The 72,089-nt window shown below is 41.9% G+C and overlaps 4 protein-coding genes across 6 annotated transcripts in view; 3 read left to right on the top strand and 1 right to left on the bottom strand.

Annotated features, from left to right (window-relative positions):
• Positions 1-990, top strand: part of LOC110527518 (visual system homeobox 1) — a 2,657-nt gene extending 1,667 nt beyond the window's left edge. Inside the window, exon 5 of one of the 2 annotated variants that reach the window (XM_021608848.2) lies at positions 44-990. In XM_021608848.2, the coding sequence (XP_021464523.2) occupies positions 44-306 (263 nt within the window). In that variant the 3' untranslated portion in view covers positions 307-990. The remainder of the gene's footprint in view (positions 1-43) is intronic. The other variant, XM_021608857.2, reaches the window with a different exon arrangement.
• Positions 991-18,312: 17,322 nt separating this feature from the next.
• On the top strand, positions 18,313-37,260 carry acss1 (acyl-CoA synthetase short chain family member 1). Its single transcript, XM_021608834.2, has 14 exons — positions 18,313-18,928; positions 19,184-19,280; positions 20,786-20,985; positions 22,458-22,633; positions 23,098-23,250; positions 24,112-24,259; positions 25,126-25,263; positions 25,737-25,829; positions 26,766-26,878; positions 29,553-29,679; positions 34,021-34,148; positions 34,314-34,377; positions 34,960-35,081; positions 35,424-37,260. Exons 1-14 carry the CDS (start codon positions 18,568-18,570, stop codon positions 35,601-35,603), a joined length of 2,100 nt encoding a protein of 699 aa, XP_021464509.1. The 5' UTR covers positions 18,313-18,567; the 3' UTR covers positions 35,604-37,260.
• A 16,857-nt stretch (positions 37,261-54,117) lies between these two features.
• Positions 54,118-62,823, top strand: LOC110527505 (adipocyte plasma membrane associated protein). Its single transcript, XM_021608822.2, has 9 exons — positions 54,118-54,399; positions 55,587-55,703; positions 56,622-56,737; positions 57,404-57,496; positions 57,900-58,019; positions 58,280-58,454; positions 58,697-58,831; positions 59,823-60,015; positions 61,765-62,823. The coding sequence occupies exons 1-9, from the start codon at positions 54,308-54,310 to the stop codon at positions 61,972-61,974; spliced, it is 1,251 nt and encodes a 416-aa protein (XP_021464497.2). The 5' UTR covers positions 54,118-54,307; the 3' UTR covers positions 61,975-62,823.
• Positions 62,165-66,244, bottom strand: cytf (Cystatin F). Of its 2 annotated transcripts, NM_001165189.2 has the most exon segments (5): positions 63,524-63,582; positions 64,296-64,437; positions 64,658-64,780; positions 64,957-65,120; positions 66,132-66,225. In NM_001165189.2, coding segments are annotated over 4 exon segments (432 nt in total). In that variant the 5' UTR covers positions 66,172-66,225; the 3' UTR covers positions 63,524-63,582; positions 64,296-64,332.
• Positions 66,245-72,089: the final 5,845 nt, after the last annotated feature.

Below are 72,089 nucleotides of genomic sequence, written 5' to 3'. Positions count from 1 at the left end.
GAGACTAATTGTTTTTTTTCTTCATTTTTATCACTTTACGCAGGAATGCACAAGAAGTCCATGGAGATTGTAAAGCAATCCCCAGGTACGCCAGAGTCTTCCCACTCGGAAACTTACTCGGAGGAAACTAAAGGGAAAGACAGCGACATGTCCTGGCCCAGCCGCGCTAGTGCTGTAGACGACAGTGAGGACATGGCAATAGACCTATCCAGCACCTCCAAGCAGGACAGCAACAAGAGCACTTTCAAATCATTGTCGCCGCAGAGGGATCTCGTTCCCAACAGTGATTCAGACGATGAGAGCTAAATAGACGTCAATCCCCGTTGCAGACAGTGAGCTCGGACATTTGCGTGGAAATGATGCTCACCTCGAAGACAATTCCCACTGGGCACAGACGTCAAGTCAACGTCTATTCCACATTGGTTCAACGTAATTTCACTGAATGACGAGGAAACAACGATGATTCAACCAGTGTGCGCCTTGTGGGTTATTTTCCAAAGATGTGCAACGGTCCCATCAATTTAGGAGTGTACAGTGTACTTGTCTTATTTCTTAATACTTGTATTTGAACATATGTTTTATAACCTTGTCTGGTTTTAAATAAGATACTATTTAATGTTTTATTCCTTTCTATGCTTTTGTTACATTTTTTTGTGGTATTGAAATAATATTTCAAGAAAGAAGAGAAAGGACCACCAGAAATACACATACACAAACACATTTCTCTGAAAACAATTACTGAAAATTACAAACCTTACATCTTATTTCATATTTTTGAATGTTGATGGTTAGGGTGTAAGCCCCATCGCCTGCATTTTGTATAAAACATCAACTAAAATACACAGATCATCGTTATCAATGGGCGAAATTAAGCACTTTAGTTGTGTTGATACTGAATGTCATGCTGCATTCAGAGGTCAATTCCACTGTAATGACAGCGAAAATAAGAACAGCAATATCATGAAAACAGTCAAATAAATAAAATCTTTTTTTTTAAATTCTGTCTTTCTTTGAGTTGTTCGTATACCTTCATTCACTTGATGTACCATTTAAATGGGTTAAAAAAAGACATACGCTGATGCAATAAGGTACTAACTATAGCGTACACTGATATAACTAACTTCTATGAAATAAATTACATTCCAAAAGGTAGACTTTGCGTATGCACTTAAAATGTTTTCTAGCACACATCTTTGACACCTGCTGTCGTTGCTATGTTGGTACACTTACCACTAACACACAGTTCCACATTGTTGCTTTTTTCCCATTTATTATTTATAGTCAAAAATAAATATTGAATGTTGGGAAATTCTGACAGAAGAGGACAACCAACAGAATCAGTGTATCGATGAGGCTGTATAGTGGAGCCGGTCGATCGCTTCAAGTTCCTCCGAGTCCACATCACTAAGGAATTAACATGGTCCACACAAACACACAGAGAGAGAGAGAGCGCATCTTTCCCCTCAGGAGATGAGATTTCCTGTTGACCTAAAAACATATTTTTTAGAAGAAAACAGAGATGGAGATAGGCCTACACAGTTGGTTCTCTCACCGCCTTATTCGCCCCAAAAATGTTAAGACTACATTAAATATTTAACAGAAATCAAAATTACTCTAAATAAAAAACCAACTAATTAGTTCACGACATGGGTATCAAAACACAATGTTGAAAATGTAGGCTATTTATCTTTTTTTGGAATACAATAAAAGTATTAAAACGATTCCAAAAACAAAATTGCACCCTGACCAATTTTGAAGATTGAAAGGCACATGATATTTCCTGTACATTAAACGTGTAACCTTTTAACCTCTAACAAGCAAACAAGACGGCGGTTGTTCAGTTGAAGCGCCGTAACAGCCCTGGATGCCTCATTGTATATGTATGCGCATACGAGTAGCAGAAGACGATGATGATTGAAAGAGTTATGATGGTAATGGGAGCATCCTTGCAGTGGCTCTATTTAACGCACCCTGTCCCAGGTTGAGCAGGTCACGGTCATTCCCACTAAGCACGGACCGACGCCTGGTCCTGTCCAGACATCTTTTTGGGGGTGGGGTCCGGGCGATGAAATCTGAATCATAGGCGTTTATGTTTGGTTCAAATTGGGTCAGGTCTGGATGGGCCATGATTTCAACATCCACAGCAACACAACCTCACATTTAATTCGTGCAAATATGTACAAAAAGTATTTCAGCAGGTATGGGATATGGTCAGTTTTGTGTTTTTTTGAGTGTGGCTAATTCATGTGAAAATATATATATATTTTATAGTACAGTATAATGTACTGTACTATACCCTCCTTTACTCTCATGCCCTCTACTCTACTGAACAAAACTGTACTGTACTGTACTGAATTAAATTATACTGTATTGTAATCAAATCAAAATCCAATCAAAGTTTATCTGTCGTGTATACAGTTTAGCAGATGTTATAGTGGGTGCAGAGAAATGCTTATGTTACTAGGTCCTAACAATGCAGGAAAATGTTCAGCAACTACACAAATAATACATATATTTTTCTTAGTAATTTTTATTGTAACAAAAAATCTTGGAATGTCGGAACAATTCCAATTAACCCAAATAGCACTGTAACAGTAATAGAAATGCAATCTATACATACAGTGGGACAAAACATCATTTAGTCAGCCACCAATTGTGCAAGTTCTCCCACTTAAAAAGATGAGAGAGGCCTGTAATTTTCATCATAGGTACACTTCAACTATGACAGACAAAATCATTTTAAAAATCCAGAAAATCACATTGTATCCTTTTAAATTAATTTATTTGCAAATTATGGTGGAAAATAAGTATTTGGTCAATAAAAAAAGTTTATCTCAATACTTTGTTATATACCCTTTGTTGGCAATGGCAGAGGTCAAACGTTTTCTGTAAGTCTTCACAAGGTTTTCACCCACTGTTGCTGGTATTTTGGCCCATTCCTCCATGCAGATCTCCTCTAGAGCAGTGATGTTCTGGGGCTGTTGCTGGGCAACACGGACTTTCAACTCTCTCCAAAGATTTTCTGGATTTTTTTTTCTCATTTTGTCTGTCATAGTTGAAGTGTACCTATGATGACAATTACATGCCTCTCTCATCTTTTTAAGTGGGAGAACTTGCACAATTGGTGGCTGACTAAATACTTTTTTGCCCCACTGCATATACACCGGAATTGACACAAGATATACTAAGTATGATATGTACAGCAGTAAATATATTAGAGTGAGCTATGTCAAGAATCCAGTATATAAAGAAATATGCAGTGCGTATAAACAGTGTAACTAAAAGGCAATGTACAGTAGTAGAAAAAATAGAATGAGCGAGAATACATGATTTAAACACACAGTACAAAACCCAATGGCAAAATGGATAGAATTGCAGGAATTTAGCTTCCAGACCAGAGTCCGGAATATAAATATACTGTCTACAGTCAGGTCCATAAGTTTTTGAACAGTGACACAATTTGCATCATTTTGGCTCTGTACGCCACCACAATGGATTGGAAAGGAAACAATAAAGATGTGCTTTAAGTGTAGACTTGCATCTTTAATTCAAGGGTTTAGTCAATATTATGTAATTTGACAAACTAACAAAATCATCAATTAAATTGCTAGATTTAATAATTGGTTGCAAATTCTTTGCCTGAAGTCTGGAACCGATAGACATCACCAGATGCTGGGTTTCTTCCCTGGTGATGCTCTGCCAGGCCTTTACTGCAGCTGTCTTCAGTTCCTGCTTGTTCTTGGACCGTTTTGCTTTCAGTTTTGCCTTCAGCAAGTAAAATGTATGCTCAATTGGATTCAGGTCAGGTGATTGACTTGGTCATTGCAGAACATTTAACTTCTTTGCCTTAAAAAAGTATTGGGTTGCTTTCGCAGTATGCTTCGGGTCATTGTCCAGCTGCACTGTGAAGCGCCGTCCAATGAGTTTTGAAGCATTTGGCTGAATCTGAGCAGATAAATAGTATTAAACATTTCAGAATTCTTTGAAAAAATCTGGTCTTCCTGCTTTTGAGGCTTGCCAATGGTTTAGATCTTGTGGTAAACCCTCTGTATTTGCTCTGGTGAAGTCTTCTCTTGATAGTTGACTTTCACACAGATACGCCTACTTCCTGGAGGGTGTTCTTGATCTGGCCAATGTGCAGTTGTAAACCGTAGTCCGGCTTTTTTATGGCGGTTTTGGAGCAGTGGCTTCTTCCTTGATGAGCGGCCTTTCAGGTTATGTCGATATAGGACTCGTTTTACTGTGGATATAGATACTTTTGTACCTGTTTCCTCCAGCATCTTCACAAGGACCTTTGCTGTTGTTCTGGGATTGACTTGCACTTTTCGCACCGAAGTTCGTTCATCTGTAGACAGACAGAACGCATCTCCTTCCTGAGCGGTATGACGGCTGTGTGGTCCCATGGTGTTTATACTTGCATACTATTGTTTGTACAGATGAACATGGTACCTTCAGGCGTTTGGAAATTGTTCCCAAGGATGAACCAGACTTGTGGAGGTCTACAATTTTCGTTCTGAGGTCTTGGCTGATTTCTTTTGATTTTCCCATGATTTCAAGCAAAGAGGCACTGAGTTTGAAACAATTGTTGGAAAAATTACTTGTGTCAGGCACAAAGTAGATGTCCTAACCGAATTGCCAAAACTATAGTTTGTTAACAAGAAATTTTTTGGAGTGGTTGAAAAACGAGTTTTAATGATTCCAACCTAAGTGTATGTAAACTTCCAACTTCAACTGTATATTTTCCACACTAGGAATAATTCTGTGAAATTGTGAAAATGATGGTAATGCCCTTTTAGTTGAAGAGCTATTTGAAAAGACCACCTGAAATGTCAGCCTGTTTTGGTGGGATGGAGTTTTGACATCACCATTTGGTATATTAGTTAATAGACCAATAAGAAAGAGAGTTCCAAACCTCTCTGCCAATAAAAGCTAGTTTTCAGTTTCCCCCTCCCCCTCAGACCACTCCCAGACAGTCCTAGCAAAATTCTTGCTTGAGAAATTGCTCTTTGCTAAAAAGCTACTTCTGTTCCTTTTTGATCATTTTAATTGAAAACAATCACAGTAAGGTGCTTAATTCTTTGCCAGAAATGATTTGATATTGAGATAAAACGTATGCATTGGATCTTTCAAGTGACCAGTGTTCAATGACTCTATGTACATAGGGCAGCAGTCTCTAAGGTGCATGGCAGAGTATCGGATTGTAGCCGGCTAGTGACAGTGCCTAAGTTTCAGGGCAAGGTACTGGGCGGAGGCCAGCTAGTGAATTAAACTCTCTTGTACTGTACTCTACTTGACTCCACTGAATGACACTATATGACACTCTACACTCTATTGTACCGTACTCTACTGCAGGGGTTTTCAAAGTGGGGTCTGCATTAATCTGTTGTTGCATCTTAAATTAAATGCATTTTGGACAAGGGATCCGTGGAAGGTGAGTGTGCAGTACAATACAGTATATGCTTTGGACACTTACAAGAAAGCCCGCTACAACCTCAGACGAACCATCAAACATGGAAAAGGTCAATATAGGACAAAGACAGAATCATAATACATCGGCTCCGACACTCATCGGATGTGAAAGGGTTTGCAGACAATTACGGATTAGAAAGGGAAACCTAGCCGTGAGTAGCCCAGTGATGCAAACCTCCCAGTCAAGCCGAATGTCTTCTATGCTCGTTTCGAGGCAAACAACACTGAGCCAGGCATGAGAGCCCCTGCTGTTCCGGGCGAATGTGTGATCTCGCTCTCCATGGCCGATGTAAGACTTCTAAATACAATAACACTCGCAAGGCCACTGGGCTAGACGGAATACCAGGGCACATTCTCAGTTCATATGCAGACCAGCTGACAAATGTCTTCGTGGACATTTTCAACATTTCCTTGTCCCAGTCTGTAATCCCAACATGTTTCAAGCAGACCACCATTGTCCCTGTTCATAAGAACTCAAATGTAACCTATTGTCCCATAGCACTCACATCTGGAACCATGAAATGCTTTGAAAGTCTGACCATGGCACACATCAACACCATCATTCCAGACACCCTGGGCCCACTCCAATTCGCATACTGCCCCAACAGATCCACAGACAACGCTATCTCTATTGCACTGCACACTGCTCTCTCCCACCTGGACAAGAGGACTACCTATATGAAATTGCAGTTCATTGACTACAGCTCAGCATTCAACACCATAGTCCCCTCCCTTTGTTACTAGATCCTGGACTTTCTGACGGGCCTCCCCCAGGTGGTGAGGGTAGGTGACAACACATCTGCTACACTGACCTTCAACACGGGGGTCCCTCAGGGGTGTGTGGTTGGTCCCCTACTGTACTCCCTGTTCACCCACAACTGTGTGGCCACGCACGACTCCAAAACCATCATCATATTTGCTGACGACACGACAGTGGTAGACCTGATCACCGACGACGATGAAACATCCTACAGGAAGGAGGTCAGAGAGCTGGCAGTGTGGTGCCAGATCAACAACCTCTCCCTCAGCATCAGCAAGACAAAGAGCTGATCGTGGGCTACAGGAAATCGAGGGGCGAGCACGCCCCCATCCACATTGACTGGGCTGTAGTGGAGCGGGTCGAGAGCTTCAATTTCCTCGGTGTCCACATCACCAAGGACTTAACATGGTCCTCACACCAGCATAGCCGTGAAGAAGCCGAGACAGCACTTCTTCCCCCTTAAGAGTTTGAAGGACGGCCCAGTACATCACTGAGGCGCGAGTTCCCCGTCATCCAGGAACTCTATACCAAGAGGTGTCTGAGGAAGGCCCGGAAAATTGTCAATGACCGCAGCTACCCAAGCCATAGACTGTACACTCTGCTACCACGCAGCAAGCAATACTGGAGTGCCAAGTCTGGAACTAAAAGGCACCTGGACAACTTAGAAATGCCTCTTGAGCTTAGTTCAACTGGTATACCCCATCAGAACCCAAACTACAAGCTTGTTTTACGGCAATGTTTCTATACAAACATTATATAGCCTCAAACCATGGTTAAAATTCTAATTTTGATATCATGGATGGTCAGTCATTGCATCCATAGCTCTGTTTATGAATTTGAGAGTGGCTACATTTCTCCAGCCCCATCCCTCAGCTTTCTAGTGAAACAGTGGCAGGGAAAATGCTTTGTTATGTTTTAACTGCTGATTTCTGCTTTAAAACTGCAAAAATTTCTCTTTGATGCCAAGAGGGGGGATTTTAAAATGTTCTTTCCCAGGGCCCGAGACTTGGTTAGTCCAGCCATGCACTGCAGAAGTCATTGTAAAACTTATTGTATTCAATTTAATCTCACTTTAAAGTAGAAGTTGTTTTCTGATACACTATACATACAAAAGTATGTGGACACACCTTCAAATTAGTGGATTCGGCTATTTCAGCCAGTTGCTGACAGGTGTCATAGACAAACATTGGCAGTAGAATGGCCTTACTGAAGAGCTCATTAACTTTGAACGTGGCACCGTCAAAGGATGCAAACTTTCCAACAATTCAGTTTGTGAAATTTCTGCCCTGCTAGAGCTGCTCTGAAGCAACAACGGCTCGGACCACCGAGTACGGAAGCATGTAGCGTGTAGAAATCGTCTGTCCTCGGTTTCAACACTCACTAGACCATCAGTCCGACGGACAAATCTGAGTTTGGCGGATGCCAGGAGAACGCTACCTGCCCCAATGCATAGTGCCAACTGTAAAGTTTGGTGGATGAGGAATAATGGTCTGGGGCTGTTTTTCATGGATCAGGCTAGGCCCCTTAGTTGCAGTGAAGTGAAATCTTAACGCTACAGCATCCAATAACATTCTAGACGATTCTGTGCTTCCAATATGAAAATTCCCCCATGAACAAAGCGAGGTCCATACAGAAATGGTTTGTTGAGATTGGTGTGGAAGAACTTGACTGTTCTGCACAGAGCCCTGACCTCAACCCCATCTCACACCTTTAGGATGAATTGGAACTCCGACTGTGAGCCAGGCATAATCGCCCAACATCAGTGCCCGACTTCACTAATGCTCTTTTGGCTGAATGGATGTAAGTCCCCGCAGCAATGTTCCGACATCTAGTGGAAAGCTTTCCCATAAGAGTGTAGGCTGTTGTAGCAGCAAAGGGGGAGTGGAGGCTTTTATAGCAGCAAAGGGGGGACCAACTCCATATTAATGCCATGATTTTGTAATGAGATGTTCGACAAGCAGGTGTCCACACACTTTTGGTCATGTAATGTATTATGAGGGGGTTCCTGATGAATGTGCTATGACAAAATGGGTCCCCGATGCCCAAAAAGTTTGTGAACCACTGCTCTACTGTGCTCTACTGTACTGAACTGTGCCAAACTGTGCTGTGCTGTTCAAACTTGTGAAACCGACTTTAGACGTCTATGATTTGTTCAGATTTGGTCTGGTCCAGACTGACCACATTTTCACTTGTTTGGGGGAAGAGCTCATTATAATAATACCTAGCATGCTTTGCAAGTGTTTGTTTTTACATTTTCATTTTGGTCATTCAGCATACGCTCTTATCCAGAGTGACTTACCGTCACTGTATTAAACTAAAGTAGATAAACAACAACATATCACAGTCATAGCAAGAAAATAATATTTCTGTAATCATTACTGAGAATGTTATTCTAGTTGAAGTGGTCTGTTGGTTAATTCTATGACAGGGGTATGCAGCTAAATCCATCCACCTAATGATGTTGTTTGTTGGAGTAAATGGTTGGTCGGGGGCTGGATAATAATTATAATAAATTCTCCAAAAAGAGAGTGTTTGAAATGAACAATGATTTCATACCTTGATTACGCTGAGCTACAAATCACATAGGTCTCTTCATTTGATTTGTGTGAATACTTGGGAACAGGCTTCCTAAATTAAATTAACTGGTGATTTTACAGTCTTGTTTGACCAAAAACTAAAATGCCCCAAAAATCCATTCTTATAATGTTTTTAATTACTCGACGACCACCGCGGACCCCCTGTTGCTGACCCCTGTTCTATAGGTTGGACTACTTTGAACATAATCTCTGCCAGTTTTAAAGCTTTCGACAAGCTAACATAAGTGCATGTGACAGATGGGAGCTATAATAACTATTCTATGTTGGAATCTTAAGGTGGCTCCTCTTTCCCATATTAAATTGATTTAATAATTATTATTGTGATATAATGCTTACTCAAAAAGAGGTATTTTAAACATCTGTAAATTATGTCTTTTCAACTTTCATTCAGAACCAAAAATGAACCTGATGTGCATTGCACCATCCCCCGAAAATCCCAGTACATCTGGGCAGAAATTAATAGGACTACAGCACAGAGAAGGCTATAACAAAGCATTGTAAAAGACCACAGACCACAGAAACAATGTGTAGGACGGCTACCAATGAGTAGGCGGCTGTTCACCAGCAAAGTCAACAGCAAAAAAAATGACAAGAATAAAAAAGATAAATGGTCTCCCTGAAGGGATTTGCCAGAATGATCAAGGTCCTCTTGAACAGTTTTCTTGTTGAGCTGGGTGAGATGGAAAAAGAGCACATGGTACTGGTGGCCTTTGTTGAAGCCATAGTGTAAGACTGACTGATCACATGTTGTAGTCCTTGGCGGGGGGTCCGAGGGGTCCTAGGCGAGAGCTCAGGTGCCCCCCCCCCCCCCCCCCCCCCCCCCCCCCCCACACACACACAGAGCTCTCGCCTGTAGACACTAAATAAATCTGAAGGATGGGGCAACAGAAATATAACCACTTTTGAGTACATGTAGCCAAGGATGCAATTAATGATAGTCCATGAGATCGACATCAACATTTTGGGTGATGGGGCAAGACTGTCCAGAATTTTCTCTGCAGATTGCACTATTTTAAGCCTATGTGTGTTGCAGTGGAGGCTGGTGGGAGGAGCTCACCAGCCTCCACTGGCTGAATGGAATTAATGGAACGGAGTCAAACATGTGGCTTCCATATGTTTGACGTGTTTGATAACATTCCATTTATTCCATTCCCACCATTACAATGTGCCCGTCCTCCTATAGCTCCACCCACCAGCCGCCACTAGTGTGTTGGGTAGTTTAACATCGTTTCATTTACATGTGCAACAGTTTACTCCCGTGACATGACCACCTTAAATGACCCGTGAAAATCAATAAATATTGCAGACTGAACCCTGAATAAGAACACTGGCTAGAGTTATCAATAATGATGAGCTGACAACTGGCAAACTAACTAATAATTTTCATCATTTGGATGGCAACTGGCAGGAAATCTGCTTATCTGCTTACACATGGTATTGGGTGTGTTTATTTATTTTAGAAGCTAGTTAGAAATTGATTTACCACAAGTTCGCTAATAGTGAGCTAGTTGCATGGACTGAGGAGGTTGGTGGCACCTTAAATGGGGAGGATGGGCTCGTGGTAATGACTGGAGTGGAATCAGTGGAATGGTATCAAATATAGCCTCGCAAGTGCAAGTGACAAATAAACTTTGATTTGATTTGATTTGAAACACATCAACCACATGGTCCTTGGATCTTGAAGGGAATGCTCAGTGCATCTGCTCTATCTATTCTAGACCACAGACTCATCAGATGTTGGCCTATCTATCTGATGTGCCTCATACTCAAAATGTAAGTGGTTGTTTTGATGTAAGGATACCACATTGCGGAGATATCTAACAAGTAATCATCTCAATTTTCAAGCCCCTATAAGTACGTGAACCCCTCCATATTTTCCACATTTGTTGTGTTATGGTCTGAAAAGTGACCACATTTTATTTGTATATATATATATATATATATATATATATATATTTTACCTATCTACACAACTTACTCCACAGTTATAAAGTGAAAAAAAAACATGAGTGTTGTGTGAATAAGTAGGCCTATGTAAACCCCCGAGTGAGTACTTGATGAAAGCACCATTAGCAGCAATTAAGTATTTTCAAACAAATCTCTACCACCTTTGCCCACGAGATTCGGGAAATATTCACCCATTATTCTTGATAAATGACTCAAGTTTTGTGAAATTGGTGGACAATGATCTTCAAGTCTTGACCCAGTTTTAAGTCAGAACTGAGACCACTCAGGGACATTCAACAACTTAATTGTAACCCTCCAGTGTAGCCTAGCCTTCTATTTTGGGTTATTGTTCTTCTAAAAGGTGACAATTAAATCCCAGCATTAGGCTGAGGCAAAATGATTGGGCGATGCGTTGTGGTAGGTTGGCCCCGGATTAAAAGCTTTATATTGAGAACAAATAAATAGTAGTCAACCATGGTTATTGGACCTAGGCCTTCAGTGGGAGAAAAATAACACTGTACCAAACTCAAATATCAAGAAAAAGAACATAAACATACTGTAGCTAATGTGCCCAACTGAATCAAACGGGCCTGAGGCATGCTTCAGGGTGCCACTCACACAGAGACAGCACCAGCACGGATAATGCTACCAGCAACAACAAACACATGGCTTACACAACTTATCACCATCACACCATCACCAAAAACCAAAGAAGAAATGGATGCTGAGGTGTTCATTTCACCACCTGATCATATTCAAGGTCAAGAGCAGAACTTTCAAGGTCAAAGGCAAGAAGTTGCTCATGGAGATATGCCAGAAGCAAGAGCACAAAAAGAACATCAAGCAGAGCCGTGACCAGCTCGTGAAAGAAGAATACCTGCTAGACTCCATGACTTTATCTTGACTTAGGCTCTTAGTTAAAGAAGGGGGAAATGTAGGTCTGACTACATAGCTCATAGTTTAGTTATAGGACCACAATTACCAATGTTCATATTAACAGAAGTAACTGTTAACATCCGAACTGAGACAAATAAGCTAGCTAAGGGATAGCTTAGCTGACAGCTATGAGCGCTAACCATGTAACTTTCTAATACTTATTAAACCTTGTTATGATACTACAAGTTGTAATCATTAGCCTGAGAAATAGTCCTACATCTGCCTTTTCAATATTTTTTGCCAGTAGTGTATATTCGACTGGCAGGAAATGAATGGCGGGGGATGGCTTATCGCTAACCCATTTTATTTTGTTATGCCTTACCCTAATCCTAACCTTAACCACTGAAAATATACCTAACAACTTTAACCTAACCCTCATTCTTAAACCTAACCTTAAATCTTACCTTAATAAATGTTTACCCCTATGCCGAAATGTAATGTTCCTACTGCCGGTTGACTATACACTTCCATACTATTAAGAATAAGAGATTTTTCTACAGGTGAAGCCTAGCTTTTACTGGTTTTCATTCAATCCATCTCTCCCTCTGTTTCAGTTAAGGAACCATGGAGCCGTGGAGAGGACTACCAGACTTTCATTCTGATTAGTGGGGTCAGTTCATGCACTAGCTACTCATTAGAATATGTTATTTGCAAGACCGAAAGTGTTGAAGTGAAGGGTTTCTGTATGACTGAAATTATCATAACATGTTTTTTGGGAGTGCAGTCATAAATGAGGACTGGTGTGGATCTCAGATCAAAATATGGAGAATCCTGATGATGGAGAAGGACTTATGAATACAGATTTATTAGAAATATTGTCTTTCATACCAAAGAAAAGTCAAACATTTTGAAAAGTGAAATGCTATTACGTTATGATTGCGCATGTTTTTGCTCCTCTAACCTCACAGGGGGAGCTGAGTCCAGTTCGTATGGAGGAGAGAAGGTCAATGAGCCTCAGCACAATGAAAAGGGATCAACATCTCAGCTCACCCCTACAGAGAGCCTGGAAAAACCAGACACACTGCTGCCCTCCCCAGGCCCAACCTCAGACACCAAAGACAAGGATAGTATTACCGTAGAGCAGAGCAAAAAGTGCAGAAGCAAGACGACAGTCAACACAAAAAAAACGGCATTCATGCTAACTTTGAGGAATGCATTTTTTCGTCCCAGGCTGATCTCAGGAATCTTCAGTGAATAGTACACCTATTTAAGGCCAAATCATTCGTCTGTGGTTACTGTGGTACACGTTTTGTCTAAAGCGCCATCGCGCCAGACACGATATCAATCACACAAGAGAGACTGTGTGCCAATGTAATACACAGTCGAAGTCAGAAGTTTACATACACCTTAGCCAAATAGATTTAAACTCAGTTTTTCACAATTCCTGACGCTTAATCCGAGTAAACATTCCCTGTTTTAGGTCAGTTAGGATCACCACTTTATTTTAAGAATGTGAAATGTCAGAATAATAGCAGAGAGAATGATTTATTTCAGCTTTTATTTCTTTCATCACATTCCCAGTGCGTCAGAAGTTTACATACACTCAATTATTATTTGGTAGCATTGCCTTTAAATTGTTTAACTTGGGTCAAACATTTCAGGTAGCCTTTCACAAGCCTCCCACAATAAGTTGGGTGAATTTTGACCCATTCCTCCTGACAGAGCTGGTGTAACCGAGTCAGGTTTGTAGGCCTCCTTGCTCGCACACACTTTTTCAGTTCTGCCCACACATTTTCTATAGGATTGAGGTCAGGGCTTTGTGATGGCCACTCCAATACCTTGACTTTGTTGTCCTTAAGCCATTTTGCCACAACTTTGGAAGTATGCTTGGGGTCACTGTCCATTTGGAAGACCTATTTTCGACCAAGCTTTAACTTCCTGACTGAAGTCTTGAGATGTTGCTTCAATATATCCACATATTTTTTTTCCTCATGATGCCATCTATTTTTTGAAGTGCACCAGGCCCTCCTGCAGCAAAGCACACCCACAACATGATGCTGCCAACCTCGTGCTTCACGGGGTAATGATGGTCATTATGGCCAAACAGTTCTATTTTTGTTTCATTAGACCCAAGGAAGTTTCTCCAAAAAGTACGATCTTTGTCCCCATGTGCAGTCGCAAACCGTAGTCTGGCTTTTTTATGGTGGTTTGGGAGCGGTGGCTTCTTCCTTGCTGAGCGGCCTTTCAGGTTATGTTGATAAAGGACTCGTTTTACTGTGGATATAGATACTTTTGTACCTGTTTCCTCCAGCATCTTCACAAGGTCCTTTGCTGTTGTTCTGGGGTTGATTTGCACTTTTCGCACCAAAGTATGTTCATCTCTAGGACAGAACACGTCTCCTTCCTGAGCGGTATAACGGCAGTGTGGTCCCATGGTGTTTGCGTACTATCCTTTGTACAGATGAACATGGTACCTTCAGGCGTTTGGAAATTGCTACCAAGGATGAACCAGACTTGTGGAGGTCTTGGCTGATTTCTTTTGATTTCCCCATGACATCAAGCAATGATGCACTGAGTTTCAAGGTAGGTCTTGAAATACATCCACAGGTACACCTCCAATTGACTCAAATTATATCAATTAGCCTATCAGAAGCTTCTAAAGCCATGGCATCATTTTCTGGAATTTTTCCAAGCTGTTTAAAGTGTATGTAAACTTCTGATCCACTGGAATTGTGATACAGTGAATTATAAGTGAAATAATCTGTCTGTAAAAATTTTTTGGAAAAATTACTTGTGTCATGCACAAAGTTGATGTCCTAACTGACTTGCCAAAACTATAGTTTGTTAGCAAGAAATTTGTGGAGTGGTTGAAAAACTAGTTTTAATGACTCCAACCAAAGTGTATGTAAACTTCTGACTTCAACTGTATGTGTAAAAGGTTTTGCCAAAGTCCATTCCCTCAAATAACACCAGCACACTCACCGCAGCATAAAAACTTTGGTTTTGGTTATGCTGCCCATCTGAATCGACATCTAGATACACACAAGGAGGAGAACGCATTCGGCTATGAGACTTGTGGGAAGAGATTCTGTCTGTGGATAGCATTTCCACCAACCTTCCGAACTCAAGTTACACATTATTGTAAGACACGCAGAGGGTCCCAGAAAGACACTGACCTGTGGAAAGATATTCTATCATGCCTTTAGCCTCAAGCGACACATGTTTACTCACACGGGGAAAAGCCACACCCTTGGGATGTTTGTGGTAAGCAATTCAGTCTCTGTTGGAATCTCAAGGAGCACCATAATGTCCACCCAGCTGAGAACCCATACAAATGTGCCACCTGTGGGAAGGATTTCGGTTCACGGATGTCAATCTCCAGGCACAGCAGTATTCACACAGGTGAAATGCCCTTGTGGAAATAGATTACGTCTCTGCCAGTTATGAAGACACACATGAGACACACAAAACAGAAGATGAGGACTGCTCACACTGATGAAGAAGCTTGAAGAAAACCCACAGGCAGGTCCACAGTTTGAGTAGAATTGTTTTAGCTTTTCAGGTGAATATATGTACAGTATGCCTACTATGGTTACTGAATGTTAAATTAGTAAATACTTTACATTACTAAAACATTACTACTACATTACTAAAAATAAACTAAAGTTAATTGTTTATTAAATTCAACCTATGTATATTTTCTAGGGCCTAAGTTCATGTCAATAAACATTTTAATGAATTATTATTACTGTCACGACTTCCGCCGAAGTCGGCTCCTCTCCTTGTTCGCGCGGCGTACGGCAGTCGACGTCACCGGCTTTCTAGCCATCGCCGCTCCATTTTTCATTGATCCATTTGTTTTTTGTCTTGTTTTGCACACCTGGTTTGCATTTCCCAATCACACTGCATGTATTTATTCCTCTGTTCCCCCTCATGTTTTTGTGTGATATTGTTTGTGTTATACGTGTCATTTTTTGACGCGCCAGACTGGTGTTCGTAGATTCCGTATTTTGTCACGAGGTATGTTTATTTGTTTGAACATAATTATTGTGACTGTTTGCGCGTTTTGCACTTTTGCCAATCGGCTGGAGGTTTTGACACAGTGGCGTCCGTCTGTTGGTTTCTCCTGTCTCAATAAAGTGTGCGCCTGTTCACAACTCTCTGCTCTCCTGCACCTGACTCCGCTACCAGTACGCACACCATTGGCAATTACACAGATTTAAATACAGTTTGTATTTTCAAACAGTCTTTTTATTTCAACATCTTACTTTTAGATACATTTTTCTGTGAGAAAACAGCAATACAATTAGTCAAACAGGTATCTTGTTGACATTGCTTTGCTTCGCCTATATGCCTCATCGTGATGGCTTGAGTGGGTATTGGAAATGCAAAACACCATCACAGTTGCCCTATTTGGTTAATGGTTCTTAAGATTCATATTAATATCTAGTTGTGTATTTCATGTCTAGTTTAAGCCTTAATATCCTGCTTAATCACATATAATTCCCACTTAATGGTTCACAAACCATATAATTGCTCTACTGCCTTATCCTTCTTTTCCACATTATAGTCTAATGGCCCACTGCCTTTAATCTGATATTGTTTTGAGATTACAATGTTTTTGAATAGCAAACAGGGTAGTAGATTTCCAAATGAAATTGTATTTTGGTTTGGGCTCAATAATGGTTTATTTATCCTGTAATATTAATCCCATGATTAACAATATCAACAACAACAGCTTTAATATGATAAATAACACACATTTCCAAACAATAGTTATAAACAAATACTACTCAGATGGATTATAACATGATAAGGTGGGTGTCAAAAAATCCTGCATGTGAGTAACGGAGAGAGTTCATCAAACAATGCTGTTGTTTTGTTTCTGTCTGCAATCCAACAAGCAGAATACTTACGTTTACATGTTAGTTATTTAGCAGACACTCTTATCCAGAGCGACTTACAGTTAGTGCATTCACCTTAAGATAGCCAGGTGAGATAGCCACATATCTCAGTCATAGTAAGTACATTTTTCCTCAATAAAGTAGCTATCAGCAAAGTCAGTAAAGTCAAGTCGGAAAAGGTCAAGTGTGAGTTCATGAAAGGCAAGGGTGTTAGTATATATCTTTTTTAAATGTCATTATGTTATGTTTATCTCCACAGCCTCATCAATATAGAATACCTCTGAATTTTAGCAAACGTACAAAAACAATACAGCTAGGCTACACAGGCTGAGTAACTCAGAATAATATTATTCAGTACAATTACAACCATTGTATTAGTATTAGACCATTGATCATGTTCAGTGAACCAATCAGTGGTCACATTATGTGAGTGATTGCTTTTCCCATGGATTGAACAAACAGATTAGCAGTAGGGAGAAAAACAAAGCACAAAGAGATTAGAGACACCTCATTGTTAAGAATGAGGGGTATTAAAATCTATTAAAATGTCATCAATCAGAATTTATCGCACAAGTCACGTTCATACCTTTACACCCCCTCGCCCAAACTAAACTACAATTATATGATGGTACTATGTTAGAGCATTATAGAAAACAGGGCAAATAATCTGGCCTTTTGTTGGAATTGTCTGCTAATGGAAAACAGTGTTCGTTTATAGAACAGAATTTAATCATAATATCTGTTGTTTTGTCAAGCAGGAACCGCCTGTCAAATGTTTGTTTTACTCCGTTCACAAGCATTCATCTTTTATGGTGTGTTTTTATATCACATACATCATTTATAAAGAGATTATGGGCCTAAAGCGTATTTAGTAGATAGGCCTATGCAGTGTGTTGGTGAAAAGTTTGTTTCTGTCTAAATTGGAAAGTTTTTTTTTTTTAAACAAATGAACTATTCACTTTGGTTTAATTAGAATTCATACTATTAATGCAAGATCTGGAAATAATTGTCCATAGCTTAATATATTAGTGTATTTTAGACAATATGACTATTGCCAAACCCAATACAGTTTCATATTTCAACTGGGGATTTGAGTAAACAGTCTAATATTATCACACACTGAACAGAGAATTGTTGTTGAACAATGTGTTGGAGTGTGTTTGCAGGTTACATTGAAACTATTGCATTTGTTTTCCCCTAATCCAGATGATGGGATTGAGATTTCATTCAGGATGAAATAAAAATATAATTTCACCCTTCTGTATGGTCCTCTAGGAGGCAGCATCATTCTTGAATTTGAGAATACATGTAATAACAGAGTAGTGGCCAATATGAACATATTTTAAGAGTTTAAATTGAAAAGTTGTTATTTTTTTATTATAGGGGACTACAAGAGATGGTGATGAAAAATTCTAATTAAAATGTACTATCACACATATGCAGAAATTCAATAGGCTAATCATGATTTGTTTCACACATATTGTTTTTAATATGATGAGTTTTGAGTCTTGTACCACAATGTACCACAATCTACTAGGACATATCAATACATGAAATAGAAACATTTAAAAACACATGCACAGACCAAAGAATAAGTAAAACCTGTCTTGGCAGCAGAGAGAATGTTTAGCAGTTTTAAAGCACATTTCCTGCAATTCTATAGGTCCCTTATTATTTCTATATACTTTATATTTGGTTTTAGTGGTTTAAGTTTACACTGAAAGCGTTTTTCCATCCCAATTTTAACTATTCTTTTTTTTTTTTTTTGTACTTTTGGGGTTGCAATGCACAAAAAATGTCCCGACTCCCGACCCACAGTTTGGAAAACAGTGGGCTAGGCTACACTTTAGTGATAGTGAGTGCTGAAACTAACTGTCCTCTGTCATGAACACTGACCTTTACATAATACATTTTCATCAACGACTTGTTCCCACCCTTTCTGTACCACTCAAGGAAGCTTGAAAGAAAAGGATCCGGCTCTGGTCAAGTTCTGCGTGCAGCAGGGGAGCAGAATATGGCTGCACATAAAAACGGGAGTTTGATACATATAATAAATAGAGCCAGTGTATTCTTCAAAAACGGCAGTTACCGAAAGAGAATTTTATTGACCTCTCTGAAACCTGTTCAGTGTCAGAGGCGAACAGTCTCCAGTATCGGCGATAGGAACACGAACTTGACACCGCACTTGAGCTCAAATCTCGCTGGATGGTCATACAACGAGTTGTACGAATTGTCTGTGAAAGATCCGGAAACCTTTTGGGGATCAATTGCTAAAGAGAGGCTTACATGGAATAAACCATTCGATCAAGTGAGGGACTGCGAAATTACTAGTGGGAAAATCAATTGGTTTCTTGGGGGACAGTTGAACGTTTCTGGTAAGAATTGCCATCCCCTTTTATTATTATTATTGGCAACACTAAATATTTACTACCCCATTGCATTACAGCCTTTCTACATAGACTGGAAGTGCGTGCTCAAGCCTTATTTTCTTCTAGGATTAAGTTATTGTATTGTTTTTGTTTGTGTGGATCTTAAGGTTTGCTAACTATGTTTAATGTACATTATGCTTACTGGACAGCCCCCCAAATACTGGACAGTAAGTTACATTAGCTCATCCATTTAATTGGCAGTGAATTGTTTGGATGTGCATGTTGCCAAGCATCCTGACAGAGTCGCCCTGGTCTGGGAGAGGGATGAACCTGGGACGGAGGTAAAGGTCACCTATAGGTAAGTTCATGCCTATGCAAGGACCTTCAACAGGGTGGGGGACTATTATAAAGTAATGCTTATCTTGGAAAGCTTGAGATATGATATAGATTAGAGTCATCTGAATGAATTAATCCACATCATTCAGCAGAGGAGCTGGAATTTATACTGATCTGTGCAACAGAGTAGGAGGTATCAAACCAAAATACTCCACATTCCACACTGATGTTTAACCAGAGATGATTGCCTCCAGATGTAGGATCTTCATTTCAGCCAGTTTGCTACAGCATGAAAATAATCCTGCGGCAACAGGAATTGTGAATTATTAACCTCAAATACACTACAAGTTTAAAATGTCCTGGGTAATCACATTAAGATCCTACATCTGTATCCTGTAAAAATATCATCTTGTCCTCTGTCAAGTATCCATGTTAGGTTCTGTTTTGTTTTTAGTTTATGCTATACTGTAAAGGGTAGGAGGAAACATGGCAGAGATTCAGCAGTAATATCTAAATATTTACAATATTCCAAACAGTTCTCTAGATATGCACAGTGAGATGTTCAGCTGTGCCAAAGAAGAACTGGATAAGAACCATGTTCTGGATCTGCATGGATATATTGTTAACTTTAATATTGTATAGTACATAAATAGCATGACATTAAACCTTTATTGATACAGGGAATACCAATTGATACCAGGGTCTCTTGTTCAATGATGTCCTGTGTTACAACAATCAGCAAATCACGAAGGCTTCAATACTTCCATTACAATTTGCATTATGAATGAGACACCATATGTACTTTATTGTTGATGAGATTAAATTATAAGGAAGTGCTGTTGAAATTGCAAAATTATTTTTGGCTGGGTGTCACAGTTATTGTGTAAGGTGGTAGTGTGAGATTTCAAAATGAGGCCTTTCTGAAATAAAGCTGCTTCCTGGATCAGAATGTAAACAGGAAGCTGTGGGTTGTCCAACTGAACGTTCACTAGACATGAAACTGAAAGTGTACTGGAAGGTAATTTCAGTGCTCCCAAAAATTATTAATCATAGTTATCCATTGTTCAGTGCCTCAAAGGAGCCTCAAAGTCACTAATATACATCTTCCTATATGGCTTGCAAGGAGTAGGGATTTAAAGTAGTTCTCAAAGACTCTCATTTTACAACAAAATACTTATTCGGTTGTCACCATAGGATAACCCTTTTAAGTTCCACGTAGAACCCCTTTGGGCCCTAGGTAGAACCCTTTTGGCTTCCATGTAGAACCCTCTGTGGAAAGGCTTCTAAATAGAACCCCAAAAAGTTCTACCTGGAACCAAAAATGGTTCTTCAAATGCTTCTCCTATGGAGACAGCCGAAGAACCCTTTTAGGTTCTAGATAGCACCGTTTTTTCCTAAGAGTGTACACTTCAGATAGTGTTTGATGGAATCAATACAGAATACATAACTTACATACACAACAATAGTTGAGGTAACTATTGCTCCAAGTAATAACTTCTGTCTGAACTTTATACAACTTTTCTACAGGGAGCTACTTGAGACTACCTGCCGCCTAGCCAACACCCTGAAGAGGCATGGGGTCAACAAAGGTGACCGGGTGGCCATTTATATGCCAGTGTCGCCCATCGCTGTGGCTGCCATGCTTGCGTGTGCTCGTATCGGTGCTGTGCACACGGTGGTGTTTGCTGGGTTCAGCTCAGAGGCCCTGGCTGGGAGGATTCAGGATGGTGAGTGATACTGGGCCTGGACTCATGTTTGACTGAGATGAACTCTTTAGAAATGTTAGTTGCTGCAGGGGGTGCTGAGATGTTGGCCAGGGTAGGGGTAGCCAGGTGGAAAGCATGGCTAGCCGTGGAAAAATGCTTATTGAAATGATCGATTATCATAGATTTATTGGTGGTGACAGTGTTTCCTATCCTCAGTGCAGTGGGCAGCTGGGAGGAGGTGCTCTTATTCTCCATGGATTTTACATTGTCCCAAAACTTTTGGAAATTAGTGCTACAGGAAGAAAATGTCTGCTTGAAAAAGCTAGCCTTAGCTTTCCTAATCTCATGGTCCAGTTGGTAACCCAAGAATGTATTTCAAGGACGTTTGTGTTTTGTATACAGATGCTCCCTTTAAAGCCCAAACATGACATTTGAATGGTTGACTGAACACAAGGGAAGGGCACAAGGGCATTTAAATTGTGCATGCATGTAGCTATTCAAGTTAAAATAAAAAATGAGAGATTTTCGAGGTTGTTATCTGTAATCATACAAAGCTGACATAATACTTGAGCTTTGCACCTTTAAATAAAGCGTAATCATAGAGTTTACAGGAATTTCAGCTTTTCTATTCAAAGGCACGGGAAGAATGTCTGATAGTTAAACAGGATATAGCTCCAATGGCCATGACCCCTAAAATGGCTCGACTGAATGGCTGTTTAATTTCAAGCTGCATTTTGCGGTCAGACAGAAACCAGGCCAATTTAGAAAGATCAAACACAAGGCCAGCAGTTTAGGACACAAACTGAAGGATGAGACAGAAAGCTAGGAGCAGCATGTCATCTCAAACCTTTATAACATGTGCAGTACAGTACTGAGTGTACAAAACATTAGGAACACCTGCTCTTTCCATGACAAACTATCCAGGTGAAAGCTATGATCCATTATAGATGTCACTTGTTAAATCCATTTCTTAAAGGGGAGGAGACATGTTAAATAAGGACTTTTAACCCTTGAGACACGGATCATGTATGTGTGCCATTCAGAGGGTGAATGGGCAAGGCAAAATATTTAAGTGCCTTTGAATGGGGTATGGTGGTAGGTGCCAGACGCACCGGTTTGAGTGTGTCAAGAACTGCAGCTCTGCTGTGTTTTTTACCCTCAACAGTTTCCTGTCTATATCAAGAATGGTCCACCACCCAAAGGACATCCAGCCAACTTGACACAGCTGTGGGAGGCATTGGAGTCAACGTGGGCCAGCATCCCTGTAGAACGCTTGTAGAGTCCATGTCCTAACGAATTGAGGCTGTTCTGAGGAGAAAACGGGGTGGAACCTCAAAGAGAACCAACAGATAGCAATTAGGCCTATTGACATCTTGCAATTGTTAGAAGCTGCTTGCATTTTCTCAAAGTACTTCATATTCTCAATTAGACTGTGTAGTGATGTGTCTGCATGATCTCAGATCTCTCAGACTGTGTTCCCCATCTCCCTGCAGCCCAGTGTAAAGCTGTGATCACGTGTAACCAAGGTGTGAGGGGAGGCCGGTTCATAGACCTGAAACCTACAGTAGATGCTGCAGTGAAGAACTGCCCCAATGTCCAGCATGTGTTTGTGGCCCAGAGGACCACTAACCCAACTCCCATGGGCAAACTAGACATCCCATTGGAGGAGGTAATACTTGTTCTTCATTCTTCTTATTGTGCCATGGAGGAGGTAATACTGAGTCTGAGTAGCGGGACAAGCCAGTGGCAGTCCTGTAACGGGATCAGATTGCATTGCCGCCAAGCTCTGCTCACAGATGGAAGTGGGGAACTGAGAGAACCGTTTTGCGATGTTATCTGTCATGTTAAGATCTGTTATGAAAGATCTCTTTATTTGTCTGTCCTTTCATCTGCCATTGTCACTGACAAGATGAAACACCTTGAGGTGTTTTGTCTTCAAGAACAACCTGTGTACAGTCCCGTTGAACAAAGCGCATAGACAGACCTACTATGAGAGGAGCATGATGACATAACACACATTTAACTTGAAGCAAATCAAGTGTAATCCCACTGCATTTAGTAATTCCACTGCAAGAAACATTCCTATCACCAAACCATACCTCCAGTCTCCCACTCTTTTCCTCTCTGTCTCAGGCGATGGCCAGTGAGTCGGCACAGTGTGCTCCAGAGCCTATGGGCAGTGAGGAGATGCTTTTTATGCTCCACACGTCAGGCAGTACAGGCAAGCCCAAGGGCATTGTCCACACACAGGCTGGCTATCTGCTCTATGCTGCACTGACTCACCAGGTATGTCTTCAGTTAACCCCTCTACGGAATACTTCTTACTTTAGAGAAGCAAATGCAGGTATGGTGCCTTCCTTAAAATGGTGATGTGGCAGAAAATATGCATCTGTTTAGCTGATAAATAGAACCGACTATAAAAGGAGGAGGAAGGCCCAATTACTGTGTTGTCTGAGAATGTTTTGATGAGGGCTACAGAAAGGGGGCTACAGACAGGGCAGTTTGAACAATATCAACATTCTGCCACATGGTTTGGCATAGCTTAGATCAGAACAATGAATTCAGTGTTCCCCTTTCGTGAGAGAAGCCCCATTCCACATTCTGGGTCAAAATTAGCCCCCTTTGACTGACAAATAAAAACATCTGTTTTCTCCCTGCTTTTCGATGCTGGTGAGCATGTTGTGCTTGGTGGGATTGACAGACACAAAGCTTACATGCTGTTAGTGATAATAATAGAATGAAAACACAGCTATGAATCTGCACGAGATGTGCTGCTAATTTCTAAGTAGCTTACCAGCTCAGACCCGAACAGACGTTTGGCAATTGCTCGCACTGTCTCTTTTTGGCATGTTGGCTGTTTAGATTCAAATAACAGACAAAGCTGCTTTATATCTGTATCCCCCTGAAACAGACTGGGCCTCTTGGGACCATGCCAAAGAGAGACCTGTTGCTGTTGCCAGGCTGTTAAGCAGTTCTGCCCAGAGAACTATCAATGTGGCAGCCATGTTGTGTGGGAAAGCCTGTATACGTTAGCCAGAATTAGTCAGAATTTCGCAATCTTGTAATTTTGATGATTTCATTGTCTGGAAAAGTACAGCATTGCTCAATGGACCTTGTCTCTAACCTTACGTGCTCTTGTTCTTGCAGTATGTCTTCGACTACCATCCGGGCGATGTGTTTGGCTGTGTGGCAGACATTGGCTGGGTGACTGGTCATAGCTATGTGGTGTATGGTCCTCTGTGTAATGGTGCCACCACGGTCCTCTTTGAGAGCACTCCTGTGTACCCAGACCCCGGTGAGCTATAACAGTACAAGTACAAGGGCTGCACCCTGACAATATCTGATTGACGTACTCGTCCACTATTAATCATTAAGATGTGTCTACAACTGTTACATTGAGACAGATGATACTTTGGCAGGAGACTTTGACATACAGCATCAAAGTTTGTCCCTTATTTTCTGGTGCTTTTTACTCACTTGTCCTCTTTACCAGAGGTCATAGAGTTTTACAGGTCGTATCCACAGAGAGATAGCCAGGTGACTTGTTACCAGCTGGGTGGGTGTCACAGCTTTTGGCAGTATTGGAATACTTATTCACTGGGCTAGGGGCAATAAGGGACAAAATTCATTATTGTTTTTGATTCTATTTTTATAGACAAGTTAGAAGTTCTATATTATTTATGCAGGTGTTAAGACGTTCTGTTGCTATGTGTGCTAGAACTAATGTATAACTATTACCGTAATACGCAATATTTTTCTTTCTATAACCCGCGGATAACTTGTATATGTAGTGTTTGGGACAACAAGAAAACCTTAGAAATGTGAATAAAGTGGATCACTGTAGTTGTAACTGGCTTCGCTGGCATTTCTCCAGTGTTGCGTGACTCATTAACTGTCTTGATGACAATTTTCTTCTTTGTTTATTACCAAGGCTTGTCGACTGAAGGAGTGCTTCAAAGTGATATAGTTAATTGTTAAGGTTTGCTGTCAACTTTGTAGTGATATGACATTGGCCCATGCCCTCAATAGCCTTGGCAAAATAGGACATTTCCTGTTCTTGTTTCTGTGTCACTATTTAGTGGATTATGGAAACAGGAAGGATATATTTTGCGTGTGTGTGTATTCCTTTACCATAATGACCATGTGCCTTTGTCCCCTCAGGGCGATACTGGGAAACAGTGCAGCGTCTGGGCATTAACCAGTTCTACGGTGCTCCCACTGCCATCAGGCTGCTGCTGAAATATGAGGAGAGCTGGGTCAAAAAGTACGACAGGTCCTCCCTCAAGACCCTCGGCTCTGGTGAGACACTAGATCAGTGCCCCCTGCATAATAATTTGCCAATGAGCACACAGTTGATCCTACCAGATGAATGAAATAACTGATCAACTGCTCTGTATGCAATTGAGTTGCATTGTTGCAACTCAATTACAAATTCAAAGTCAGTGGCTTTGCGCATTATGGAAACTTGACTTGGTTCCAGTGATTCCTGTCAGTGTTACAATGACCTTAATAAGCAATTCATCTCAGAGTTCTTGGCTATAGCTATCATCACATTCATAGGCCAACATGCTCATAAGTCATATCAGTTCAAAGCATTTCATATCTTTATTATTATTGTCTTATTACGGAAATACTCTATTAGTAAAAAAGTAGCCCATTATCTAAATAATACAGAATGTTTATGCCTAGAGTACATTTCACAATATCTTAAACTAGCTCTGAGTGTGCCCAGAGCTGGGTGTACTGTATTGAATGTACCTGTCTTCTTGCAGTGGGGGAGCCTATCAATCACGAGGCATGGGAGTGGTTCTACAACGTGGTGGGAGATGGAAGATGCCCCCTAGTGGATACATGGTGGCAGACAGGTAACATCAGGGCGGCTGAATGTCTTGGCCAAGGTTGTTTGATGTGGTAAATGCTTCAACTTTAATTGCCTTTGAGATTTTATAATGCACAATTAAGCTAACATGTTTTATTGCACTACCATGTAGGACATCATAATACGCTACATTACATGACATGGAACAAAGGGCTTATCAAAGGCATATAAAAATCAGGTCAAGTTACGTTTGTAAGAAGGAGACAATCATCACTTGAAAAGCAAGCTTATTTTGTGCATCAAATGAATGCCAACGCCTGTGCTCTGATGTTGCATGCTGGTGGAGGAGAAAGCTCTGCCTCTAAAGCGCATCTTGATTTGTTATGGTGGTTTCTGTGCTGATCTAGACAATAAGTCTGTCTGATACTCTGTTTACTGGTGTTTTAACCCTAATTTGTGATTAGCACAATGTACATCTGCACTGAAAATGAATTAAAATACCCCCCCCCCTCACCCCCAACACACTTACCCCCTTCTCCCCGACTCTCCCAACCGCCAGCGGGTGGAGGCTCTCCAGTGAGGACTGGCAGGAGTGAAGTGGGGAGGGTCATGACCTAATTCCTCAAAAATCACTTTCTGGGGTTTTCTCCATGGGCGTATGTGCTAAGTCTTTTGAGGGGGGCTGGAGAGTGAGGTTCTTCCAAAGGCTTAATATCAAAATGAAGTGTAATTGTCTTGTACAGTACTGCAATTCCTTTTTTATTAAGGTGATTATCACTTATTACTAATTTGCCATAACCACAGGGGTTCAACCCTCACCCTCTTCCCCATCAGCAAAACGTAGACAATCTGTAGCGCAGCCAGACTTAGGTCAAATGCAGTACATATCAACTACTCTCCAATATGTCAGCTGCACATCCCTTTAACCCTCCTTATTGCACTTCTCCATGCATCTCCTCTCTCTCTCTCTCTCTGTCCCCAGAGACGGGAGGTGTGTGTATTGCTCCAAGGCCAGCTGAAAAGGGTGCTGAAATTGTTCCGGCCATGGCCATGAGGCCCTTCTTTGGCATTCAGCCTGTTCTCATGGAGGAGAAGGTGACCTGTCTGTGCTGAATTCAAATCAATTCAACTGTCTTGCTTTTTCTGAATGAAATGGTCAATTTGTATAATTTTTTTAACAGATTTTACTTAAGAGAAAACTTAAGAGAAAAATATCAAATGTATTTGTTCTATGTTCATCATTAAGACGCAACCTTAAATGTTTTACCTTCCATTTTTGTGAATCAAGTCCTTGTGAAATGTAGTCAGTGGTATTACCGCATTCTCCTCTGACGGCATTCTGGGACTTTGGACTCTCGTTCTTCAGAAGGCATAAAAAGTATAACAATTCAAGCTGGACCATGTCCAACTGCTCCAAGGAAATTCCACTCTTCCCCTCCTCAACTGTGTGACCTTGTTCGTCGTTCAAAAGTTGAAAACAGGTTAACAATCACAAGGCCACCAGGCGGAATACCAGGGTACATTCTCAAAGCATGCACAGACCAGCTGGCTAGTGTCTTCACAGACATTTTCAATCGCTCCTTGTCCCAGTCTGTAATCCCAACATGTTTCAAGCTGGCCACCCTCGTCCCGGTTCCCAAGAGCTCCAAGGTAACCTGCCTAAATGACTACCACCCTGTAGCACTCAGATCTGTAATTATGAAGTGCTTTGAAGGCTGGTCATGACACACATCAACACCATCATCCCAGACACCCTAGACCCACTCCAATTTGCATACCGCCCCAACAGATCCATAGATGACACAATCTCAATTGCACTTCAACACTGCCCTCTCCCACCTGGACAAGAGGGGAAATAACAATGGGAGAATGCTGTTCATAGACTACAGCTCAGAGTTCAATACCATAGTTCCCTCCAAGCTCATCACCAAGCTAGGGACCCTGGGACTGAACCCCTCCCTCTGCTACTGGATCCTATACTTCCTGGTGGCTCGGCCCCAGGTCATGAAGGTAGGCATCAACACCATCGCCACGCGGACCGTAAAGACGGGGGCCCCTCAGGGGTGTGTGCTTAGTTCCATCTTGTACTCCCTGTTCACCCATGACTGTGTGGCCACGCATGACTCCAACACCATTATCAAGTTTGCTGATGACATGACGGTGGAGTCCTGATCACCAAAGGTGATGAGTCAGCCTACAGGGAGGAGGTCAGAGACTTAGCAGTGTGGTGCGAGGACGACAACCTCTCCCTCAATGTCAGTAAGACCAAGGAGCTGACCGTGGACTATAGTGCAAAGAGGGGAGAGCACGCCCCCATCCATATTGACGGAGCTGTTGTGGAGCAGGTCGAGAGCTTCAAGTTCATTGGCGTACACATCACTAAGGACTTCACATGGTCCACACACACACACACAGTTGTGAAAAGGGCATGGCAAAGCCTCTTCCCCCTCAAGAGGCTGAAAATATTTGGCATGGGTCCTCGAAACCTCCAAAAGTTCTACAGCTGCACCATCGAGAGCATTGTGACTGTCTGCATCACTGCTTGGTATGGCAAATGCACCGCCCTTGACCGCAAAGTGCCACAGAGGGTGGTAGGGACATCCCAGTACATCACCGGGGCCAAGCTCCATGACATCGAGGACCCCTATAACAGGCGGTGTCAGAGGAAACCCTGAAAAATTGCCAAAGACTCCAGCCACCCAAGTCATAGACTATTCATTCTGCTACCGCTTCTACCCCCAAGTCATAAGATTGCTATAGCCAGACTTCTAAATAGTACATTAAATGGTACCAGAACTATCTGCACTGACTCTACGCACACCCACTAGACTATATATACACACCATATATACACTCACTCACACACACTACCTTGACACTCCCACACATTCACATACACTACAAACGTACACACACACAACACAAACACATGTACACATTACACACACACGCACACTCACACACTTTTACACTCATCATTTGCTGCTGCTGCTCTGTTATGTATTTTACTCTTATTATTATTATCTATCGTGATGCCTAGTCACTTTACCCTGCCTTCATGTACATATTTACCTCTTCACATTGATCTGGTATTGGTACTCCCTGTATATAGCTCCACATTGATCTGGTACCGGTACTCCCTGTATATAGCTCCACATTGACCTGGTATTGGTACTCCCTGTATATAGCTCCACATTGATCTGGTATTGGGTACTCCCTGTATATAGCTCTACATCGGCACATGTGACAAATACAATTAGATTTGGATTTGAACTGGTATTTTAAAGCACTAAGTACTGTACGTTAGACACTAATTGTGGGACAGTGGTAGATGGGTCACACCCGCCTTACCGCCTTTCACATGGCAATTAAAACTAGCCAGCATATGCTTCCCTTTCCTTGATTAACACATTTACAGGGCTTTGTTGGAGTGGTAACATGACCTCAACTTTATTTCCCCTCTCCGTGTCTTTTACTAGTAATTTCAGTTAACAGTAAAATTACACGCATTACTGTATAACCTTCATGCCCTGAATTTCTATGTATTGTTGTTAGCTATGTGTTTTACTGTAGAGGTTGATCTTTATGAACAGACACATTCTTATTGTTATTATTGTTGTGACATGCTTGCTGCATGATTTTTTTTTATGCACTTGTAATGTTTGTTTACATTCTATACTGATTCATTTTATTAATTCAAATGTTTTATTGTGTGAGAACCTAATAAGTTATTAAAATGTTTGATTCATTTTCCTTTTATCACCAACAGGGTAAGCCTATATCAGGAAATGATGTCAGTGGAGCCCTTTGTATTGGCCAACCATGGCCTGGAATGGCCCGGACCATCTTTGGGGACCACAAGAGATTTGTGGATGCATACTTCAAACCATATCCTGGTGAGTTGGCCTAATTCCATTTCCCTGTGGGCTCCTCTCTTTTTTTTACATTTATTTTATATCACCTTTATTTAGCCAGGTAGGCCAGTTGAGAACAAGTTCTCATTTACAACTGCGACCTGGCCAAGATAAAGCAAAGCAGAAATGTAGAAGAGTAGGGAGGTAGGCTATGTACAGGTACAGTGATCAGTAAGCTACTCAGACAGCTGAGGCTTAAAGTTAGAGAGGGAGATATAAGACGCCAGCTTCAGAGATGTTTGCCATTCGTTCCAGTCATTGGCAGCAGAGAACTGGAAGGAAAGACGGCCAAAGGAAGTGTTGGCTTTGTTGGATGACCAGCGCAATATACCTGCTGGAGCGCGTGCTATGGGTGGGTGTTGCTATGGTGACCAGTGAGCTGAGATAAGGCGGGGATTTACCTAGCAAAGACTTATAGATGACCTGGAGCCAGTGGGTTTGGCGACGGATATGTAGTGAGGGCCAGCCAACGAGAGCATACAGGTTGCAGTGGTGGGTAATATATGGGGCTTTGGTGATAAAACTGATGGCACTGTGATAGACTACATCCAGTTTGCTGAGTAGAGTGTTGGGGGCTATTTTGTAAATGACATCACCGAAGTCAAGGATTGGTAGGATAGTCAGTTTTACTGACTATCCTATGTTGGCGGCATGAGTGAAGGAGGCTTTGTTCAGAAATAGGAAGCCAATTCTAGATTTAATTTTGGATTGGGGATGCTTAATGTGAGTCTGGAAGGAGAGTTTACAGTCTAACCAGACACCTAGGTATTTAGAGTTGTCCACATGTTCTAGGTCAGAACCGTCCAGAGTAGTGATGCTAATCGGGCGGGAGGGTGCAGGCAGCAATCGTTTGAAGAGCGTGCACTTAGTTTTACTAGCATTTAAAAGCAGTTGGAGGCCACGGAAGGAGTGTTGTATGGCGTTGAAGCTCATCTGGAGGTTTGTTAGCACAGTGTCCAAAGAAGGGCCAGATGTATACAGAATGGTGTTGTCTGCGTAGAGGTGGATCAGAGAATCACCAGCAGCAAGAGCGACATCATTGATATATATATAGAGTAAAGAGTCGGCCCGAGTCAGTCATTTGAGAAGCCAAGGCTATTGAGTCTGCCGATAAGAATGCAGTGATTGACAGAGTCGAAAGCCTTGGCCAGGTCGATGAAGACGGCTGCACAGTACTGCCTTTTATCGATGGAGGATAGGATATCGTTTAGGACCTTGAGCGTGGCTGAGGTGCACCCATGACCAGCTCGGAAACCAGATTGCATAGTGGAGAAGGTACGGTGGGATACGAAATGGTCGGTGATCTGTTTATTAACTTGGCTTTCGAAGATTTTAGAAAGGCAGGGCAGGATGGATATAGATCTTTAACAGTTTGGGTCTAGAGTGTCTCCCCCTTTGAAGAGGGGGACGCCCGAGGCAGCTTTCCAATCTTTGGGGATCTCAGACGATACAAAAGAGAGGTGGAATAGGCTAGTAATAGGGGTTGCAACAATTTCGGTGGATAATTTTAGAAGGAAAGGGTCCAGATTGTCTAGCCCAGCTGATTTGCAGTTCTTTCAGAACATCAGCTGTCTGGATTTGGGTGAAGGAGAAGCGGGGGGTTGGGGGTTGGGCAAGTTGCTGCAGGGGGTATTGAGATGTTGGCCAGGGTAGGGGTAGCCAGGTGGAAAGCAAGGCCAGCCATGGAAAAATGCTTATTATGCTTAGATTTATTGGTGGTGACAGTGTTTCCTATCTTCAGTTCAGTGGACAGCTGGGAGGAGGTGCTCTTATTCTCCATGGACTTTAGTGTCCCAAAACCTTTGGGAATTAGTGATACAGGAAGCACATTTCTGCTTGAAAAAGCTAGCCTTAGCTTTCCTAACTGACTGAGCATTGGTTCATGACTTCCCTGGAAAGTTGCATATCGCGGCGGCTACTCGATGCTAATGCAGAACGCCACAGGATGTTTTTGTGCTGGTCAAGGGCAGTCAAGTCTGGGGTGAACCAAGGGCTATATCTGTTCTTGGTTATACATTTTTTGAATGGGGCACGCTTATTTAAGATGGAGAGGAAAGCACTTTTGAAGAGCAACCAGGCATCCTCTACTGACGGGATGAGGTCAATATCCTTCCAGGAAACCCGGGCCAGGTCAATTAGAAAGGCCTGCTCGCTGAAGTATTTTAGGGAGCGTTTGACAGTGATGAGGGGTGGTCGTTTGACCACGGACCCAGTACACACGCAAGCAATGAGGCAGTGATCACTGAGATCCTGGTTGAAGACAGCAGAGGTGTATTTAGAGGGCAGGTTGGTCAGGATGATATCTAAGAGGGTGCCCATGGTTACCGATTTAGGGTTGTACCTGGTAGGTTCCTTGATGATTTGTGTGAGGTTGAGGGCATCTAGCTTAGATTGTAGGACGGCCAGGGTGTTAAGCATGTCCCAGTTTAGGTCACCTAACAGTTCGAACTCTGAAGGGCGATCAATTCACATATGGTGTCCAGGGCACAACTGGGGGCCGAGAGGGGTCTATAACAAGCGGCAACGGTGAGAGACTTGTTTTTGGAAAGGTGGATTTTTAAAAGTAGAAGCTCGAATCGTTTGGGCACATACCTGGATAGTATGACAGAACTCTGGATGCTATCTCTGCAGTAGATTGCAACTCCGCTCCCTTTGGCAGTTCTATCTTCTCAGAAAAAATTATAGTTAGGGATGGAAATTTCAGGATTTTTGGTGACCTTACTAAGCCAGGATTCAGACACGGCTAGGACATCCGGGTTTGCGGAGTGTGCTAAAGCAGTGAATAAAACAAACTTAGGGAGGAGGCTTCTAATGTTAACATGCATGAAACCAACGCTTTTATGGTTACAGAAGTCTATAGCTTTAGAAAATAGGTATTTTTGTGAAATCAATTTGAAAATGGTAGATCGTAATCTACAGTGGCAAAGAGAAGATGAGGGCCCTGGTGGAGTGGTGCTAGGAAAATAACCTCTCCCTCAACGTCAACATAACTAAGGAGATGATCGTGGACTTCAGGAGATAGCAGAGAGAGCACCCCCCCATCCACATCGACGGGGCAGTAGTTGAGAGGGTGAAAAGCTTCAAGTTCCTCTGCGTGCACATCACTGACAACCTGAAATGGTAAATTTCACACAGACAGTTTGGTGAAGAAGGCGCAACTGCGCCTCTTCAACCTCAGGAGGCTGAAGAAATTTGCCTTGGCACCCCAAGACCCTCACAAACTTCTACAGATGCACCATTGAGAGCATCCTGTCGGGCTGTATAACCGCCTGGTACGGCAATACACGTGGTCTGCCACTGCGAGGACGATCAGCTGTCCCTCCTGTCTCTCTGTAGCGCTGTCTTAGGCGTCTCAAAGTACGGACATTGCAATTTATTTCCCTGGCCACATCTGCAGTCCTCATGCCTCCTTGCAGCATGCCTAAGGCACGTTCACGCAGATGAGCATGGACCCTGGGCATCTTTCTTTTGGTGTTTTCAGAGTCAGTAGAAAGGCCTCTTTAGAGTCCTAAGTTTTCATAACTGTGACCTTAATTGTTTACCGTCTGTAAGCTGTTAGTGTCTTAACGACCGTTCAAAAGGTGCATGTTCATTACTTGTTGATAGTTCATTGAACAAGCATGGGAAACAGTGTTTAAACCTTTTACAATGAAGATCTGGATTTTTACGAATTATCTTTGAACGACAGGGTCCTGAAAAAGGGACGTTTCTTTTTTTGCTGAGTTTATATACTTTATTTTAGTCTACGCTCATCCTATATAACTACTGCTTTACACAACTTTTTTTTATTCATATGCTGTCCATAATGTCTATTTACACAATTATACACTGAGTGCACAAAACATTATGAACACCTGCTCTTTCCATGTCATATACTGACCAGGTGAATGCAGGTGAAACCTATGATCCCTTATTGATGTCACTTGTTAAATACACTTCTATCAGTGTAGATGAAGGGGATGAGACAGGTTAAAGGAATGTGTTCTTAATGTTTTGTACACTCAGTGTATACAGTTTATTTATATTTTGGATTCCTTGTTAATTCTGATATTTCTTAATTGTTTTATTTAAATGTATGTGTATTGTTAGGTATTACTGAAACATAAGCATTTCGCTGCACCTGCGAATAACATCTGCAAATATGTGTACGTGACCAATCAAATTTGATTTGGATTTGATTTGAGATAGCAGGCTAAAAAATAATACCAGTATATTTGTCTAACATGGCAAACAGTGTTGACATTGTTAAGATAACGATTACTAAGACACCTTAGGTCACTGTTTATTACCCAAGTGTGAGCTTTGGAGTTGACTCTATTCCAGGTCATTACTTCACTGGGGATGGAGCATATCGGTCTAAAGAAGGCTACTATCAGATAACTGGGCGTATGGATGACGTAATCAACATTAGTGGCCACCGATTGGGTACTGCTGAAATTGAGGATGCCCTGGTAAGAACTAACACACCTAGCCTATTTGTTACATGAATGGCAGCTGTATGTTCAGTTGACTCACTAATAAAATCAATATCATGATTATGTGAAAGAGTCACTGTACTGTTGTTGTCAATGGGGATTTCTTATACATTTCTTGAATGGTTGTCTTCTGTCTATTAGGATGAACACCCAGCAGTTCCTGAGACTGCGGTGATTGGTATTTCCCATGATATCAAAGGAGAGGGTAAGAATAAAAATATAGACATACAGTGCAAAACCACTATCATCCCACATTAACACGCACAATACACATTTGTTACAGTATGTATGTGAATTGGATATTTCTGGAGCTTTGAAATGGCTTCTAACCCGTTGAATAATAGTACACCAGGAAATGGAAAGCTTCTTAGCTTTGAGTCAAATCTCTCCTTGAATCTAGCCACTGTTCCCCTTGAGTGGAATAGGCACTAGCCTTCAGGTGTGTCAATACTAGTGTAATATACCCAAAACTAAACGAACAGTTACTGAGGTCAATGATATACCCTAAGAAAGTCCTTAGAAGTTTGTTATTGGTAAACTCTTGACAATCAGCACCACCTTGTAAAGGGAATATGTGGTGCTCTTCATGAGATTAAACCAACCCACATACTAACCAAAAGAAGATCAAGATTGCTAAAATTACATATGTATATATCTATGAACACTGAAATTACATATGTGTACATCTATATGACGATCAAGTGCATTGAAGCTTATTTACAACTTGCAATTCATAGTTACATTCTATCAATGCTTTGTTGCATGTTTTCCTTCCCTTGTACAACAGTTCCCTTTGCCTTTGTGGTTTTGAAAGAAGACCCTTCCCTGAACCACAAAGCAGTCGTTAAAGAGCTGAGAGGCCTGGTGGCCGCTAAGATAGCAAAGTATGCTGTCCCTGACCACTTTCTGGTGAGGATATTCATGCTGCTTGTGATTACTAAACTGTGCATTTATGATAAGTATGTAAAACTGCTGTTGTTGAAGATCCTAGTATATGCCCTGAACCAGACAGCAGTCGTTAAAGATCTGAGAGGCCTGGGGCCACTAAGATAACAAACAAAGTACGCTGTCCCTGACCACTTTCTGGTGAGGACATTCACGCTGTTTGTGGTTACTAAACTGTGCATTCATGTTATTCAAGGCAGTATGTAAAATTGCTGTTGTTGAAGATCCTATTATTTGGAAATGGCATTTGTTTTAAACTAATAATAGATGGTTTCTTTCATCTATCTGTCGTTTGACCTCTTTCAGGTAGTGAAGAGACTTCCCAAGACACGCTCTGGGAAGATCATGAGGAGAATCCTGCGGAAGGTGGCTATGGAGCAGACAGGAGACCTGGGCGATGTGTCCACTCTGGATGACCCATCTGTTGTCGCAGAGATCATCAAGGCCCATGCCCAGTACAAGAGCCTGACATCTCAGAATAAATGATGAAGTAGGCTTTATCACTGCTAAAACGTTGTGTTGGCAACTTGGCACTGGTCACTTGAGTAACAGCTCACTTCACTCACTCCATTCTGAATGTTATACTGTGCTGAAGCTGAGTCAGTTTTTTGACCACAGTCCTTCAGTTGTTCACTATGTATGGCTCATTTATATAAGACACAAGACACTCAAGATACACAGTACACCCCTTTCATTCCCTTTAAGAATCATTATCATAAGGCTAATCTCTTGTGAGAGATTAAGATTATCAAATGCACAGTATTTTTTAACTTTGTTTTTTAAAGAGCCACGCCGATTGGCACGGGTGTTTTTCTGTTGCTCATTAGAAAAACAAGATTTCAGTCTGGGATGTATGTTTCCTGACCGTTGTTCAGCCCATGTTAGTAGGCCAATGGACATTTTAAAATCAAAACACAACCTTCATTTATTTACATGTTGTGATGCACCGATGTTCCAAACTCTGTTTTAGAAGAGACTGACTTTATGAACAAAATTATCAGATTTACACTTTGTAGTCAATTTTGACACTAGAATAACTGTGTCTTACTCATATAGATGTCACATATGCAGTTTTCAAATGGATTCTTGCTTTTTAAAGGCAGTTCTCTTTAAAGCTGCAATATGTAAGTCTAAGAAGTGGTATTTTTTCTTTGTGCGCTATTTCTATGCTTCCCCTTCTTAAGTTTCGTTTTTGGGTCTTTTAACTTTCAGTTTTGTTCACCAGCTTCAAACAGCTGAAAATACAATATATTTTTATGAAAAATATATTTCACAGGGGTTTAGATGGTAAAATTACTTTACCTGCTTGTTTTGTCACATCAACTGAAATTAGGCGAACAATTAGACTTTTATCAACCAGGAAATGGCGATTTCTGCATAGTACATATTTTAAATAAGAAAAGGCGCTGTAATAAATTATGAATAATTAATCCAGAATAATGGTGTTTTATATATGTTATCTTTATAAAGGTCCTATTTTAACAAATGTTATGAAATAAAAATAAATGCTCAAGGACGTGTTCACTTGATTGAAACACTTACGCTGTCAGTGTGGAAGTGCTTAGTAATGAGTCTCGTATTACGAACAAATTAATAAAACGACACGTCCTGACCAAACATCCACAGCATGATGGTAAACCCAGGGAGTTCTTTCAGAACAGTGAAGAATGCTTCAGGAAACAGTGCCTCGACAGTGGAAAAGTATGTCCGCTAGCAAGGCATTGTTATTTTATAGCAGAACTATGGGAGTACTAACTAACTCTCATAGTAGTAGATGTGAGTTTCTCTTTCAAACAATCCCCTGGCCTTGTACACAGCTAACATTCGCCAAAGCAAGCTAGCTACTAATAGTGCAACCGTAAGTAACAATACAGATGAAGATGAAAAATGATCAGGCCTACTAGTGTACATCTTATTATAGAAATTATTGTTGAAAACTAGTCTAGGTTGGAACTGTTGCTGTTAAAATACAATAATAATAACCGGAATAAACTGTGGCAAACACACTCACACAGTTCTGGGTTGCTCATCTACAACAGGAAGCAGTCTCCTGCCTGACTGAGAAAGCAGTAGATGTTCTGGTCCAGTTTGGCACCACATACCTATGTGAGTCAGGGTTCTCAACTCTGACATACTTAAAAAACAAGTACATAAATAGTTTCAAGGCTGAGCATGACGTCTGTGTTGCACTGTCAAAAACAGAGCCCAGAATAGGCATGTTGCTGTTAAAATACAATACATATTTTTTATTCTGAACTGGAATAAACTGATTGATCACATCACACAGATATAGACCAGAAAAGGACTGTGTGTGTGATGTGATCAATCAGTTTATTCCAGTTCAGAATAAAAAATATGTATTGTATTTTAACAGCAACACTTCCAAACTAGACTTTCTTTCAACAATAATTTCTACAGTAGGCCTAATCACTTTTAATCTGTATTGTTACTTAGGGTTGCTCTATGTGTGTGTTCTGTTATTCATCTGTGTGATGTGATCAATCTGTTTATTCCAGTTCAGAATTCAAATTATTTGTATTTAAACAGCAACAGTTCCAACCGAGACAGATATGTGAGTGTTTTAATTGGGGAAAATAAACATTAATAGATATTTATATGGATATTTAATTTCATTGTTATTTGTTTTTGTTTACAGTCGTGGCCAAAAGTTTTGAGAATGACACAAATATTAATTTCCACAATGTTTGCTACTTCAGTGTCTTTAGATATTTTTGTCATAATGTTACTATGGAATACTGAAGTATAATTACAAGGATTTCATAAGTGTCAAAGGCTTTTATTGACAATCACATGAAGTTGATGCAAAGAGTCAATATTTGCAGTGTTGACCCTTCTTTTTCAAGACTTCTGCAATCCGCCCTGGCATGCTGTCAATTAACTTCTGGGCCACATCCTGACTGATGGCAGCCCATTCTTGCATAATCAATGCTTGGAGTTTGTCAGAATTTGTGTTTGTCGGTTTTTGCTTGTCCACCCGCCTCTTGAGAATTGACCATAAATTCTCAATTGGATTAAGACTGGTGAGTTTCCTGGCCATGGACACAAAATATCAATGTTTTGTTCCCCGAGCCACTTAGTGAACACTTTTGCCTAATGGCAAGGTGCTCCATCATGCTGGAAAAGGCATTGTTCATCGCCAAACTGTTCCTGGATGGTTGGGAGAAGTTGCTCTTGGAGGATGTGTTGGTACCATTCTTTATTCATGGCTCTATTCTTAGGCAAAATTGTGAGTGAGCCCACTCCGTTGGCTGAGAAGCAACCCCACACATGAATGGTCTCAGGGTGCTTTACTGTTGGCATGACACAGGACTGATGGTAGCGCTCACCTTGTCTTCTCCGGACAAGCTTTTTTTCCGGATGCTACAAACAATCAGAAAGGGGATTCATCAGAGAAAATGACTTTACCCCAGTCCTCAACAGTCCAATCCCCATACCTTTTGCAGAATGTTTTTCCTGGAGAGAAGTGGCTTCTTTGCTGCCATTCTTGACACCAGGCCATCCTCCAAGTCTTCGCCTCACTGTGCGTGCAGATACACTCACACCTGCCTGCTGCCATTCCTGAGCAAGCTCTGTACTGGTGGTGCCCCGATCCCGCAGCTGAATCAACTTTAGGAGACGGTCCTGGCGCTTGCTGGACTTTCTTGGGCAACAATTGAACCACTCTCCTTGAAGTTCTTGATGATCCGATAAATGGTTGATTTAGGTGCAATCTTACTGGCAGCAATATCCTTGCCTGTGAAGCCCTTTTTGTGCAAAGCAATGATGACTGCACGTGTTCCTTGCAGGTAACCATGGTTGACAGAGGAAGAACAATGATTCCAAGCACCACCCTCCTTTTGAAGCTTCCAGTCTGTTATTCAAACTCAATCTGTTACGGTGAGTGAATGAGGACCCAAAAGCGAATTAACTTAAACAGAGCTTCTTTAATAACCAAACATAGGTAGGCTCAGATAGACCGGCAGATTCCGACAGGACAGGACAAGGTTACAGCAAACATGACGATAGTCTGGTTCAGGCATGAAACACAACAAACAAGAATCCGACAAGGACAGGAACAAAAACAGAGAGAGATATAGGGACCTAATCAGAGGGAAAAAGGGAACAGGTGGGAAACGGGGTGAATGGGTAGTTAGGAGGAGACAAGGCACAGCTGGGGGAAAGAGGGGGAGAAAAGGTAACCTAACAACGACCAGCAGAGGGAGACAGGGTGAAGGGAAAGGACAGAAACGCACAACATGACAATACATGACAGTACCCCCCCACTCACCGAGCGCCTCCTGGCGCACTCGAGGAGGAAACCTGGCGGCAACGGAGGAAATCCTCGATCAGCGCACGGTCCAGCACGTCCCGAGAGGGAACCCAACTCCTCTCCTCAGGACCGTACCCCTCCCAATCAACGAGGTACTGGTGACCACGGCCCCGAGGACGCATGTCCAAAATCCTGCGGACCCTGTAGATGGGTGCGCCCTCGACAAGGATGGGGGGGGGGGGGGAAGACGAGCGGGGGCGCGAAGAACGGGCTTAATACAGGAGACATGGAAGACCGGGTGGACGCGACGAAGGTATCGCGGAAGAAGAAGTCGAACTGCGACAGGATTAATGACCCGAGAAATACGGAACGGACCAATGAACCGCGGGGTCAACTTGCGAGAAGCCGTCTTAAGGGGAAGGTTCTGAGTGGAGAGCCAAACTCTCTGACCGCGACAATATCTAGGACTCTTAGTTCTACGCTTATTAGCAGCCCTCACAGTCTGCGTCCTATAACGGCAAAGTGCAGACCTGACCCTCTTCCAGGTGCGCTCGCAACGTTGGACAAAAGCCTGAGCGGAGGGGACGCTGGACTCGGCGAACTGAGATGAGAACAGCGGAGGCTGGTACCCGAGGCTACTCTGAAAAGGAGATAGCCCGGTCGCAGACGAAGGAAGCGAGTTGTGGGCGTATTCTGCCCAGGGGAGCTGTTCTGACCAAGACGCAGGGTTGCGAAAAGAAAGACTGCGTAAGATGCGACCAATAGTCTGATTGGCCCGTTCTGCTTGACCGTTAGACTGGGGGTGAAAGCCGGAAGAGAGACTGACGGAAGCCCCAATCAAACGGCAAAACTCCCTCCAAAATTGAGACGTGAATTGCGGACCTCTGTCCGAAACGACGTCTGACGGAAGGCCATGAATTCTGAAAACATTCTCGATGATGATTTGTGCCGTCTCTTTAGCAGAAGGAAGCTTAGCAAGGGGAATGAAATGAGCCGCCTTAGAGAACCTATCGACAACCGTAAGAATAACAGTCTTCCCCGCTGACGAAGGCAGTCCGGTGACAAAATCTAAGGCGATGTGAGACCACGGTCGAGAGGGAATGGGAAGCGGCCTGAGACGGCCGGCAGGAGGGGAGTTACCGGACTTAGTCTGCGCGCAGACCGAACAAGCAGCCACGAAACGACGCGTGTCATGCTCCCGGGTGGGCCACCAAAAACGCTGGCGAATGGAAGCAAGCGTACCCCGAACGCCAGGGTGGCCGGCTAACTTGGCAGAGTGAGCCCACTGAAGAACGGCCAGACGAGTAGGAACGGGAACGAAAAGAAGGTTCCTAGGACAAGCGCGCGGCGACGGAGTGTGAGTGAGCGCTTGCTTTACCTGCCTCTCAATTCCCCAGACAGTCAACCCGACAACACGCCCCTCAGGGAGAATCCCCTCGGGGTCAGTGGAGGCTACTGAAGAACTGAAGAGACGAGATAAAGCATCAGGCTTGGTGTTCTTAGAGCCCGGACGATAAGAAATCACGAACTCGAAACGAGCGAAAAACAGCGCCCAACGCGCCTGACGCGCATTAAGTCGTTTGGCAGAACGGATGTACTCAAGGTTCCTATGGTCAGTCCAAACGACAAAAGGAACGGTCGCCCCCTCCAACCACTGTCGCCATTCGCCTAGGGCTAACCGGATGGCGAGCAGTTCGCGGTTTCCCACATCATAATTACGTTCCGACGGCGACAGGCGATGAGAAAAATACGCGCAAGGGTGGACCTTGTCATCAGAGAGGGAGCGCTGAGAAAGAATGGCTCCCACGCCCACCTCTGACGCGTCAACCTCGACCACGAACTGTCTAGAGACGTCAGGTGTAACAAGGATAGGAGCGGATGTAAAACGATTCTTGAGGAGATCAAAAGCTCCCTGGGCGGAAACGGACCACTTAAAGCACGTCTTGACAGAAGTAAGGGCTGTGAGAGGAGCTGCCACCTGACCGAAATTACGGATGAAACGACGATAGAAGTTCGCGAAGCCGAGAAAGCGCTGCAGCTCGACGCGTGACTTAGGGACGGGCCAATCAATGACAGCCTGGACCTTAGCGGGATCCATCTTAATGCCTTCAGCGGAAATAACAGAACCGAGAAATGTGACGGAGGAGGCATGAAAAGTGCACTTCTCAGCCTTCACAAAAAGACAATTCTCTAAAAGGCGCTGGAGGACACGTCGAACGTGCTGAACATGAATCTGGAGTGACGGTGAAAAAATCAGGATATCGTCAAGGTAAACGAAAACAAAGATGTTCAGCATGTCTCTCAGGACATCATTGACTAATGCCTGAAAGACAGCTGGAGCGTTAGCGAGGCCGAAAGGAAGAACCCGGTATTCAAAGTGCCCTAACGGAGTGTTAAACGCCGTCTTCCACTCGTCCCCCTCCCTGATGCGCACGAGATGGTAAGCGTTACGAAGGTCCATCTTAGTGAAAAACCTGGCTCCCTGCAGGATCTCGAAGGCTGAGGACATAAGAGGAAGCGGATAACGATTCTTAACTGTTATGTCATTCAGCCCTCGATAATCTATGCAGGGGCGCAGAGACCCGTCCTTCTTCTTGACAAAAAAAAACCCCGCTCCGGCGGGAGAGGAGGAGGGGACTATGGTACCGGCGTCAAGAGCTACAGACAAATAATCCTCGAGAGCCTTACGTTCGGGAGCCGACAGAGAGTATAGTCTACCCCGGGGGGGAGTGGTTCCCGGAAGGAGATCAATACTACAATCATACGACCGGTGTGGAGGAAGAGAGGTGGCCCTGGACCGACTGAACACCGTGCGCAGATCGTGATATTCCTCCAGCACCCCTGTCAAATCACCAGGCTCCTCCTGTGAAGAAGAGACAGAGGAAACAGGAGGGATAGCAGACATTAAACATTTCACATGACAAGAGACGTTCCAGGAGAGGATAGAATTACTAGACCAATTAATGGAAGGATTATGACAAACTAGCCAGGGATGGCCCAAAACAACAGGTGTAAAAGGTGAACGAAAAATCAAAAAAGAAATGGTTTCGCTATGATTACCAGAAACAGTGAGGGTTAAAGGTAGCGTCTCACGCTGAATCCTGGGGAGAGGACTACCATCCAGGGCGAACAAGGCCGTGGACTCCCTTAACTGTCTGAGAGGAATGTCATGTTCCCGAGCCCAGGTCTCGTCCATAAAACAGCCCTCCGCCCCAGAGTCTATTAAGGCACTGCAGGAAGCTGACGAACCGGTCCAGCGTAGATGGACCGACAAGGTAGTGCAGGATCTTGAAGGAGAGACAGGAGTAGTAGCGCTCACCAGTAGCCCTCCGCTTACTGATGAGCTCTGGCTTTTACTGGACATGAAGTGACAAAATGACCAGCAAAACCGCAATAGAGACAGAGGCGGTTGGTGATTCTCCGTTCCCTCTCCTTAGTCGAGATGCGGATACCTCCCAGCTGCATAGGCTCAGCTCCCAAGCCGGCAGAGGAAGATGGTAGTGATGCGGAGAGGGGGGCAACGGAGAACGCGAGCTCCTTTCCACGAGCTCGGTGACGAAGATCAACCCGTCGCTCAATGCGAATAGCGAGTTCAATCAAGGAATCCACGCTGGAAGGAACCTCCCGGGAGAGAATCTCATCCTTTACCTCTGCGCGGAGACCCTCCAGAAGACGAGCGAGCAAAGCCGGCTCGTTCCAGCCACTGGAGGCAGCAAGAGTGCGAAACTCAATAGAGTAGTCTGTTATGGATCGATTGCCTTGACATAGGGAAGACAGGGCCCTGGAAGCCTCCTCCCCAAAAACAGATCGATCAAAAACCCGTATCATCTCCTCCTTAAAGTCCTGATACTGGTTAGTACACTCAGCCCTTGCCTCCCAGATTGCCGTGCCCCACTCACGAGCCCGTCCAATAAGGAGAGATATGACGTAGGCGACACGAGCAGTGCTCCTGGAGTAAGTGTTGGGCTGGAGAGAAAACACAATATCACACTGGGTGAGGAACGAGCGGCATTCAGTGGGCTCCCCAGAGTAACACGGCGGGTTATTGATTCTGGGCTCCGGAGATTCGAAAGCCCTGGAAGTGGCCGGTGGATCGAGGCGGAGATGGTGAACCTGTTCTGTGAGGTTGGAGACTTGGGTGGCCAGGGTCTCAACGGCATGTCGAGCAGCAGACAATTCCTGCTCGTGTCTGCCTAGCATCGCTCCCTGGATCTCGACGGCTGAGTGGAGAGGATCCGAAGTCGCTGGGTCCATTCTTGGTCGGATTCTTCTGTTACGATGAGTGAATGAGGACCCAAAAGCGAATTAACTTAAACAGAGCTTCTTTAATAACCAAACATAGGTAGGCTCAGATAGACCGGCAGATTCCGACAGGACAGGACAAGGTTACAGCAAACATGACGATAGTCTGGTTCAGGCATGAAACACAACAAACAAGAATCCGACAAGGACAGGAACAAAAACAGAGAGAGATATAGGGACCTAATCAGAGGGAAAAAGGGAACAGGTGGGAAACGGGGTGAATGGGTAGTTAGGAGGAGACAAGGCACAGCTGGGGGAAAGAGGGGGAGAAAAGGTAACCTAACAACGACCAGCAGAGGGAGACAGGGTGAAGGGAAAGGACAGAAACGCACAACATGACAATACATGACACAATCAGCATGACAGAGTGATCTCCAGCCTTGTCCTCATCAACACTCACACCTGTGTTAATGAGAGAATCACTGACATGATGTCAGCTGGTCCGTTTGTGGCAGGGCTGAAATGCAGTGGAAATGTTTTTTTGGGGGATTCAGTTCATTTGCATGGCAAAGAGGGACTGTAATTAATTGCAATTCATCTAATCACTCTTCATAACATTCTGTCAAAATTAATATTTGTGTCATTCTCAAAACTTTTGGACATAACTGTATATTGCATTTGTTTTAGGCATAAGGGCAATGAAATGTACAAATATTTATGTATAGTTGCATATTTTCCTAAGCTTGGGCCCCCAGGAAAAACACAGAATTTCTCATTTGGGTCCAGGCTGAAAAAGTTTAAGAACCTCTGTCATAAAATATAAGGTGCTGTTTTTTGTCTCTTACAGTAATGTTATACTATGCAATTATATACGGTTGGTTATATGTACAATACTATCATAATGTGATCTTGCAGACATTGATTCAACTTTGATCTAACTTTATTTAACAACCATCATTCGCCAGAGTAGCCTGTTCTTTAAATCTTCTACATCTGCATTGCTTGATGTTTTAGGATGGGTTTCTGTTTAGGAACTTTGTGACATCTGCTGATGTAAAAAGTGCTTTATGAATACATTTGATTGATTTACGCTCTATGAGTAGAGTAGAATAGCGTAAGTAGAGAATTCCGCAAATGCGCATAAGCGGAGGGAAAGGCGAAGCGAGAGGGATAACTGGCAGAGATAATTTTGAGGAGATGGGACATTATTTGAATGGCACTGAAGCCATTGTGTGCGTTGCCAATGCCTCGTCAATGGACCGCGCGGTTCTTTCTGGGCTATTCTGGCACAAGGAGAGCTCTCCTTCGTGGAGTAAATGGGAGTCAATTGGGAGCTAGCTCAAAAACGCAACATTAGCATGTCTTTTGTCAACAAGAACTGCAACATTACAAATAATTTCCTAGATATAAAACAATTAACTGGTTCTTTGTAATATGCTATAGCTTTTGAATCGTGACAATACGTACTTTCGATGAAAATAGGCAGGTTTCTTAACTCATTCACTGACTTTGTGGGGATTGCGTGACGATTGTTTTAGCAACCGTGTGACGCAGCATGATAACGTGAACGTGATTGGTCGACAGAGTGCTGGATGAGGCGTTATTACGTTCCTCAATTCCTTGCCCAGTGTGATTCCTATCTTCTCATTTCCCTAATATCTCTGATTTGAGTACCTGGCCCCAAAATCTTCTTCTCCAGCAGGTGGCGTTGCTTGCGCTCATCAAGCGATTGGTTTATGTATGGAGGTCAATGAGTGTCGAATTTGGTTAACAAAAAAATGTAATGGCTTATTTTCTACGTGTGGCTTATTTGATCGAATATAAGATTCGTAATGCTTAGGTTGTTGTGAGAGTACCGATATAAGTACGACACGTGACATCACGGTAAACTTTGAGAAAAAACACTTTATATCGGAGTTGTGCCTGTTGTTCCACACGCGTATAGCTAGAATGGTCGCACCTGATATTACCTCTGCCCGACTGCCTTCCATTTTTTAAGACATTTATTTTCATTGTTAGAACGGCCACTAAATATCTAGTCAATATAATTAAATAATCTGTGGCAGAAGCTTCGGGAGGAAAGGTCCAGTAAATCAGTGGAACTCAGCTTTAAACTTACTCTTGATTTGTAATAGTTCTAATAGTAGAATGCACAAGGTGCCATTTCGAAATGTGGAAGTGCATCATCAGTTCCTCTTGTCATGTTAGTCGTTGCATACCTTAGAGAGCTATTTATAACTTGTCAGAAATGTCAGAAATGTCCAGATCAACTAGCCGGATTAGCGTTTATCGTCGAAGGAATGAGCGTTACACTGAGGCCTGTACTCTGGAGAGGGATCGATTTGGAGGTGGAGGGTCCATCATGGTCTGGGGCGGTGTGTCACAGCATCATCGGACTGAGCTTGTTGTCATTGCAGGCAATCTCAACACTATGCGTTACAGGGAAGACAGGAATGCAGGCTCATCCTGACATGACCCTCCAGCATAACAATGCCACCAGCCATACTGCTCGTTCTGTGTGTGATTTCCTGCAAGACAGGAATGTCAGTGTTCTGCCATTGCCAGCGAAGAGTCCGGATCGCAATCCCATTGAGCACATCTGGGACCTGTTGGATCGGAGGGTGAGGGCTAGAGCCATTCCCCCCAGAAATGTCCGGGAACTTGCAGGTGCCTTGGTGGAAGAGTGGGGTAACATCTCACAGCAAGAACTGGCAAATCTCTGTGCAGTCCACGACGAGGAGATGCACTGCAGTACCTAATGCAGCTGGTGGCCACACCAGATACTGACTGTTACTTTTGATTTTGAACCCCCCTTTGTTCAGGGACACATTATTCAATTTCTGTTAGTCACATGTCTGTGGAACTTGTTCAGTCTATGTCTCAGTTGTTGAATCTTGTTATGTTCATACAAATATTTACACATGTTAAGTTTGCTGAAAATAAACGCAGTTGACAGTGAGGGGACGTTTCTATTTGCTGAGTTTAGTTTACTATAATAGTTAGCTAGTAAATCAAAATGTGACAGGATCAATTGCATAATCCTAACGTATTATTTGTGTAAATGTTGACTTTATATCTCAAGGAAAATGTCACGTTTAAAGGATCAACTGGTCACCGTCATGGGGCTTTTAGTATATGCAGTAGTGATGGAAATAAGTCAATTGTTTGACAAGTGCACAAGTCAAAACGTTGACACCTATTCACAGAGCAGAGCATTTGCCCCGGGACAGAGGTTGGTGCTATATGGTCTACTATGCGTTAGTGGGTTACAAGTAGTGTTTACATTTGTCTAGCTAGCCAGCTAGCTTTGTGTTGGCACAGAGGTGTGTGTAACATTGACATTGTATGGGTAATTGTTACATCTCATATTCAGAACTTTGTTGAAATTAAACGCTGAACCTGCAGCACAACAGCAGTGATATTCATCTTTAACCTTCTGCTGCCCAGATGGAGAATCCAGGACAGTGGCTGGGGAGAATGCTACTATTCACCACAACTTGAAGGAGGAAATCACTACACCACTCTCACCAGCAGACACCAAAGACGACCAAGACTTACAGCCTAATGCACCTACAGACATATCCAGTGATGCTAAGATAGTGGTTCTCACCGTGTGGTGAGATGCACAAAGTGCCAGAAATCTGTAACAAGAGACAATCATTTAAGCTGTGTACAGTGCGGGAAGGCTTTTAGTAAACTATGTAACCTGAAAGCCCACCAGGTTGTCCACATGGGTGAGAGGCCATTTAAGTGCACACAGTGCAGGAAGGGCTTCACAGCAAAGTGCAGTCTCAAAGTACACTGCATTATAGTGCACAAAAGGGAGAAGGAATTCAAGTGCATGTACTGCGGGAAGATATTTGGCACCCAGAGCCAGGTTAAATAACACCAGGTGGTTTTCAAAAGACATAAAGAGAAGGTGTTAAAATGTACTCTGTGTGCTCAGGTTTTCCAAGCCAAATGTAGCCTCGAAGCTCACATAATAGTTGTACACAGAGGAGAGAAGAGATTCAAGTGCTCTCAGTGTGGGAAGGTTGTTGCCAGGCAGAGAGACCTGATAATACAATGTGTACACACAGGAGGAAGACCATTTAAAATGTACAACGTGTGGGAAGTCTTTTACAGCTGGACGCAGTTTAAATGTACATGTGCTGACTGTACACAAAGGAGAGAGACCTTTCAGCTGTGACATATGTGGCAATAGAGTCACTCAGAGAAGTGGCCTCAAGGCTCAAAGGACCCATACAGGAGAGGAGCCCTACATACGTGATCAATACGGAAAAGGCTTCAGCCTGAAAAGTGCACTTAATTCCCACCACAGAGTTCACACCGGTGAGAAAGGATTTCGCTGTGAGATCTGCGGCAGATGTTTCAGTTTAGCACCCAACCTCCGCAGACACTAACAGACTCACTCTGGCCTCAAATCATAGTCTCATGGAGGAAGATACAGTGCCTTGCGAAAGTATTCGGCCCCCTTGAACTTTGCGACCTTTTGCCACATTTCAGGCTTCAAACATAAAGATATAAAACTGTATTTTTTTGTGAAGAATCAACAACAAGTGGGACACAATCATGAAGTGGAACGACATTTATTGGATATTTCAAACTTTTTTAACAAATCAAAAACTGAAAAATTGGGCGTGCAAAATTATTCAGCCCCTTTACTTTCAGTGCAGCAAACTCTCTCCAGAAGTTCAGTGAGGATCTCTGAATGATCCAATGTTGACCTAAATGACTAATGATGATAAATTCAATCCACCTGTGTGTAATCAAGTCTCCGTATAAATGCACCTGCACTGTGATAGTCTCAGAGGTCCGTTAAAAGCGCAGAGAGCATCATGAAGAACAAGGAACACACCAGGCAGGTCCGAGATACTGTTGTGAAGAAGTTTAAAGCCGGATTTGGATACAAAAAATATTTCCCAAGCTTTAAACATCCCAAGGAGCACTGTGCAAGCGATAATATTGAAATGGAAGGAGTATCAGACCACTGCAAATCTACCAAGACCTGGCCGTCCCTCTAAACTTTCAGCTCATACAAGGAGAAGACTGATCAGAGATGCAGCCAAGAGGCCCATGATCACTCTGGATGAACTGCAGAGATCTACAGCTGAGGTGGGAGACTCTGTCCATAGGACAACAATCAGTCGTATATTACACAAATCTGGCCTTTATGGAAGAGTGGCAAGAAGAAAGCCATTTCTTAAAGATATCCATAAAAAGTGTCGTTTAAAGTTTGCCACAAGCCACCTGGGAGACACACCAAACATGTGGAAGAAGGTGCTCTGGTCAGATGAAACTAAAAATTGAACTTTTTGGCAACAATGCAAAACGTTATGTTTGGCGTAAAAGCAACACAGCTGAACACACCATCCCCACTGTCAAACATGGTGGTGGCAGCATCATGGTTTGGGTCTGCTTTTCTTCAGCAGGGACAGGGAAGATGGTTAAAATTAATGGGAAGATGGATGGAGCCAAATACAGGACCATTCTGGAAGAAAACCTGATGGAGTCTGCAAAAGACCTGAGACTGGGACGGAGATTTGTCTTCCAACAAGACAATGATCCAAAACATAAAGCAAAATCTACAATGGAATGGTTCAAAAATAAACATATCCAGGTGTTAGAATGGCCAAGTCAAAGTCCAGACCTGAATCCAATCGAGAATCTGTGGAAAGAACTGAAAACTGCTGTTCACAAATGCTCTCCATCCAACCTCACTGAGCTCGAGCTGTTTTGCAAGGAGGAATGGGAAAAAATGTCAGTCTCTCGATGTGCAAAACTGATAGAGACATACCCCAAGCGACTTACAGCTGTAATTGCAGCAAAAGGTGGCGCTACAAAGTATTAACTTAAGGGGGCTGAATAATTTTGCACGCCCAATTTTTCAGTTTTTGATTTGTTAAAAAAGTTTGAAATATCCAATAAATGTCGTTCCACTTCTGGATTGTGTCCCACTTGTTGTTGATTCTTCACAAAAAAATACAGTTTTATATCTTTATGTTTGAAGCCTGAAATGTGGCAAAAGGTCGCAAAGTTCAAGGGGGCCGAATACTTTCGCAAGGCACTGTACAGCTTCTCTGTACCCCTCTTAGACCGCTGCACCACTCGGGAGCCCTAAGGCACTGCATTGCTAGAGGTGTCACTACAGACCCTGGTTCGATGCTGGGCTGTATCACATTCGGCCGTGATCGGGAGTCCAATAGGGCAGCGCACAATTGGCCCAGCGTTGTTGGGTTTAGGGGAGGGTTTGGCCGGGGGTGCTTTACTTGGCTCTTCGCGTTCTAGCGACTACTTGTGGCGGGGCGGGCGCCTGTAGGCGCATTGGTGGTTTGAGCGGGTGTTAAGCGTGGTTTGGGGGGGTCATGTTTCGGAGGACGCATTGGGGAGCTGCAGCGATGAGACAAGATTGAAATTGGGGAGAAAAAGGACTGACTGATCTACAAATAATGATGTGTAGTTATTTATGGTGATTTGTAGATCAGTCGCCTGCAATGTCAAACGTGTATAAAAGTTGTATTTTATAATGTCGAAATAAACATGCCTCCAACCCCTATCTATATCACATACTCACAAACTGAAATCAAAATCATTTTACAATAAATTAGTGAGTCTCATATCACATTCATTTATACACTGAGTGTAAAAAAAATATTAGGAACACGTTCCTAATATTGAGTTGCACTGTCTTTTGCCCTCAGAACAGCCTCAATTTGTCAGGGCATGGACTCTACAAAGGATGCTGGCCCATACTGACTCCAGTTGTGTCAAGTTGGCTGGATGTTCTTTGGGTGGTGGACCATTCTTAATACATACAGGAAACTGTTGAGGTTGAAAAACCCAGCAGCATTGCAGTTCTTGACACGCTCGAACAGGTACGCCTGGCACCTACTACCATACCCCCCGTTCAAAGGCACCTAAATATTATGTCTTGCACAGTCACTCTTTGAATGCCACACACAATCCATGTCTCAGTTATCTCAAGGCTTAACAATTCTTCTTCAACCTGTCTCCACTTCAGCTACACTGGTTGAAGTGGATTTAATTAATAAATTAAATCAATAAAATATCAGAGCTTTCACCTGGATTCACCTGGTCAGTCTGTCATGAAAAAAGCAGATGTTCCTAATGTTTTGTACACTCAGTGTAGATGCCACTGTAATGTTAAAGCCTGTAATTTGTCTTGTCTGTAACATTGTTGTCAAACAAATTCAACTATTGTTGATTGTCTTAAGTGTGAATAAAATGTAATACATTTATACACATGGGTTATTGTAGGGCATTTCTATACTGCCAATTTTAGAGTGAAGGTTTATATCGTAAAATTGTATCCTACAGCTAAATGTTAAATAAAATAAAATGCTGTTTCACTTGAATGGATTAAATGTCATGCAGATAAGACATTAAGGGCCAGTTTCCCGACCACAGATTAAGTCCTTAAGAGTCTATAAGTAACATATTTAAAAAATCCCCATCAAACTCTTCAATGCATCTCAATCCACCGCATTCGCCTAGGCCGGCCTTCCGCATCTGCAGTGGATGGTGACCAAGCTACAGCAGTCAGTTTGTCAGACCATGAGACATCTGGAAAATCAGTCTTCTCAGGAATACATGTCTGTAGCGTCCGAACGGTTTGGCCTACAAACTATTATGACCACTCTTTGGAAAGGGGAGACTCTCATGAACACAATGTTCTCCGATGGTGTTCTCTGTCACGGGACTGTATGAAGGTAACCCATACAAACAATTGGAGGTAGTTTTATGCCAACAAAAATAAGGTGTTAAATGTGTGTACAAAAATACAAATATAAACTCAGCAAAATAAGAAACGTCCCTTTTTCAGGACCCAGTCTTTCAAAGATAATTCGTAAAAATCCAAATAACTTCACAGGTCTTCATTGTAAAGGGTTTAAATAATGTTTTCCATGCTTGTTCAATGAACCATAAAAAAATGTATGAACATGCACCTGTGGAACAGTTGTTAAGACACTAACAGCTTACAGATGGTAGGCAATTAAGGTCACAGTTATGAAAACTTAGGACCCTAAAGAGGCCTTTCTACTGACTCTGAAAAACACCTAAAGAAAGATGCCCAGGGTCCCTGATTATCTGCATGAACGTGCCTTAGGCATGCTGCCAGGAGGCATGAGGACTGCAGATGTGGCCAGGGCCATAAATTGCAATGTCCGTACTGTGAGACACCTAAGACAGTGCTACAGGGAGACAGGACGGACAGCTGATCATCCACGCAGTGGCAGACCACATTTAACAACACCTGCACAGGATCGGTACATCCGAACATCACACCTGCGGGACAGGTACAGGATGGCAACAACAACTGCCCGAGTTACACCAGGAACGCACAATCCCTCCATCAGTGCTCAGACTGTCCGCAATAGGCTGAGAGAGGCTGGACTGAGGGCTTGTAGGCCTGTTGTAAGGCAGGTCCTCCCCAGACATCACCGGCAACAACGTCGCCTATGGGCACAAACCCACCGTCGCTGGACCAGACAGGACTGTCAAAAAGTGCTCTTCACTGACGAGTCGCAGTTTTGTCTCACCAGGGGTGATGGTTGAATTAGAGTTTATCGTCGAAGGAATGAGCGCTACACCGAGGCCTGTACTCTGGAGCAGGATCGATTTGGAGGTGGAGGGTCCGTCATGGTGTGTCACAGCATCATCGGACTGAGCTTGTTGTCATTGCAGGCAATCTCAACACTGTGCGTTACAGGAAAGACATCCTCCTCCCTCATGTGGTACCCTTCCTGCAGGCTCATCCTGACATGACCCTCCAGCATGACAATGCCACCAGCCATACTGCTCGTTCTGTGCGTGATTTTCTGCAAGACAGGAATGTCAGTGTTCTGCCATGGCCAGCGAAGAACCCGGATCTCAATCCCATTGAGCATGCCTGGGATCTGTTGAATCGGAGGGTGAGGGCTAGGGCCATTTCCCACATAAATGTCTGGGAACTTGCAGGTGGAAGAGTGGGGTACCATCTCACAGCAATAACTGGCACATTTGGTGCAGTCCATGAGTAGGAGATGCATTGCAGTACTTAATGCAGCTAGTGGCCACACCAGATACTGACTGATACTTTTGATCTTGACCCCCCCTTTGTTCAGGGACACATTATTCAATTTCTGTTAGTCACATGCCTGTGGAACTTGTTCAGTTTATGCCTCATTTGTTGAAACTTGTTATGTTCATACAAATATTTACACATGTTAAGTTTGCTGAAAATAACCGCAGTTGACAGTGAGAGGGCGTTTCTTTTTTTGCTGAGTTTATTTCCTGAGCTTTCTTATATCTCCTAGATGTAGGACAGACACTTCAAAACCGTATTCCTTCTGATATATTTTGTGACTGTATTTCTTACCATTTATGAATGTGTTATTCAAAGCATTTCTATAGTAGTAATGGCCAAATTCAGTATTTTACCAAATATTTTTTGATTTTTGGGGGAGACCTAAAGGGGTCCTAAAATTCAAAATCAAATAGCTGAATAAAACAATTCCATATGTAATCTTAGTATCCCCCCCACCCCCCACCCAAAGTAACATCATTTTAAAAAGGTACCTGTGACCAACAGATATCTGTATTCCCAGTCATGTGAAATCCATAGATTAGGGCCTAATGCGTTTATTTCAATTGATTGATTTCCTTATATGAACTGTAACTCAGTAACTTTTGGGTCATGCACTCACTACCTGGTTATATTTTGAGAAAATCATCACAAAAATACAAAACAAGTCTTGTGAATGTTACAAAAACCTTGGTCTGGTATCTAATCATGATACTTCTCATGATATTCATTCATTTAAATCATGTAGGTGAAGTAGAATTTCGATAGCATACACTTCAATTTAAAACTTGCACAAGACAGTTCACAGAATTATCTTTTTTTTTTTTTTTTTATGTAGCCAATGTATTCATTACAAAATTTGGTAAATGCAGGCGAATATATTGATAAAAGTCACCTTGTCTTAGAGAGGTTGACACTGTTGTCAAAACGTCAGGCCAGGGTAAGCTTACACTAAACACAGCCATTATTTTAAGTGTTTCTAAAATCCCATATGGAAAAAATAAATTATGAAAAAACGATTGGAACAATTTCCTTGTTTGAATGCTTGGTTTTGGGGGTATTATGACTCGTACTGTGGTACTCTATAGACCACGCTTATCCCTGTGTTCTCCTTGGACCAATTTAGACCTTCCTCAGATCAAATGACCAAAGACGGTGGCTAAATTAAGATCGTTAGCTCAAGTGGTAAACCATTTGAAAAAAAGGCGGTGGCTCTCCATAGACTCCAATGCGATAGTAGCAGGGTCTGGACTTCCGTTAAAATAGAAACAATGAGGGAGTGGGATGTCTCGCTTCCTCTTTCGTGTTTGACCTTTAAAAAAGGTATGTAGCGCACACTCCACAACAGCAGGTGGCGTTGAATATCAATGATTAGAGACGGCACCTGTCGTCTGACGTAGAATAAAAAAATGCGTATTGCGTAAAAACTGTCCACGGCCGGGAAAGCCCGTCGTTGAATGCTGTAGCTATCACTACGATGTCCTGCATGTGTCTGTCTTTACAAGCAATCGAATTATCAACCTTCTCATGTAGCAAGCTGCTTACCTGAAACCTCATTTTTGGATAGAGTGATAGTAGAAGTCTCATTTCAGTATGAATGAGCCAGAGGGACTGCGGTTCAGGAGGCTGAACAGACCACAGATTATCACGGACGAATTACAGGAACCCCAATACAAGGGCACCAGGTAAACTAGCCTATTCTAAATAATACACTATTCATATTAACATCAGATACTGCTTTCCTTGCTATGTAGTATGTATTGCCTTACGCACAGATGCAGTCAACCACTGTGTTTTCAGACTGCATGATTCGCATTTCTACTTGCTAGCTGATGACAGATGCAGAGGTAAACACAATCCATTTCTAGGTCAGTTTTCCACTCACTGACAGGTAACAGTGGATGAATTACTTTGCATTATGCGTGCATGGTATGAACCAAACCAGTCAGCGGAGAGAGCATTGGCCAGCATGCGCTGAGTGACGGTAAGGCTTATTCAGGTTTGTCGTAGATGCATTCTCTCTGGAAAAAAAATATATGCATTTGCATTCTGTGTGTATGTTTGTGTACTGCATCATCCACTGTTGACCTGAGTTGACCTCATGGATCTCTTCAAACACCCAATAACATATTGATCTTATTAAAACTACAGTTTGAGATCTGGAAATCTGTTCAAAATACCCACTGATTCTTGAAGAATTTCACTTAGGCCTGTGATTCAGGAGTTTAATACAGCAATCAAACCTGTATTTAACCAACAACATAAAGGTTATAAGCCTACTCCATTGTTTACAAACAACAAGAACATAAGCTATGTACAGTACCACTCAAAAGTTTGGACACACCTACTCATTCCAGGGTTTTTCTTTATTTTTGCTCTTTTCTACACTGTAGAATAACAGTGAAGACATCAAAACTATGAAATAACACATGAACTCATGTAGTAACCAAAAGTGTTAAACAAATCCAAATGTATTTTATATTTGAGATTCTTCAAAGTAGCCTCCCTTTGCATTGATGACAGCTTTGCACACTCTTGGCAATCTCTCGAAGAATCTAATATTTTGATTTGTTTAACACTTTTTTTTGTGGTTACTACATGATTCCATATGTGTTATTTCATAGTTTTGATGTCTTCACCATTATTCTACAATTTAGAAAATAGTAAAAAAGAAAGAAAACTATTGAATGAGAAGGTGTGCCCAAACTTTTGACTGGTACTGTAAAGCATCCTAATATTTATCATGTGGATGTCAGTCCTTGCATCTAGAGTTCTCTATGAATTTGAGAGGTTACATTTCCTCAGCCTCATCCCTCAGCTCTATAGAAAGGTGTCGGGCGGGTTTTATTGATCTATGTTTTGTTTTTCCCAGTACCTACAGTGGAAAGGTATTCCGTGTGACCCTGGTGACCCTGGGAGGATGCCTGATCCTTCCATTGCTTGTAGTCTTTTTTCTGCTCGAGTCTCCTATTCACCCTGAGCTGCTCAGGTGAGATGTCAAGAATTGAAATCCTCCTCTCTTTTTATTTTCTCCTGGTCTTTAGAATCATGTTAACTCTAATAGCTCAGAAATGTATGGACTTCAAGGAATGTTTGGACTAATCAGCTTTACTGCAAAATACTTTAGTCAGTCTGCATAGTCAACATTTCTGCTTACTTTTCAGCTTTTGGAAATAGTTTTGGGGAAACTGTTCTGTAAATTTCTACCACAAGTCCCTCTCACAAATGTTACGCCACTGAATGACTAGGCTTATACTACTTGTATAACATAGATTATGTATAAGATACATTGTATAACATGCATACGTTAGTAAGTAGAATGGATTCAATCGTCCCTAAGCAATATAGTTCATCATGTAGTGTTCTGATGCAAATACAAAATGCTTAGCCAAACATGATCTTATATCAATAATTGATTAATTTTTGATTGAGGAAAGATTGATAAGGCACTCTGCTCATAGTCGGAATGCACGGGTGCGATTTCCTTTTAGGCGCCTCCAGTCAGTTCAGACCAGTCAGTTCAGAATCCCCCTTGTCCACTCCTCTGCCACAACCCTGATCTCTCCACAACTGCATAGCTGTATTTCGCCGTACTGCATTCTCTACTAATGCTATTAGATTGAGTGATTTGCTGCCCCAACTTGCACAGTGGCTGATCTCATTTGTCACCAGTGTCTGCCCCTCAGAACAAATAGTATGCGACTCCCTGTCCTCATTAGCATTCATTTCTAAATTCTGCATCCACAGTTAATGATCCATTCGGAGGTCTTGGGGCCAAGGATTTCCTCTCTCCCTTTTCTCCACAGCACTAGGCTTCAGGGTACAGGCTAGTCTAGGGCAAGGGTGTTGATCAGTGATTCATACTGATTCTGTTTCCTAATTTGTTTTCTCTTGTTTGTTTTTTTAGCCTCAATGAGCCTCCCCTTATGTCTGGGTGTTACGAGCCCAACTTTAAGCTGAGGGAAGCACAGCGGCTGTTTGAGGACCAGCTTGTTGGCCCAGAGTCCATTGCCAACTTCGGAGGTCAGTATGGGGGTAAAGCATTCCAGCTGGAGTCTCGCCACATGACAATGTCCTTCACCCAGTTTGTTTGGGCTTGTGTAATGTATGGTGTGACCACAGTAACGCAGCCTGATATATCAAAAGTGATAGGGCAAGGCAGTCTGGATTGCAGACACGCTGTTGACCAAGAATAGCAGATGTTTAGGTTTTCCAAATGAGCTATGATAAGCGTGGTCTTATCACTGGCCACTTTAATAATGGAACACTTAGTCACTTTAATAATGTTTACATATTTGGCATTACTCATCTCATATGTTCTATTCTACTGTATCTTAGTCTATGCCGCTCTGACATTGCTCTTCCATATATTTCTATATTCTTAATTCCATTCTTATACTTAGATTTGTGTGTATTGTTGTGAAATTGCTAGATATTACTTGTTAGATATAATATCTGCTAAACATGTGTCTGTGGCCAATAACATTTGATTTGATTTCTTAGTGACAGACGGATATTTGAGATGACACATGTATTCACACATGACATGACTTGTGCTTGACTAGTATTCCTCTGCAACTGTTTTGCTTTTCTGAGGTCATAATGGTGAACCGTGTCCAACATATTGCCCTGGCGTTTTTTTTTTCCGTTTCTAAATGCTAATTGTTATTGTCTATCTCCTTTCTCTAGATGTCATTTACACAGGTACGGCTGACGGGAAGATAGTGAAGATTGAAGGCAAGAGCATCACTGTTATAGCCAGACTTGGCAAGCCACCGTGTGGTAAGTGAGCAAGGACTAGAGCTGTGATTGATTCCTCACTCATTGCGTTAGACCTGATTTCACAAGCTTTAATTTCACAATGTTGTCTCAACATGACATGATTTAGACAGAAATGACCCAACAGTTCAATCATAAGCAACTCTTAGCAGTTACATTTCACACATGCCTTTTTATGGATTGTTTTTATACTTGCACAACAAGGATGGCTTAATGCACTACAGGCCTAGCAGTGTGGCTCAAAACTGAAATGACATGTCAAGAAAAGGCCGAGCTCGAACTCGAGTATTTGCTCATATTAATCAGATTAGCCTGCTCAAAATGATCGAAATAATAAATAGCACCCAATAAATAAGGAATTACTTCAGATACCTCATATCCACTGGGATTGTGTGGTATGTTTTAGATGGATCCCGTGAGCAGGAGCCTAGCTGTGGACGACCCCTGGGTATCAGAGTGGGTCCTAACGGTACCCTTTTTGTAGCTGACGCCTATCTGGGGCTGTTCGAGGTTAACCCTGTCACAGGTCAGCAGCACACACAGCCAAGGGCAAGCTTCTACATAGCAATGGCTGTATTTCCTTTATAGGATACATTTTCATATCAGTAATGTGACAGACTGTTTTTTTTTTGCAAGGAATTAAATATTTGTTTATGAATTTCCCAACAATTTCACCTTTTACTCAGTATAATCAATTTCGTTGCATATAATATCTTCCAAATAAAAGTGTGGTATTATGCAAGACATTTTAGTGATGTAACTCTCACTCCTTGACTCATTGTAAAGGTGAGGTGACCAACCTGGTGTCGGCTGGGCAGATGGTTGGGGGCCGGAGGCTCTCCTTCGTCAATGACCTGGATGTAACACAGGATGGGAGAAAAGTGTACTTCACAGATTCTAGCAGCAGGTGGCAGCGCAGAGACTACCTTCATCTCATCATGGAGGCCACAGCAGATGGACGGTAACTGTTACCACATACCTTAGGGAGAGCTTTGAGCACATTCTAATAGCAAGGTCTAGTCTCCTTTTGTAAATAGTTTCTATTGATAGTTGATTATAGATTTTAGATCAGTATAGGGCCTTAAAAGCATGTGTGTACATGATGTGGGTACTTTTTTTCATTTTTAAGAAAAGGAACTGTTTATAAAGACAACAACCTGAAGTCTGAGAAAAGCTGTCCATATGTAACCCTCTGTCTTTCAGTGTGTTAGAGTACGACACAGAGACCAAGGAGGTAACCGTGTTGATGGAGAACCTTCGTTTTGCCAACGGGATCCAGCTTTTCCCTGATGAGGAGTCTGTGCTGGTGACTGAGACTACCATGGCTAGGATTCGCAGGTACTGTAGTTGATCCTCCTGAGCAACACGACCAGCCTTATTTAACTAATTCACTGAGTGAAGAAATGCTACCCACAGGGGATCCCCCCCGTATCTCTCTCTCTCTTCCTCCTTTGGAACGATCTCATGTTTCATCAGATGCTAAGTTGTTGTGGGGGCCGCTTTTTGAACGTACTCAAAGTGCGCCCACAAGGTTTTTTTCTTCTTCTCTGGTTTTCATTATTTTCCTTCCACCGTAACAATATTTCATGGGTATATTTCGCCTTTGTAATATCACACTTTTTAAAACCTGCAAGGAACACAGTCAATTCTCCCAAGCCTCGCCTGGATAAATATTGCAAGCAGACTGTTGCCTCTGTAACGGAGCCCCTTCACCAAGCTCCAAAATTAGCTTGTCCTTTCTCTTGTAGTAATGCTAGTGTGGGTAGAGGGGGGAGAAAGGGGGAGGCAGCTCCTTCCTGCTGAATTTGTTTTGGGGGTGAGGGGGAATGAGTGGAAGGGAGGTGATAACTCTTTGTTCATTTCAGCCTGTATGGTAATACAGACTGTTTGGGGACGTTTTCTATTTGCTGACCGTGCAGAATGGAAAAAAGTAAATTGATTTTTGAAAAACGGGGCATTATTTTGTATTTATTTGAAATGTTCTTTTCGGTTTTCTCAGCAAGTAGATTCTTTCCTCCCTCCCATAACTAGTTTATAATAGTCATAAGTCATTTTTCTTTTGGTTTGTCAATGCAGGCAGTTGGCTGAGAGAAATACCCTGGTGCTGCTGAAAACTCTGAATCTGGGTGTTCTTTCCATAACACAAACTTCAAAATATTGTGAAGACTTCGTACAAGAGTTTTATTTTTATTTTTTTTGTCAAATGTTTTGAATTGTTTCCCATAATACCTCTGTCTGTCACACATACCGCAAGCATGAGGCAATGGACTTTCTTTCCCTCATCTCCTGAATTTCCATTCAATTGACTGTGTGTCCGTGTCCCTCCTAGGGTCCATGTGTCAGGTCTAAATAAAGGAGGAATGGACACATTTGTTGACAACCTGCCTGGTTTCCCTGACAATATCCGTCGCAGCTCTTCTGGAGGGTACTGGGTGGCCATGTCAGCGGTGCGGCCCAACCCTGGCTTCTCCATGCTGGACTTCCTGTCCCAGAAGCCCTGGATCAAGAAGCTCATCTTTAAGGTAGATGATATGACAAGACGTGATATCATATGGTGTTATATTATATAAAACATTTACATGGAAGTAAAAAAAATACTACAGGGAGAACAATTTGCATGTCCAATTTACTGTGACTGAGTCTGGTATTCATTCCTGTTAGTCTGATTTTTTTCTGTGTTTTTGCATACAAGGGTTTACAGTGCCTTGCAAAAGTATTCATCCCCCTTGGCGTTTTTCCTACTTTGTTGCATAACAGCCTGTAATTTAAATATATTTTTATTTGGATTGCATATAATGGACATACACAAAATAGTCCAAATTTGTGAAGTGAAATGAAAAAAGTTCCATGTTTCAAAAAATTCTAAACAGAAAAGTGGCGCGTGCATATGTATTCACCCCCTTTGCTATGAAGCCCCTAAATAAGATCTGGTGCAACCAATTACCTTCAAAGTGACATAATTAGTTAGATTGCACACAGGTGGACTTTAAGTGTCACATGATCTGTCACATGATCTCAGTATATACAGTATACACCTGTTCTGAAAGGCCCCAGAGTCTGCAACACCACCAAGCAACTGACAACATGAAGACCAAGGAGCTCTCCCAAACAGGTCAGGGACAAAGTTGTGGAGAAGTACAGATTAGGGTTGGGTTATAAAAATAAAAATATCCGAAACGTTGAACATCCCACGGAGCACCATTAAATCCATTATTAAAAAATGGAAAGAATATGGCACCACAACAAACCTGCCAAGAGCGGGCCGCCCACCAAAACTCACGGACCAGGCAAGGAGGGCATTAATCAGAGAGGCAACAAAGAGACCAAAGATAACCCTGAAGGAGCTGCAAAGCTTCACAGCAGAGATTGGAGTCCATAGGACTACTTTAAGCTGTACTCTCCACAGAGATTGGCTTTATGGAAGTGGCCAGAAAAAAGCCATTGCTTAAAGAAAAAAATAAGAAAACATGTTTGGTGTTCGCCAAAGGGCATGTGGGAAAATCCCCAAACATATGAAAGAAGGAACTCTGGTCAGATGAAACTAAAATTGATATTTTTGACCATCAAGGAAAATGCTATGTCTGGTGCAAACCCAACACCTCTCATCACCCCGAGAACACCATCCCCACAGTGAAGCATGGTGGTGACAGCATCATGCTGTGGGGATGTTTTTCATTGGCAGGGTCTGGGAAACTGGTCAGAATTGAAGGAGTGATGGATGGCGCTAAATACAAGGAAATTCTTGTTGGAAACCTGCTTGTCTTCCAGAGAACCCATCCAACTTGAAGGAGCTGGAGCAGTTTTGCCTTGAAGAATGGGCAAAAATCCCACCGGCTAGATGTGCCAAGCTTATAAAGACATACCCCAAGAGACTTGCAGCTTTAAACACTGCAAAAGGTGGCTCTACAAAGTATTGACTTTGGTGGGGTGAATAGTTATGCATGCTTAAGTTTTCTTGTCATTTTTTGTTTTTTTGTCTTGTTTCACAATAAAATATATTTTGCATCTTTAAAGTGGTAGGCATGTTGTGTAAATTAAATGATACAAACCCCCCAAAAATCTATTAAAAAAAATGCCAAGGGGGGTGAATACCTTCACATGCCACTGTAGGATCTTGCCAGCTGGAAACTTGCCTAACAAATATTAAAGGAATACACACACCTCATTCATTGTGACCATGAGACCAGTTTGTTTGTTTATGTGTGATGTTGTCTATTTCAGTCGTGTTTTGGTGCTATGACTTATTCCTTTCTCCCTCCCTCTCCCTGCAGCTCTTCAGCCAAGACATGCTGATGAAGTTTGTGCCTCGCTACAGCCTGGTGATAGAGCTGCAGGAGAGCGGGACGTGCGTGCGTAGCTTCCATGACCCCCACGGCATGGTGGCGGCCTACGTCAGTGAGGCACACGAGCACGACGGCCACCTCTACTTAGGCTCTTTCCGCTCCCCTTACCTCTGCAAGCTGGATCTCAGCAAGGTGTGAGCTGAGAGCTGAGCACAACCACTTTCTCAGACACGACCCATATATGAGACTGCTGTCTGCCTACCTAACACCTCACTACCTAGTCTGTTTTCCAATAACAGCAAAAACATCAGAATTGAAAAGAATGGCTTCATGCTTGATATGCTGCATTTGCATTGCTTTTCACCAGCTTCAGGAAAAAATGGACTAGTCTTCATTAAGTATCTGCACTATTAAGGCGCATTTGACTGGGATGCATATCCATCGTTTCTAGTCTTATCAGCCTACAATTAACTATTAACCCTTTAATTTCTGTTGACAGTGCATCTCAGTAGTTTCTCAAGGAATGTTTTTTATTTAACCAAACAGTCTTTGGGCCAAATAGTTTGCCCAAAAATCCCCATGTAAGTACATTGTCTTTCAGGTCTGTGTTTTAGGTTGTTGAAATGTGCCAAATTTGTTCTTATTTTTGTTTTGTTTGTTTAAACCATTCAGTATCTCAACTTTTAATTTCATTTTTGCAATAAAGCTCTCATCTCACCCTTAAATATAACTGACAATGTTATTATTGTACTTGGAGAATTTCAAAGAGTTAATTTTATCAGTTGAAATACACACCGAGTATTATTTTAAGAGTGCCACTTTGAACTGATTTATTTTGTGTGTATTTAGAAATCCAAGATCTTGTTCATCATAATAAAGGTGATGCAAAAAGATTCCAAAATAAGTATGAATCATTTCCCCTTGTTGTGATACATTTCATCTGCTTTTGTATATTGCACTGTCAACTACCTTACGTAATGTAAATGTTTTGCTCGATGTTGAATGCTGCTGGCCTTCAGCTGAGTTTCCTTTGAATTAAAACAGTAATGTTTTAAAACGGGCTTTTGTCTAATATGAAAAACATGGTGCCACATTTCTACAATTTGTTTAGCCACTTACCAGTGTTTACATACTACTGCCATAAAATATTAGCCTGTTACTGACCGACTACATGTCTTAAATGAGAGAAACGAGTGTTGGTGTACGCCTCAGCAATGTATAGTACAGGAGACATCTACATGAGAGCAGATCGAAACCTGCCCCTGCCTCCGAGCCAGTGAAGCTCATTAAAAGAGGGTGCTCGGAGCGCTGCATCAAAGAGGGTGCTGGGAGCTCTGAGAGGAGAGTGCCGACCCCAAGAGCCGCCAGCTGCTACAGTTGTCAGCCTCTTCTGCTCTCTACTCGCTCCTCAAGATCAGATGCTGCTGCACTGGTTTCATAAGATCCTTTGAATAATTAAGGTGTATCACAGACTATTAGACACAAGGTCAGGGTTCAGGTCACTGAGTGCTGAGGAAGAATGATAACCCTAGCTGTTAAACCAGCCCGGTGGAGCAAGCCTTCAGATGGACACTGTAGAAGGTTTATGTTTACATGGGCTTATATAATCGTGCTTGGTTGTCAAATCCTTGTTAATAAGTTTTTTTTTTACATTTTATCAGAGCTTGTTGATTAGAGTCTGTGCAGACCCTAACTCAGGCCAACATGTGATTATTTATAATTCAGTATATAAATTGCAAGGGTCAAAGCAGTCTACCATTTTATTATAGGATAAAATACAAGGTTAGATGCCTTTCGGTTGTTGTAGCTGTGTAAGTTAGACTTGAAAGGCCTGAAAATCACATTGCTACTCAAGACATGGAAATTGCCATTGTTTGACTATACATTAAAGGAGTAGTTCACTATTTTACAACTTGATGTTAGATGGTTCCTGTAGTAGGATGTCCCTTGGGGGTATCCGTACCTATGTAGGACATGCAAGGGTTAGGTTATTTTAGATCAGTTCCTCACCCTGAAAGTAGTCTATGGGACAAGAGAAACTGTAATCCATGGTTCCGTTTTCTTTAAACAGCCACTACAAACTTCAGCTAACCTTAACCAACCCCAAGCTAACAATCAATGGAAGTGATGGAAGATTTTTTAAATGTCCAAATTCAAATCAACTCCATATTTGTTCTGATGTTACTTAAAGGTGATTTGGCCAGTTCAACAAACAAAAAAACATGCTCACATGACCCCATCACTTCCATTGATTGTTATCTTGTAGTGGATAAACTTAGCTGAAGTTTGTAGTGGCTGTTTAAAGAAAACTGAACCATGGATTACAGTTTCTCTTGGCCTGTATACTATTTTCAGGGTGAGGAACCATCTAACATCAATTTGTAAAATAGTGAACTACTCCTTTAATGTATAGTCAAACAATGGCAATTTCCATGTCTTGAGTAGCAATATGATTTTCAGGCCTTTCAAGTCTAATTTACACAGCTTCAACAACCGAAAGGCACCTAACCAGTTTAGTAATTTTCTCAGAATATTGAAATGAGGAAGGATTGGGTTTCATGAAGAAGTGGAAGGTCGGTCAGATGGACTGCAAACAAAATAGGTAGTCTTCATGAAGCGGAGCCAAGGCATAGTCCAAACCTCAAAGTCACAGTGGAATGTCTGAAAGACAAACATGCCCTCTATTAAAAATAATAATCTACAATGTTATGACTTTTAGCCATGATCCATTCCACTTGTCAGCCAAAATGAGTGCTGGTTTTACCCAATTGCTATACATACAACTTCGACATACTGTATCATATTTAAATTCAATCCACACTGCGGTTCTTCCAACATTTGTTAATTCTGCACTAAAAACATAATGTGTACCGTACAATACCTGCTGTAACAAACCATCTGGTTGGAACTTGCAGTTGGCCAGGTCTGCTTCTTTGTGCCCCTTTTTGAGGCACACAGTCCGTGAGAGGTCTACTTCCAGAATGTATTTGAACCCCTTCACAAGCTGTAACAGAAAGCTATGTTGAACTGAAGACGTTTATGCCTCGCTGGTAAAGTCCAACTACAGTATATTGTGAACCATACCATATGCCACACATTTTATATATGATCACTAACAGGTTTTTAGCCAAAGAAGTTCAGCATGAAGGTCAAAGTTATTGTCTGCCCCCCCCCCCATACCTGTCTTTCTGCTTTCTCAATTGCAGATGGCTTGAAGAGAAAAGCATCATTGGTCTGGTTGTTAAATGAATAGGCCCCGTGAAGCACCGCCTTTAGGACCCCCTTGTTATCCGTGCTGATGTTATAGGGAGAGCCAGGCACAGACGTATACCTTTGGCAACTGACTAGAAAGAAATAAAAGTGCTTACTCAACACCATTCACAAATGTTTGTTAAATTAGAGTAACAGTCTGTTTACACTCCTACAAACAGTAAATCATTTTTATATACATTCTATTTTTGTGTTTAATGCTTTTAGATCACAACAAAATCACAACAAAATAAATATACGCCCCACCCCAAAACAAGTATAATAATTAGCCTGAAAAACAAAACATAATAAACAAAAATATATATTTTAAATAAACATAAGTAAACAGGCCAACAATCAGCATATTGAAAGGCAATATAATTAGTAACATGAGACAGGTAATTGTTGACCCTAAGAACTAATACTAAAAAAAAGAGTAATACTAATGATTAATAAAAATAAACAAGGTATCCATTGTTTGGTGTTGGCTCGGGCAGTGGACATGTACTGTACCTGGCGTGTTATTCTTTTCATTTATATAGACCTACTTGTTTTTTGTTGGTTGTAACTCATCTACGTGGTTGTTGGCATCCCTATCTACACTGCATTTTCACAGCCTTTGCGCGAGAAACACGCACACACACACACACACTCGACTGTGTGCTACTACTGACAGTCAGAACTGTAGCCAAAGACAAGTGGCACACAATATATTTTTCTCATACTGATAAATAGTCAGTCAACATGAGCAGAGAAATCTGACTCCTCATAAACAAACTGAAGCCAAGCCATAAGGGCCTAACCTGAACACGATCACAGAAATCAAGCAGGATATAAATCCATTACATTGCATAAGAATGATCATTAACTGTCATGCATTGCTACTGATCAAATAGGCACTTCGTTATTTAAATGTTTTGTAATAACAGATATTGGTGTAGTTATGTTATGGTAAAGTAATCAGAAGTGTTAAACTGAAGAAGTTGACAAAACCCTCAGATCCTCAGAATAGCAAGACAACCAATTGGCTTCACAAACATGACACGTAAAACTTCCAACTTCAATTGAACACACACAATTTCATCCTGTTAATTAAAAGAGCTTACCAATTGAGCACAGGCACAAGCCAGAGAAGAGCAGAAGCATGTTGCCAATACCTGTTGGAGCTTTCTCAACACTGTTCTGTTTATTTTACTTCCTGTAAGGCAACACATTCACCACACATTGCAGCCTAGCAAAACTTACCATGCCCCCCCCCCCACCACCCCACCCCCCCACCCCACCCCCCCACCCCCCACCCCCCACCCCCCCACAGGACATGACCTCAACCAATTACAACTAGCAGGCACAGTCAATAGTGAAAACTGAACAAGATAGTTGGATTATTTCATTATCTTTTGATTGACATTCTCTAATCTTTTTGCAACAGAACATTATTTTAATTAATTGTGCTTACTTGGAAAGGTGGTGCGGTGCGTACAGTAAGTACATAAGAGAAGAAACCCACTTGGCACAGATGTCAATTCAACGTCTATTGCAAGTTGGTTCAACAGAATTTAATTGAAGTGACGTGGAAACAACGTTGATTCAACCCGTGTATACCCAGTGGGAAAGCACCACAAGCAATTTTTAATTGGCTTTAAATTGGTTTAAAGCTGTCTTTTAACAGAGTCCTGTGTGATAGCATCATTATGAAGACAGCAGAAAGGCAGAGCCTGGGTTGGTTGACATCACTTCCTGTGTTAGTTGAACTGAAAGCCACAGAAGTACTACCAACAGTCCAATAGGAGACTTTAATCTGAAATGACCCAGCTAGCACATAACGTTCTGAAAATCATATGTTTCTAGAGTTTGGTAAGAGTGGGGTTCTCCTATGGCGATTTTGCATACAACCGTCCCACAACTTTCTAGGAATGGTAGAGAATTGTTGCTTGTCTTTGGAGCATTCTTCACAAATTTAAGGAACTTGACAAAATAAACATTATTTTCTTGGTATTTCATTACTTTAACAAAACGTTTCCTAAGAGTTCAAACATGGTTATATTTAATTACATTTTTGGTAATGTTCTAGAAACTTTTCCCAAATGGTTTGACATTGGGAATTTTCTCAAATAGTTCAGAGAACATTAAGAAACAGTGATCTTCTGTGGGAATTTCAGTACTTAAGCATAACATTTCCTACAAGTTTCCTCATGGTTCTATTTAAAGTCATGTTCTCAAATTAAAGTCATGTTCTCAAACAGAGACACTGTTCTTTTTGTTCTCCCCAATTTCATGGTTTCCAATTGTTAGTAGCTACTATCTTGTCTCATCGCTACAACTCCCGTACGGGCTCGGGAGAGATGAAGGTCAAACGTCCTCTGAAACACAACCCAACCAAGCCGGGAGGGATATCCTTGTCTCATCGTACACCAGTGACTCCTGTGGCGGGCCAGGCGCAGTGCACGCTAACCAAGGTTGCCAGGTGCGCGGCGGTCATGCATCCTCCGAAACACAACCCAACCAAGCCGCACTGCTTCTTAACACAGCGACCATCCAACCCGGAAGCCAGCCAATGTGTCGGAGGAAACACCGTGCACCTGGCGACCTTGGTTAGCATGCACTGCGTCCGGCCCGCCACCGGTGCGCGATGAGACAAGGATATCCCTACCGGCCAAACCCTCCCTAACCTGGACGATGCTAGGCCAATTGTGCATCGCCCAATTGGCCTCCCGGTCGCGGCCGGTTGCGACCGAGTCTGGGCACGAACCCAGACTCTCTGGTGGCACAGCTAGCGCTGCAGTGCAGTGCCCTGAATAGTCTTAATTTCTCAGAACAAGAATAGACTGATGAGTTTCAGAAGAAAGATCTTTGTTTCTGGCCATTTTGAGCCTGTAATCGAACCCACAAATGCTGATGCTCCAGATACTCAACTAGTCTAAAGAATGCCAGTATTATTGCTTCTTTAATGAACAGTTTTCAGCTGTGCTTAACATAATTGCAAAAGGGTTTTCTAATGATCAATTAGCCTTTTGAAATTATAAACTTGGATCAGCTAACACAACGTGCCATTGGAACACAGGAGTGATGGTTGCTGATAATGGGCCTCTATTCGCCTATGTAGATATTCCATAAAAAATCTGCCGTTTCCAGATACAATAGTCATTTACAACATTAACAATGTCTACACTGTATTTATGATCAATTTTATGTTATTTTAATGGACAAAAAAATGTGCTTTTCTTTAAAGAATAAGGAAATTTCTAAGTGACCCCAAACCTTTGAACGGTAGTGTATGTACATTTCTAAAAACCTGTCTTTGCTTTGTCATTATGGGGTACTGTGTGTAGATTGATGAAGGGAAAAAACTATTTAATACATTTTAGAATAAGGCTGTAACGTAACAAAATGTAGAAAATGTCAAGGGGTCTGAATACTTTCCGAATGTACATTATTTGTTGTACAAATTACCACCAGCAGGTGGTATATGTAGCTCGCTTTTGCATTGAACTGACAAAAATAATGTATTATTTTCCACAAGGAGGTAGGATCCAGATGTTGTTAATTAGAAATACATGTTGGGAAATGGCACAGAGTTGTAGAGAAGCTCAACTTTAGCACTTTGACGATTACACTGAGTGGGGGAATCAGGGTAGGCCATGTCAGAGTGACTTAAATTGAGACATTTCTGTTAACTATACCCTGTAGATAAATCTTTGCATGGAACATTTTCTGTCTTCAGGATTACAGCCCAGTTTTGAGTGACCAAGCTGCACTCCTCAAAATGTGTGATTACTTTTTTTATTTGACGTTTATTAGGCTATTTCCACAGGCTTGTCTATAAAGAAGTGCACTGCACTTTCAATATGTAGAAGTAAAATCAAGTTAATTCTAACGTTAATACTCAATTCATAATACTTTCGGTCAACTGGTGATCTGGTCCCATACATTGGATATAGCATGGGAACCTCTACACATTTTGTTATGTCTGGCATATTTGGTCTTCATTGTCTGTATCATCATTGTCTCTTCATTCCCTATCACATCACTTGACCATGAATTGCATTCTGTTTTTGACAACTTAGTCATTGTGCGGCAAAATAATCAGCTCTCCAGACGTTCTACTGCAGAGAAGAGAGATGCTGATGCACTCGAGTTGAACCTCTGTCATCAAAGTCCCTCCCCGTCTGTTGTTGCTCACACACTTGACAGAGAACTTCGTCTTGTTTTTCACAGCTGCCCCCTTCAGGGAAAATCCTGATTTTCACTCTTCATGTTGGAAGAAATTGGTCTAAATTCACTGTGCTACTGTACAACACTCCATTTCTCCTACGCTTCAGTGGCTTTGGATGTCAAACATTACTTAAGCCTTGTTCACACTGTATGCCTTAATGCTAATATACTATAATATATATATATATATATATATATATATATATATATATATATATATATATATATATATATATATCAGTATACTGACTGTCCAAACAGAATACTGACTGTCCAAACAGCAAGTTACAAGGAGAGTTGCCAGGTCTAGCTATAATTTCAAGCCCATTGACTACTAAACCAGCCCAAAAGGCCTGGAAACTAGGCCAACAGCAAGAGAGGAGTTGCCATTTTTATACAATAAACCATTTTTCCATAACGCTGTTGAGGCAAATAAAAAAGGAATATCGTAGTAAATTGTAATGACGTTAGAAGCAAATTGAGGTTTTCCTCAAAATATGAATAATTACGAGCTATGACATGATGTAATAAAGGCATTTGAAAATGTCGTAAGAGAAAAGACAAATCGCCCTTATTAAACTCGTCAGATCGTTTTCCATCATTGGAAGTTAATTTAACTTAACTCATGTGGCTGCTATGATGAAGCAATACGGCACAAAGGGTTATGATATATGGCCAATATTCCATGGCTAAGGGCTGTTCTTAAGCATGGCCATATACCACAAACCCTCGGGGTGCCTTATTCATATTATAAACTGGTTACCAACATAATTAAAACAGTAAAACGTTTTTTTTTTTGGTCATACCCGTGGTACATGGTTTTATATACCACAGCTTTCAGCCAATCAGCATTCAGGCCTCGAGCCAGGTTTATAGTTGTAAATAAATCCCCTTTGCGGATGTGCATAACTATAGATCAATCTGACAGGAGAGTTTGAAGTTATGAAAGTTGGACAGAAGATCTCGAAATCTCTGAGCAAAAAACCCTTGGGAAAAAATAAAAAACTAATGTTAGGCTGTTTTCTGGCAATTGTGCTGTTATTGTGTGCCAGATGTTAAGACTTTAAACAGTTATAAATGGCCCATTTGCGAGATTGACTTGTCATTTCAATAGGCATAGACTACAGAGTAAAATCTGAGTTTATGATTGTAATTCAACTTTGCCATGGTTTGCTTCGATAAAGGCAGATAGTTTATAGCCCCTGGTAGGCCTACATCTCATTTCACTCATTTCAGATAGTCTGCAGTAGGCTAGGCAAGATGTAGGCAAGATGTGAACTCAACGACGTAGCAGCTTGCTTAGTTCAAATTAACAGACACATGTATTCGACATGATTAGCAAGGTGATTACGAGGTAAGAAGTGCTTGTGTTTCCCAATAGCCTGCTGGAATAGGCTACTGAGGATGGGGTCGTAATTTTGCTCCTGTAGCCTAATCTGTCTACTGTTACAGTCAATCTAATGCTTTCTAACAACTGATCGGCAATTGCGATAGATCTTTGATAACTTCCAATTTAATTAACAAAACATGTCCATTATAATTGCATAATAACATAAGGCTACAACAACAATAAACGATAAATGAAGTTATAGGCTATTTATTAAATAGGTTTGCCAGCTCCAGGTAGGCTTCACAAGTGGCAGAGTTGATTTGCAATGACTCCAGTGATATTGCATTTGCATATACAGTAAATTAATAGGCTACTTGATGGACAACAGATGCAAATGTGTCATTCTCCACATTTAATGTCAGTTTCATTGCAGAATTTTCCCCATAAAAAAAACCCCAAGGGGGATGTCCCTTAACTTCCATTTCCAATTTCCACTCGATCAGCCCCCAGACCCCAAAACTGAGCATGCATGAAACACTTTGCTTGATACTGTATTCTTTATGCATAAAACGCTTGATACTGTATTCTTTATGCATAAAACTCTTGATACTGTTTTCCTTATGCATTAAACGTTTGATACTGTTTTCCTTATGCATAAAACGCTTGCTATTGTTTTATTTATGCATAAAACGCTTGATACTGTTTTCCTTATGCATAAAACGCTTGATACTGTTTTCCTTATACATAAAACGCTTGATACTGTTTTCGTTATGCATAAAACGCTTGATACTGTTTTCCTTATGCATTAAACGTTTGATACTGTTTTCCTTATGCATAAAACGTTTGCTATTGTTTTCTTTATGCATAAAACGCTTGATACTGTTTTCTTTATGCATAAAACGCTTCGCTTGATATCGTTTTCTTTAAGCGAAGTCAACATTAGAATGCAGTTTAAACCACCTCCGAGCGAATTTATGTAATGCGCGCTAGTGCGCCAATTGATGAACAGTGCATTTAGAAAGTATTCAGACCCCTTGACTTGTTCCACATTTTGTTACGTTACAGCCTTATTCTAAAATTGATTAAACACAAAAAATCCTCAGCAATCTACACATAATACCCCATAATCACAAAGCAAAAACAGGTTTTTAGAACATTTTGAAAATGTATAAAAAAACAAAAAAACAGGAATATCTTATTTACATAAGTATTCAGTCCCTTTGCTATGAGACTCGAAATTGAGCTCAGGTGCATCCTGTTTCCATTGATCATCCTTGAGACGTTTCTACAACTTGATTGGAGTCCACCTGTGGTAAATTCAGTTGACAGTGCATGTCAGAGCAAAAATCAAGCCATGAGGTCAAAGGCATTTTCCGTAGAGCCCCGAGACAGGATTGTGTCGAGGCACAGATCTGGGAAAGGGTACCCAAAGATGTATGCAGCATTGAAGGTCCCCAAGAACACAGTGGCTTCCACCATTCTTACGGTGCCTTGCGAAAGTATTCGGCCCCCTTGAACTTTG

Source organism: Oncorhynchus mykiss, chromosome 1 (assembly GCF_013265735.2).
Source record: "Oncorhynchus mykiss isolate Arlee chromosome 1, USDA_OmykA_1.1, whole genome shotgun sequence".
NCBI lineage: Eukaryota > Metazoa > Chordata > Actinopteri > Salmoniformes > Salmonidae > Oncorhynchus > Oncorhynchus mykiss.
This window is presented reverse-complemented; position numbering and strand designations above follow the sequence as displayed.

What these genes read in the sequence shown, in the direction of transcription:
- acss1 (XM_021608834.2), top strand. Translation starts at nt 18,568, where the DNA reads ATGGCTGCACATAAAAACGGGAGTTTGATACATATAATAAATAGAGCC. An exon ending in CCATGATATCAAAGGAGAGG is followed by an intron (nt 34,378 to 34,959) that starts GTAAGAATAAAA and finishes CTTGTACAACAG; the next exon opens with TTCCCTTTGCCTTTGTGGTT. An exon ending in CTGTCCCTGACCACTTTCTG is followed by an intron (nt 35,082 to 35,423) that starts GTGAGGATATTC and finishes GACCTCTTTCAG; the next exon opens with GTAGTGAAGAGACTTCCCAA.
- cytf (XM_021564847.2), bottom strand. Translation starts at nt 66,171, where the DNA reads ATGCTTCTGCTCTTCTCTGGCTTGTGCCTGTGCTCAATTG. An exon ending in TTGAGAAAGCAGAAAGACAG is followed by an intron (nt 64,781 to 64,956) that starts GTATGGGGGGGG and finishes TTTCTGTTACAG; the next exon opens with CTTGTGAAGGGGTTCAAATA. An exon ending in CAGATGGTTTGTTACAGCAG is followed by an intron (nt 64,438 to 64,657) that starts GTATTGTACGGT and finishes TTTGTCTTTCAG; the next exon opens with ACATTCCACTGTGACTTTGA.
- LOC110527505 (XM_021608822.2), top strand. Translation starts at nt 54,308, where the DNA reads ATGAATGAGCCAGAGGGACTGCGGTTCAGGAGGCTGAACAGACCACAG. An exon ending in CCCCAATACAAGGGCACCAG is followed by an intron (nt 54,400 to 55,586) that starts GTAAACTAGCCT and finishes TGTTTTTCCCAG; the next exon opens with TACCTACAGTGGAAAGGTAT. An exon ending in TCAAGAAGCTCATCTTTAAG is followed by an intron (nt 60,016 to 61,764) that starts GTAGATGATATG and finishes CTCTCCCTGCAG; the next exon opens with CTCTTCAGCCAAGACATGCT.